The sequence below is a fragment of the Erythrolamprus reginae genome, chromosome 3 (assembly GCF_031021105.1).
Source record: "Erythrolamprus reginae isolate rEryReg1 chromosome 3, rEryReg1.hap1, whole genome shotgun sequence".
Classification (NCBI taxonomy): Eukaryota; Metazoa; Chordata; class Lepidosauria; order Squamata; family Dipsadidae; genus Erythrolamprus; species Erythrolamprus reginae.
This window is the reverse complement of record NC_091952.1, coordinates 86665333-86733282: the sequence shown is the minus strand read 5'-3', so window position 1 is coordinate 86733282 and position 67950 is coordinate 86665333. Positions and strand designations below refer to the sequence as shown.

The 67950-nt window shown below is 40.4% G+C and overlaps 2 protein-coding genes across 8 annotated transcripts; one reads left to right on the top strand and one right to left on the bottom strand.

The window, feature by feature from the left end:
• Positions 1-15913: 15913 nt before the first annotated feature.
• Positions 15914-27600, top strand: RPE65 (retinoid isomerohydrolase RPE65). Its single transcript, XM_070746145.1, has 11 exons — positions 15914-15990; positions 16095-16236; positions 17252-17399; positions 18574-18655; positions 19642-19774; positions 20053-20192; positions 21418-21547; positions 23974-24088; positions 24174-24268; positions 27077-27188; positions 27420-27600. The coding sequence occupies exons 1-11, from the start codon at positions 15914-15916 to the stop codon at positions 27569-27571; spliced, it is 1326 nt and encodes a 441-aa protein (XP_070602246.1). The 3' UTR covers positions 27572-27600.
• LOC139164243 (methylcrotonoyl-CoA carboxylase beta chain, mitochondrial-like) lies at positions 26452-59994 on the bottom strand. 7 transcript variants are annotated; one of them, XM_070746139.1, is made up of 14 exons: positions 59881-59994; positions 58125-58416; positions 56108-56304; positions 55378-55556; positions 51218-51298; positions 49518-49696; positions 45698-45890; positions 44516-44607; positions 41193-41349; positions 34574-34696; positions 33006-33154; positions 32265-32359; positions 29598-29683; positions 26452-29078 (listed from the first exon to the last, which is right to left on the bottom strand). In XM_070746139.1, exons 2-14 carry the CDS (start codon positions 58343-58345, stop codon positions 28782-28784), a joined length of 2049 nt encoding a protein of 682 aa, XP_070602240.1. In that variant the 5' UTR covers positions 58346-58416; positions 59881-59994; the 3' UTR covers positions 26452-28781. The 7 variants fall into 7 exon arrangements, with proteins under 7 accessions (XP_070602240.1, XP_070602239.1, XP_070602245.1 ...); XM_070746138.1 differs by having other exon boundaries at positions 58125-58380; XM_070746144.1 differs by having other exon boundaries at positions 32278-32359; positions 58125-58380.
• Between the last annotated feature and the right edge of the window lie 7956 nt (positions 59995-67950).

Genomic DNA, 67950 nt, shown 5'->3' with positions numbered 1-67950 from the left:
TGCCCTAGCCTAGAAGACAACCTGCCTTTTTGTGGTAGCTATTGTCAGACTTCTTTCTGAGTTCCGGACAGAAAAGTTAAAAATTCAGGGGATCAGATCAGAGGTGGGTTGTTCCAAGTTCGGACAAGTTTGCCCGAATTGGTAATGACCCACTGGTGACATCATCGTGATGTCACAGAAAAGGTCAGATCAGGGTCAGTCTGTGGGCGCTGCCATTTTTTAAAAAAAAATTAAAATTTATTTTTATTTTTTCAAAATTTTATTTTTTTTTCTTCTGAGCATGTGCAGAAGCCGAGTTTTTAGCACTCTGTATGTGGTCACCATCTGGTTTTCAGCTTTTTAAATATATATATATATTTTTCATTTTTGAAAAAAAAATTCTGAGCATGTGCAGAAGCCGAGTTTCCAGCACTGTGCATATAATTGACGTTTTTGGCTTTTTCGATATTGCACATATGCGCACAAAGCATGCGTGCACCCACAAGGTGTGCCCACGTGGCATGGGAGGAAACCAACTGGCAGCAAGGTAAGTTAGAACTCACCCCTAGATCAGATTACTTTATTAGAAGAAAAGTTTTTAAAATACCAGCAACTACCTTACTTTCAAAGGGAACGCCTTTAAGCAATTCCTGGTAACAAAACACAAAGATTGAAATCCTGTCTTTTTAGCAAAAGAAGGTCTCTCTGTGTCTTCACTGTTAAATAATAGTTTTGGGGGTTTTGTATTTGGCATTCTGCAGCAACAGAACAGATTATGTCAGAAATCTTTGCCTCGTGACCTGGAGAAATATATACCAAATCAGTTGTTCGGATGTGCCCTCACTAGTGATGGGCGAACCCAACGGTGTTCGGGTTTGGCAAGTTCGGATGAACTTTACGCAAAATTCGGCCAAACTCGAACTCCAAACGCTGCATGACGTCAAAGCTCCGCCCCTGGAATCCCATCATTTTTTAATTTTACGGATTTTTTTATTTTTATTTATTTTTATTCTTATGAAAAAGGACACCGCAGCGGCACTGCAAGCAAAGGGAGGTCCTTTCACGTAAAAAACATTTTTATTTTTACGTGAAAGGACCACCCTTTGCTTGCAGCACCGCTGCGGCGTCCTTTTTTGTAAAAACAACAATGTTTATTTTTACGTGAAGACCTCCCTTTGAAGGAGCTGGGGAATCCCTCCCACGAAGAGATTCCGGGGGCGGAGCTTTGATGTCACCAGCAGGTTGCTAAGGACGCCAAGGTGATCACTTCCTGGATTCCATTGCTGGCAATTCTTAGCACCCATAAATTATGTTGAAAAATAAAGATACAATATGTACAAATCCATCCACCCATAAACAAACTGACTGGGTTATCCATGACAAGATCTCAGACGGTCAGTGAAAGCTGCTGTGCAATTCCAAAGAAAAACTACATATTTCCTCTTTGCTTATTTGACCCCTATGACAATCATTAAGTGTTGTACCTCATAATTCTTGACATATGTATATTTTCTTTTATGTACAGTGAGAGCATATGCGCCAAAGATAAATTCCTCGTGTGTCCAATTACACTTGGCCAATAAAGAATTCTATTCTATTCTAATTTATGTATCCTGAAATAAATAGGCAAGTTTCATACTACACTTGAGAAACAAAACTAAAAAAATGTTAAGAGGGCACAAAATCATAAAACATACCATACTACTAAAACCAATATACCGGATAGTCCTTGACTTACAACCACAACCAAGACCAAAATTTCCATTGCTAGGCAAACAATTAAGGTTTGCCCCATTTTCTCGCCACAGTTGTTTAAGTGAATCATTGGGTCATAAGGCAAATCTAGCCACCCCCATTACTTGTTGAAAGTTCACTAGGAAGGTGAGGTGATCACATAATCCCAGGATAGTGCACCTGTCATAAATACATGCCAATTTCAAAGCATACAAATACTGATCATGTGACCATGGGGATGCTGCAATGGTTATGTATGAAAACCAGCCATAAGTGTAATTTTGAACGATCAATAAATGAATGATTGTAAGTCTAGGATGCAGTGGGGTAGTGAAAATGGAGCTCTACCCAAGAGCACCCAATTTGCACTGAAAGATGTTGAAAGAAAATGCTGGGGGTCCTGCATAAGCCACGCCCATAGTGTGGTAGTAAAAATTTTGGTAGGCCTTCACTGCCTACCTGTACGGTTCTACATTAGAAGGGTGAAGCTTCCATTAGTATGAAAGCATTATTAAGCTTTGCACAATATGTCCAGACCTCCAAATCACAAATGACCAGAACCATGATGCATTTGGACAATACTTGAAGGTCTTAAATGGAAGTTAAAAGTATTTTATTAATCCTAACTCATTTTTTTCTTTATCTTTTGTCCATTTTTTAAATATGCAAACAAGAAGTTCAGGGAACAACAAAAGAAATATTGGCAGATCATATTTTTGCGCTGTGCCCTTAATACCCTGTTTTCCCCAAAATAAGACATTCCCTGATAATATTTATTTATTTATTTTATTTATTTTATTTATTTTATTTATTTTATTTATTTTATTTATTTTATTTATTTTATTTATTTTATTTATTTTATTTATTTTATTTATTTTATTTATTTTATTTATTTTATTTATTTTATTTATTTTATTTATTTTATTTATTTTATTTATTTTATTTATTTTATTTATTTTATTTTTTATTTGTTTGTTTGTTTGTTTGTTTGTTTGTTTATTTATTTATTTATTTATTTATTCTAATCTCTTGGGGGAGTTGGTTCCAGAGGGCCGGGGCCGCCACAAAGAAGGCTCTTCCCCTGGGTCCCGCCAAACGACATTGTTTAGTCGACGAGACCCGGAGAAGGCCAACTCTATGGGACCTAACTGGTCGCTATCAGGCTTTTGAGTGCATGGCAATAAGGCCAAGGGCTTATTTCAGGGTTCAAAAAAATATAAGACAGGGTCTTATTTTTGGGGAAACACAGTAAATGATGAGTGGAACTTTGCTCTTTTAAAATATATTGAAAAGTCTGTACAGGTTATCTGACTCAAAGTAATAATGTATTAACTGCTGTAATCTTTTGTTTATTATGCTTATTTGAGACCTCCTACTGAATAGAAGAGCATAGTTCCCTCTAAGCTGAGCAGTGAGCAATCGCTCACTTAAAAATCATCATCAACTCAGAGTTTTCCAAACCTCCCCAGAAGCCGAGAGGGAAAGAGTGAGAGGGAAGGAGAGAGAGAGGAAGAGAGGAAGAGAGAAAAACAGATAGAAAAAAGAGAGGAAGGAAAAGAGAAACAAAAAGAATGGGAGTAAGGAAGAGAGAAAGAAAATCAAAATCTAGTTTGAAACTAGCTCAACTATTTAAGTGGCATTTTGATATTGATAGAGTTGCCCTATTATGAGCTCACTGTTATAGACACACAATACAGTATTTTATTTTGAAATTCTCTGAGGCAAAACAGGGTAGGTTTTTTTATTTGTTTGTTTGTTTGTTTGTTTATTTATTATTTCTGTGCCACCCAGTCCCGAAGGGACTGCCACTCAGACACTATACTTTTCCGCCCCCCCCCCAAAAAATTAGAGGGAACACTGTAGAAGAGGGTAACCATTAAAACTATGGTACATTGGGAGACTACTTTTCCCCCTCTTAAAATTGGAGTTAGCAGATTGCCAGTGTCTCTAAGCTGGAAGTTTGGAAATAGGGCAAAGTGCTGGTGCCAAGAAGAGCATGTTACAGACTGTGTGACTATAGCTTTCTTTGTTTTCTCTTGTTGTTTCCTCCTAATCCATTTCTGCTATGGGGATTTAGGTCCTTGGAAAATATGCAAACCACAGCAGGACAAAATCTCCAGCAGAATTTGAGCCCTGAAAGATGCTTCTGTTTCTTGGGGCCAAGCTGATTGGCTCCCAAGTTTCCTTAGGTAATTGCTTCCATCAGTGAGACAATGCTCATATAAATATCCAGCACAAATCTCTTACTTTGGTGCTTCGTCTTTGGCTCAGGAAAATCTCCATTCTTTCCTGAGGGAAAAATGTCCAGTCGGTTAGTATCCTCTAGGATTTTCTATGAATAGAAATTTAATGTTGACTAAATAAGTGTTGTCCTGATGCTAGGTAGCCTATTTCTAAAAAAACAACCTATATGCTGTCAGGCATTATGCTAAAAATCTGAGGGATTTTATGGAAGAAAGCAAGTAAAAATCTTATTGAGGGTGAGAAAACTGAACATTTAGAAACAGTTATTTCTGTACTTTTAACTATAGAAATTCAACTTATTGTATACAAGTCTGTTGAATTAAGCTTCTATTTAATAATGCCATCATACTTTGGTTGTTCTTAGATGTAATAATTTATTTTTCTCCTTTGAGAGCAGAGTTGCATACCAGATTTCATTTATTAATCTCTCAGGTTGTCTGATTTATGGAGAACTGTTACTATTCAAAATTATATGTACTGTATCCAGAGCTTCACTAGGAAAGCATAGCTGAAAACCTGGTTTTCTGGGATGTAGAAAAAGGGTTTAGGATGAGACTACAGAAAATAAGGCTACAAAAGGGTTCAGGTGTATGCAAGATTGATGGAATACGAAAATAATTGGCACATGTAAATGTATAATTTTGTCTGCTGAAGGAATTTTATATTGTTAAGACAAAGGTCTTCAAAATTGGCAACTTTAAGACTTGCAGACTTCAATTCCCAGAATTCCTGAGCTAGCATAATTATCTCAGGAATTCTGGGAGTTGGAGTCCACAAGTCTTAAAGTTGCCAAGTTTGAGGACTCCTGTGTTAAGACTATTACACCTGCTGCTGAAAATATCCATTCCAGAGAAAGCATCTAGAAACACAACTATTTTGCTAAAAGAAAAGACATTCCAAATTTCTTCTTTTATCTAATTATTGGGAAAATCATTAAAGAAAATGCTGAATCAATTGCCTTTGATTTTCTTAACATCTTGCAGATTTGAGCATCCAGCTGGTGGATACAAGAAGCTTTTTGAGACTGCAGAAGAACTGTCTTCACCAGTAACTGCTCATGTTACAGGTTTGTGTCTTGCAAGCAAAGCCCAGTCAGTCCCAATTAGCACATAGATGGGAGTCCAATGTTACAGCCTAGTGTGAGAAAAATTGGAAATCATTTTTGTACAGTTGTCAAGGAAGCTATGGATGTGCCAATGTAGTCCTCGCAAGTTGAGCTCACCTTTCTACAGCTTTCTTTTGCCTTCCTGAAAATGAAACCACTTCAAGCTGTAGATAATTAAAATGAATAGGTAGAATTTATTGTAGAAAACCAAGCCCAGTTAAGAACCAGATGGATTTGTATTTTTTAGGTGTTTTTGCTATTGCCATTGCTGTAGTACCTGGTCACTGGCTTTGCTGGTTGGGATTGATGGCATCTGAAGTGCAAATTTTCAGAATGACATCAGATTGTTGAGCACACAACAATAAAGTGTAATGTGCTTTTTCCCCTCCTTTTGCTGATATCTCAATAGAATATTATAGAATCTAAGGACTCATTTGAAAACAATTGTTTTCACACTGTAATTTGTGCTAATACAACCTTGTTAAAGTGCAAATCATTTTAGGGCATGGAAATGAATAATCCTAAACTACATTTTATTTGCAATATTAATTTAATTACAGTAGATGTAAGGTTGAATTTCTGAATCTCTTTATTTCCACCAAGGAAGAACTTGGTTTGTACCTTGTTCTAACTATAAATTCTGCAGCAATTCAAGCTGAAATCATTGAGTATCAGTCGGCTACAGTCGTACGGGAGTTGAACTAGCAAGCAATAGGTACAAAAACACAGAAGGACTAATGTTGGAAAGCAATGAATTCCAGGTTATATCAGGTTTCCTGCGTTACCCAAGATCAGAATTTATGCATCTTTGTATCTAATAATTTATTAATTTATTTATTAATTAGATTTGTATTCCGCCCCTCTCCGCAGACTCGGGGCGGCTAACAACAGTAAAAAAGACAATATAAACAAATCTAATATTAAAAGTAATTTTAAAAACCCCAATTTAAGAAAAAACAATCATACATACAGATATACCATGCATAAATTGTCTAAGCCTAGGGGGAAGGGAATATCTCAATTCCCCCATGCCTGACGACAGAGGTGGGTTTTGAGGAGCTTACGAAAGGCAAGGAGGGTGGGGGCAACTCTGATATCTGGGGGGAGTTGGTTCCAGAGGGTCGGGGCCGCAACAGAGAAGGCTCTTCCCCTGGGCCCCGCCAGACAACATTGTTTAGTCCAGTGTTTCCCAACCTTTTTGGAGCCGCGGCACATTTCCATATTTTCAAAATCCTGGGGAACATTGGGGGGGGGGCCCTAAAAAAAGTTTGGACAAAAAAATCTCTCTTCCTCCCTTCCATTCTATTTCTCTCTCCCTCCCTCTTTCTCTCTCTTCCTTCCTTTCTCTCTCCATCACTCTTTCTTTCTCTCTTCCTTCCTTCCTCTCTTTCTCTCTCCCTCCTTCCCTCCCTCTATGTGTTTCTTTCTCCCTCCTTCCCCCCCTCTTGCTCTCTCTCTTGCTTTCTTTCTCTCTCTCTGTCTCTCTTGCTATCTCTCTCTCTCTCTTTCTTTCTCTCTCTATGTCTCTCTTGCTATCTCTCTTTCTCTCTCTCTCTCTATTTCTCTCTTGCTATCTTTCTCTCTCTCTCTCTCTTGTATCTCTCTCTCTCTTGCTATCTCTCTCTCTCTTTTTCTCTCTCTCTTGCTATCTCTCTTTCTCTCATTTGCTATCTCTCTTTCTCTCTCCCTCCCTCCCTTTCTCTCTCATTCCTTTCTCTCCCTCTTTCCTTTCTATCTCTCTTTCTTTTTCTCCCTCCTTCATATCTTCTTTCTCTCCCCCTTCCTCCCTCTTTCCTTTCTCCCCCTCCCTTTCTCTTCCTTTTTCTCTATCCTTTCTACCTCTTACTCTTTCTTTCTCTCCCTCCTTTATTCAATTTTCTCTCCCTCCCTTTCTCTCTCTTTCCTTTCTCTCCCTCCCTTGTTCTCCCCTGGGGCTGCCTGTGCCTGCCCTGCACCACCCAACACGGACGGACAGCCCCCGGTCGTCGGTTCGTCGCCCCACCCCCCACACGGAGGGAGATCAGGCTGGCGAGGGCGGTAGATCTGTGTCCCCAGCCACTGGAGGGAAATCGGGCTGGTGGGGGCAGCGAATCCACCTCCCCAGCCGTGCGGAGGGAGATCGGGCAGGCGGGCGGGTGGCCGCGGCACCTTGCGCGCCCCTGGAAAAGGGTGCACGGGGGGCATTTTGGGGTGCGCTGGCAGCCTACAGGGAACGGTGCCCGGGGCCACTGCAGCCGGCAGCCTCCCGTTCCCGCTGCCAGTGCCCTCCCGCCGGATCCCAAAGGAGATTTGTTGCTGCCCCTGCCAGGGAAGCTCCAGCTGGGCGCGAAGAATAAAGCTCAGCTTCCGGTCTCAGAAGCTGAGCTTCGCGGCACACCTGATCATGTCTCGCGGCACACCAGTGTGCCGCAGCACACCGGTTGAAAAACACTGGTTTAGTCGACGGGACCCAGAGAAGGCCAACTCTGTGGGACCTAACTGGTTGCTGGGATTTGTGTGACAGAAGACGGTCCTGGAAATATTCTGGTCCGATGCCAAGAAGGGCTTTATAGGTCATAACCAACACTTTGAATTGTGACCAGAAACTGATCGGCAACCAATGCAGACCGCGGAGTGTTGGTGTGACATGGGCATATTTAGAAAAGCCCATGATAGCTCTCGCATCTGCATTCTGCACGATCTGAAGTTTCCGAACACTTTTCAAAGGTAGCTCCATGTAGAAAGCGTTACAGTAGTCAAGCCTCAAGGTGATGAGGGCATGAGTGACTGTGAGCAGTGACCCCCCGGTCCAGATAGGTCCGCAACTGGTGCACTAGGCGGACCTGGGTAAACGCCCCCTCACCTCAGCTGAAAGATGTTTCTCTAATGTGAGCTGTGGATCGACGAGGACGCCCAAGTTGCAGACCCTCTCTGAAGGGGTTAATGATTCCCCCCCAGGGTGATGGACGGACAGATGGAATTGTCCTTGGGAGGCAAAACCCACAGCCACTCCGTCTTATCAGGGTTGAGTTTGAGTCTGTTGATACCTATCCAGACCCCAACAGCCTCCAGACACCGGCACATCACTTCCACTGTTTCACTGACTGAGCAAGGGGTGGAGATGTAAAGCTGGGTATCATCTGCATACTGATGATACCTCACCCCATGCCCTTGGATGATCTCACCCAGCGGTTTCATGTAGATATTAAATAGTAGGGGGGAGAGGACCGACCCCTGAGGTACCCCACAAGGGAGCGACCTAGAGGTTGACCTCTGACCCCCCCCCCCACTAACACCGACTGCAACCGACTGGAGAGGTAGGAGGAGAACCACTGGATATTTAGGTCTAGGGCTTTTCTAAACACATTGTGAGTGTATGGTATAAAGTTGTATGCTAAGAAGAGTCTTATTTGTTTCAGAGATCCCATCTGTTCTCATAGGTGGTCCTAGGATTACAATTGTTAATCTTGCTAGTGTTAAAAGAGCACACAAGCATTTTGGAATAGGAGCTGCTGATTTCGAAGTGATTTACATCTTAAGAGAAAATGTAGAGGTGAAGAAATAGTTTGGCCATTATACAGATAGTCCTTGACTTTTGACTGCAATTAAGGCCAAAACTTAAGACAGTTCTTAGGGGAGCAGAACCCTATTTTACAATCTTTTTTGCCACATTTGTTAAGCAAGTCAGTGCAGTTGTTTAGTGAATCTGGCTTTTCCCATTGACTTTGCTTGTTGGAAACCAGCTGGGAAGGTTACAAATAGTGATCACTGGCCCTGGAACTATGCAATTGTGATAAATCCATGTTGCTTACCAAGGGCTTGAATTTTGATCCTGTGGTTGTGGGGATCCTGAAACAGTCATAAGTGTGAAAAACATAACAACTTAATTTTTTTCAGTGCTGTTGTAACTTCAGTCACTAAATGGATGGTTATAAGTCAAGGGCTACCTGTATATTCTGCTTTTAAGATTGCCCGAACTTTTTCTCAGTGTAATCTTCCTCTCCTTTCAACCAGAAAGCAGCAATTTATTGGCAGTACTTAAATCAAAGTTATTGTATTAAGCAGGATTTTGACCTAAATTGTCACTCCTCATTCTCTGATACTATAAAACAGGGGTGTCAAATTCATGGTCCGTGAGCTGGATGTGTCAAATGCTGGCCATGCCCAACCCCATTTTAGTGAAGGGGGGAAAGTCACAATACATCACGTGATGACAAGATGGTGCAAGTTTGACACCCAGAGATAAAAGCAGGTCCATACAGAAAGAGCATAGTGGTCCTGTCTGGGTGCCAGTAATCTAGTTGGCCAAAGCAAGGATTGGTTGCCGATCGGTTTCCGGTCACAATTCAAAGTGTTGGTTATGACCTATAAAGCCCTTCATGGCATCGGACCAGAATATCTCCGGGATCGCCTTCTGCCACACGAATCCCAGCGACCAGTTAGGTCCCACAGAGTTGGCCTTCTCCGGATCCCGTCGACTAAACAATGTCGTCTAGCAGGACCCAGGGAAGAGCCTTCTCTGTGGTGGCCCCGACCCTCTGGAACCAACTCCCCCCGGAAATCAGAGTTGCCCCCACCCTCCTTGCCTTTCATAAGCTCCTCAAAACCCACCTCTGTCATCAGGCATGGGGGAATTGAAATTTTCCCTTCCCCCTAGGCTTATAGAATTTATACATGGTATGTTTGTAGGTGTGATTGGTTTTTCAAATTGGGGTTTTTAAGATTATTTTTAATATTAGATTTGTTTACATTGTCTTTTTATTGTTGTTAGCAGAGAGGGGCGGCATACAAATCTGATAAATAAATAAATAAATAAATAAATAAATAAGATAACAATCTCCCACAAGCCACTTAACTCCAATGCCAAGAGAACTTCTAATTGTGCTTTGAGAAAGTTTATATCAGGGATGGAATCCTCCAGGTTTGGATTGGTTCGCCCAAACTGGTAGCGACCCGCTGCTGACATCACAATATCACCGAACCAGATCAGTCGGTGCATAGGCACTGCCATCTCTCTTTTTTTGGATGTATTTATTTTTCTTCTGTGCATGTGCAGAAGCCGAGTTTCCTGCACTGCGCATGAATTGCCATTTTGGGTTTTGGCAGGTTTTTTTAATGGGGGGGTTGCACTGCGCATGCGCACGTGTGCAAAGCACACATGTGGCCACACACCAGGGCCATGGGGTGCGGGAGGAAGCGAACCAGCAGCAAGGTAAATTGGAATCCACAAGTGGTTTAAACCTATCTCCAGTGATGGGCTGACAATTTTTTTACTGCCACATTGTGGGTGTGGCTTATGTTGTGGGTGTGGCTTGATGGTCATGTGACTGGGTAGGAGTGGCTTGCTGGTCATGTGACCAGGTGGGAGTGGTTTGACAATCATGTGACCAGGGTGGCGTAAAGGTCATGTGACTGGGTAGGAGTGGCTTACCGACCAAGATACGTTTTTAAATAAGTGCTTGGACTCTTTTTAAGTTGATTAAGTCACATTATTTGAATAGCCACAAAAAGGGCAAAGGATAGACAGCATTATTTGTTGAGAAGCACAGTAACATTTTAAGGTTTTGTACTGAACCCACAAGGTTCAGTATGAAAACTGATTAGGCAGGTAGCTCAATTTTGTTTCAGTTCTAGATAATGATTAAAATGACTAAAGCGTTTATGGGTAAAAACATACTATTTATTTCTTATTTTAAAAGTAATTAATAATCATGCTAAGGTACTAGAGAAGGAAGGACAATAAAAAAAACTATTAAGTATTCAATAAATATTGTAGTGCATAAATATACTACCCAGTGCCCTCCCTCCATGGAGGTATCAGCGCATTCACTGCCTATGTCAGACCTGCTAAAACCTTCTTTTCTTACTATAGGTAAACCTCCATTGTCTAAAACAGTGTTTTTCAACCGGTGTGCCGCGGCACACTAGTGTGCCGCGAGACATGGTCAGGTGTGCCACGAGGCGGTTGCCCCCCCCCGCTATTGCCCCCCCCGCCGCCGCTGCTATTGGCACGGGAGGCCGGCAAAGGTTGCTTTGAAAGTCGGCCCCCTCGCGCCCATGGCTTCTCATCGCTTCCCCAAAGCACCGTCGCTTCCCCGAAAGCGCACTCCTCATCTCCCTGCCAGCCTGCGGTGGGGGGGGGAGGCGCCGGCAGCAGAAGGGAAGGGAGCCGCGGCCGCCCCTGCCTCCCCACGGTGCCTCCGGCCCCCTCTGCCTTTCGGCGCTGCCCCCCGCCTGCCCCCTCTCCTCCTCCGCTGTCTCCTGCCTTTCGGCGTGGCTCCTCCCGCACCCGGAACGCAGGAGACAAAAAATGGCCCAACTCTCGTTCTCTCTCCGTTCTCAGCGGAGGCCAGCGAAGGTAATATTCAATGTCGGGAGCGCGCGGGCGGTTGCGCGCGCTCCCTACCCCCCTGCTAGCTGCTCGGAATATTCAAAATAAGAAAAACCTTCGCCGGTGAAGGCTTTTCTTATTTTGAATATTCCGAGCGGCTAGCAGGAGGGTAGGGAGCACGCGCAACCGCCCGCGCGCTCCCGACATTGAATATCACCTTCGCTGGCCTCCGCTGAGAAGAACGGAGAGAGAACGAGAGTGAGTGACAGCAACAGACAGCAAGATAGAGAGAAAGTGAGAAAGAGAGAGAGAGAAAGGGGAGAGAGAAAGAAATAGCAAGAGAGAGAACAAGAGAGAGAAAGAGTGTGAGAAAGAAAACAAGAGAGAGAGAGAAAGCAAGAGAGAGAGAGAAAACAAGAGAGAAAGTGAGAAAAAGAGAGAAAGAGGGAGGGAGAGAGAAAGAGAGAGAGAGAAAGAACAAGAGAGAGAGAAAGAAAATAAGAGAGAACAAGAGAGAGAGAGAGATAAAATAAGAGAAAAAGAGATAGCAAGAGAGAGAGAAAGCAAGAGAGACAGATAGGGAGAGGAAAGGAGAGAGAGAAACGAGAACAAAAAGGGGAGAAAAAAGGAGAAATGATTGAGGCAGAGAATGAGAGGAGAGAGAAACAAAAGAGAGAGAGAGGGGTGATTCTTGAAGCATATGGTAAAAAGCACCCAAATAATAAGAAATGCCCCCCAGCCCACACCTCTTTTTGAAAAGAATAAAAGAGAAAAAAACCCAGCCCTCAACTGGTTTTGGAAATGGTTCCAGTGTGTATACACACACACACATAAGGGGGGGAGAGAGACAAGGATGGAAAAAGAGGAGAAGTGAGAGGGAAAAGGAATGAGGGAAAAAGGGAGGAAGAGAGAGAAATGACAAACATGAGAGAGAAAAGGGGGAAAGACAGGAGAAGTACCCAGAAATGAGATATAAATTTGAGTAGGGATGATTGATGATTGACTGTATTTATAAGGGGATGTTACATGGGATTGTATATACTAGGGGGGTATGTATGTATGTATGTATGTATGTATGTATGTATTTATTTATTTATTTATTTATTTATTTATTTATTTATTTATTTATTTAATTTGTGTCATTTTGGTTGGTGGTGTGCCCCAGGATTTTGTAAATGTAAAAAATGTGCCGCGGCTCAAAAAAGGTTGAAAATCACTGGTCTAAAATGTTTCAGAAAGATGTAGAACGGAGAAAGGCAGATAATTTGGCAAATATCCAGCCTTGCAATTCCAGAGGCAGTCAATCCTTGAGTACAGCTCATCTGTCTGGAACCCACACCACAACAATCTAGAAAATGTCCAGAGATACTTTATTAGAAGAGCCCTCCATTCCTCCAGTCACAACAGTATACCCTACACAAATAGACTTACAATCCTAAATTTAGAAAGCTTAGAACTACGTTACCTTAAACACGACCTAAGCATAGCCCATAAAATCATCTGCCACAATGTCCTTCCTGTCAATGACTACTTCAGCTTCAACCACAACAACACACAAGCTCACAATAGATACAAACTTAAAGTAAACTGCTCTAAACTCGACTGCAGGAGATACGACTTTAGTAACCAAGTAGTTGATGCATGGAACTCACTATCTGACTCTGTAGTACCATCACCTAACCCCCAAAACTTTACCCTTAGACTCTCCACTGTTGACCTCTCCTGATTCCTAAGAGGTCAGGAAGGGGTCACATAAGGGCACCAGCATGCCTTCCGTCCCCTGTCCTAATGTTTCTTTTTTGTTAGTATCCTGTATATAAACACTGTTAAATCTTTGTATACAGTGAAGGGCTACCAAAAATTTTACTACCGCACCGTGGGCGTGGCTTATGCCTTTTCTTTCAACATCTTTCGGTGCAAATTGGGTGTTCTGGGGTGGAGCTCCATTTTCTCTACCCCACTGCGTCCCCCCCCCGGTCTGGGCAGTAGCCCACCCCTGTTTGTATACCACCAATTACATACTTGACAAAACAAACAAATAAATAAATAAAAAATAACCAATCCTGAGTGAGAGAGTCTGGAAATTCAGTATTGTGCAGCTTTAGCTATTTGACTAAGAAGAAAGCTGAATCTAACACCACTCTGGAGTATCAAGTCTGTAGTTTTGTAACATAGGTATCTTTACTTCAGACAGTGAAATCTCAATAGGACCTTCATTTCTCAACCTTTTTAGTAAATCTCAGGGACCGCCTTCTGCTGCACGAATCCCAGCGACCAGTTAGAGAGTGGGTCTTCTCCGGGTCCCGTCAACTAAACAATGTCGCTTGGCAAGACCCAGGGGAAGAGCCTTCTCTGTGGTGGCCCCGGCCCTCTGGAACCAACTCCCCCCAGAGATTAGAATTACCCCCATCCTCCTTGCCTTTCGTAAGCTTCTTAAAACCCACCTCTGACGCCAGGCATGGGGGAACTGGGATACTCTTTCCCCCTAGGCCTTTACAATTTTATGCATGGTATGTCTGTATGTATGTTTGGTTTTATAATAAGGGTTTTTTAACTGTCTTAATACTGGATTGTTATATGCTGTTTTTATTACTGTTGTTAGCTGCCCCGAGTCTACGGAGAGGGGCGGCATACAAATCTAATTAATAATAATAATAATAATAATAATAATAATAATAATAATAATAATAATAAATATTTTTGCTCGTTTGCAACAGGTAAGATTCCAGTTTGGCTGAAAGGCAGTCTGCTCAGATGTGGGCCTGGTTTATTTGAAGTTGGAGCAGAACCGTTTTATCATTTGTTTGATGGTCAAGCACTTCTTCACAAGTTTGACATCAAGGAAGGCCACGTCACTTATTACAGGAGGTAAGTTACACTTCCTGCCTGCAGTCCAGCAATTCATCAACTCTTACCAATTAATTAAAATCCAATTTACATTAAAATATGATTCTGTTCCAAACATAGAATGTGAATTTTTGACTGCTTAGGTTCTATAAAATGAAAATCTGTTTCAGAAACTGTATGGAGGAAATATGAGCAATGTAATGTATATATAGGTAGTCATTGACTTATGGCCAGTTACTTAATAAACCTCTGACAATCACCCCTGTGACCATGTGATAATAGTTTGAACACTTGGCAACCTGTCCACTTTGAACCATTGGTCAAACATGGCCATTTGTTGTATTCCACCATCATGTGACTGCCTTTCACGCCATTTCCCCCCAAAATTATGCCCATAGCAAACCAAACCTTAGCAACTGTAGATTCACTTAATGACCATGGTGATTTGCTTCACAACCATCACAACAAAGGTGATAAGGTTGCTCACATGACCAACCTACTTTACAATCTTCACAAGTTATGATCGTGATGGGCAGTCTCCATTAAAGTCATATCTTGAAAACATTATGGGGGTGGACATAAAAATGGAAACACTTGACTTTTTGGTATCATAATGTTTGAACATGTTCAAATCAATCAAAACTTGATAAATTTTAATGTTTTTTTAAATTCTGTTATTTGATATGTTTTTTTAAACTACTTTTAACAGAAATTTAAGGAAATTGGTTATAACCTTCTAGAAATGGCAGACCTCTCAGACTTTCAAAGAGGCCAAATTGTTGGTGCTCGAATGGCAGGCGCTAGTGTAACAGAAAGTGCCCGAATGTTTGGTGTTTCAAGAGGTAATGTCTCAAAAGTAATGACTGCTTTTGAAAGAGAAGGGAAAACATCCTCAGCCAAGCACAGGTCTGGTTGAAAGTCGAAGTTGTCTGAGAGAGACCGTCGGACTCTAAAGCGAATTGTTAGAGCAGATCGCAAGACCGCAGCTCCTAAAATCACTGCAGAGCGTACAGAACCCAGTTTCAACAAAAACTGTTCGAAAGGAGCTTCACAAATCTGGATTCCAAATCTGGATTTTCAAGGTTTTTCCATTTTTTTGTCCACCCCCTGTACCTGTACAATTCTGTTTGAATATCTTTATTCATGTCAGTGTTTCCTTTCAGAATTCTGTTCAGACAACATTTAAACCAGTAGTTTCTTTAAGAACTCTGCATGTTTGTTTCCTTGCAGCATTTGCTCTTTCAACATGAATATCTGCAAGAGGAAAGCATGGTTCATGCAGAAGTCAATTGGACTTCCCTATTGCAAGTAGTTCCATATTAAGCCCAAAGAAAGTAGGGTGGTAGTTGTCGGGAATGAATCTATTGCCTTTATCCAGATTAAATCTCTATTTGTTTGCCATCATCAATTCCAAAAGTCCTTCCTGGAACATTGCAACACTTTTTCCAAGATTATTGGGAGAAAATAAAAGGAGGACTTTTTTTCTTCTCATCTACATTCTGCTTCTTAGATGTTGGATGGAATATTTTCTAGCCTCATTTACGAACCTGGGATTGGGTTTCATCCCAGAGACACTCTGAAATATATTAATACAAGTGAGAAATGAGCTGGCAAGGTGTCAGTAGAATGGAATAATACATAATCTTCCCTTATTTCTCCATAGGTTTGTTCGAACTGATGCCTATGTTAGAGCAATGACTGAGAAGAGAATAGTAATCACAGAATTTGGAACATATGCGTATCCAGATCCATGCAAAAATATATTTTCCAGGTGAAAAAAAAAATAAAGGTATAATTATGGAAAGCCTGAAACATATTGTTGTATTACGCAGCAATCTAGAAATAATCAACTGTCTTTGTGGTTGTGTCCGGCAGATTTTTTTCATACTTCCAAGGTGTGGAGATCACTGACAATGCCCTGGTGAATGTTTATCCTGTGGGAGACGATTTTTATGCCTGTACTGAGACAAACTTCATAACAAAAATCAACACAGAAAATCTGGAAACACTTAAAAAGGTCTTTTTTATATATAAAGACAGAGACAAGTGAAAATTGAAAATGAGTATTGATGGCACACATATCACTTACAAAACACCTAAAATTGGAACAGTAATTGAAGTATTTATAGAGCATTTTATTGAAGTAGTCTTATACAGAGCTGTATATTCTATCTGTTGATTATCTCATTCAATCCTTTTCTAATTTGGTACAAGAAGAAATTACCAGAAAGCACCATTAAAAATAAAAATAAGATTGCTTAGAATTAGTGCTAGATCCACATTAGATTTTGTAATTTAATAATGGAAACAAAACTGATGTTGTAATTCCAGAGCAGTTATGTGGGATTTTTTCCTTAGTAACCATAGCTCAGTAATTGAATTGTACATCCTATTTATGACCAGTAAGTGAAGTGGGTACATCTCTTTCAACTGAATGTTATGTCCTGGATGCAGGTGGATGCAAGTGCACCCCTGAAATAACATTCTGTGGTCCCTTGTATCCATTCTATCAAACCCAAATAAAGTTTGGAATGGTGTAGGATCTCCTGCCATGGGCAAGAGAGTTGAACTAGAAGACCCCCAAGGTCCCTTCCAATCCTATTATTATTCTATGTTGTATGTTCTTTGAATCTTGTTTGTTTACATTCTGAAAGAAAATAGTACTAAGCTAGATAGAAAAATTATGACCTACTCCAAATTTACAAAAGTTGCACCTGTGGTTGTTCAGAAACTCATTCCATTGCTATTCCTCAAAGAATTTACAGATACTGCATATCTGAGTACCACATGGACTGTTTTGTAATAACATAAGTTTAAGATTCCTGTTAAGCTGCCTTCTATTCCCACCTAATTGATCAATCTACTCTAGTATGATTTATTTAAAAATCACAAAATACTAATTTTTAAGGATAAGCAAATTACTGTTTTATTTAAAATCATAAAATAGAATGTGCTTATAATAAGCACATTATAATGCATTGGAGACTAATGCATGGATTTCTCCAAAATGACCTTTCTGTTATATTCTTCAGGTGGATATCAGCAAATACGTTTCAGTCAACGGGGTCACAGCACACCCTCATATTGAAAATGATGGAACAGTTTATAATATTGGCAACTGCTTCGGAAAGAATCTTTCCTTTGCTTATAATATCGTACGGATACCTCCCCTTCAAGCAGGTCTGTTCACTTTCAAGAAGCAGCTGCTAAAATCAGAATGTTTCTCCTTTCCAATGCAGATTGGAAAGGAGATTTTTAGACTTTAGAATACAGTGGTACCTCGGTACTCGAACGCTTCCTTTCTCGTACATTTCGGATAACGAACAAAATTTTCGGCAAAAATTTGCTTCGGTATCTGAACAAAAATTCAGATACCGAACAGCCAGAGAAAATTTTGTTCATTATCCAAAATGTAATCCCGGCAGCTTCAGGGGGGCTGAGGAGCTCTCTAAGAGCTCCAAGCTGCAGGAAAGGTGGGGGCTGCTGAAATCTTGGCAGCTTCTGGGGGCTCCTTTCCTCATTGCTTCCTCTTATTACCTGTAAGCAGCTTCAAAAACTTTCTCCTTCCCTGTGGCTCCAACACGCGGCGATTTCCCTTCCAGTAGCAAGAGCGCCGGGAACGTCACATGGTGAAGGGAAGCTGACGGAGCCATCTCAGCAATTGCTGCCGCTCCAGCAGCTTCCCTTCATTACGTGACTTCCCGGCGCTCTTGCTACTGGAAGAGAAATCGCCGCGTGTTGGAGCCACAGGGAAGGAGAGTTTTTGAAGCTGCTTACAGGTAATAAGAGGAAGCAATGAGGAAAGGAGCCCCCAGAAGCTGCCAAGATTTCAGCAGCCCCCACCCTTCCTGCAGCTTGGAGCTCTTAGAGAGCTCCTCAGCCCCCCTGAAGCTGCCGGGATGGCAGCTTCTGGGGGCTCCTTTCCTCATTGCTTCCAGCAGCCCCCACCTTTCCTGCAGCTTGGAGTAGCGAATTTATTTATCCCATTGGAAATAAAGAAAATAGATTTAATTGGTTCCCAGCGAGTTAACAGGGGCTGGGAACCAATTAAATCCATTTCCATTATTTCCTATGGGATAAATAAATTCGGTACTCGACCAAATCGGTTGTCGACCACACTTCTCAAACGAATTGTGGTCGAGTACCGAGGTACCACTGTACTTTTACTTATGAAAAAAGGCTTTTCCTAATCAAAGAATCAAGACTTGTATTTAAATCCTGAATACTTATTTATTTGTAAGAATGCTCTTTTTTCTTTTCCTTTTTTCGTATGAATTTTCATTAAATTATCCTACACAACTTAACATAGATAAATGCACTAACCCTTGTATTGCCACCTCCTTCTCTTTCTCAGATAAGAAAGATCCAATGACAAAATGCGAAGTGGTGGTTCAGTTTCCTTGCAGTGACAGATTCAAGCCATCTTATGTGCATAGGTAAAAACAACTCTTCAAAAAAATGTATTTAAATACCTTAAGCACAGCTTTATAAAATATTTCTTTTATTTAGCATTTTACTTATTTAATTTTTTAAATCATCTAATAGCCAAAGAATAGAATCCAAGTTAAAACATATACAATCAAATCAAATAGAAATAAAACTACTCTTAAGTGGCAGAAGCAAGACATTCATTGAAAAACAAACAATATGCATTAAAACACTATTTTAAAATTAAACATGCAGTTAAAACACTATATAAATACCCTGGGAAAATAGAAAGGTCTTTACCAACGTGATGTAAGCTGGGCAGCGTGGAGGACATCATGGGAGAAAGCTTAAAATCCAGGTAGGTACATGAGGGAGAAGATGCTCCTTCAGATAACCTGATCCTGACCAGTCTAAAACTTTAGAGTTCAAAGCCAACACTTTGAATTTGACCCAGAAATGAATCAAATTGTACATGATAAAAGTAATAATTGTATTGGCCAGTTCTATTGATCAGTCAAGCTGCTTTAATTTCAACTAATGGAAGTTTGCAGACCAATTTCAAAGGCATCCTCAGGTATGTTTTGTAATAACCCAACCTGGAAATTACGAGAGCATCAGTAAGGGTCGCATGGCTGTCTCTTTCCAAATAGTTGCAGATTTTGGATAAAATGAAGCTGATGAAAGGCGGTCTCCTTCACTGAAGCTACCTGGACTTCTAGTGACTAGGTTCTGCACACACACACCCAGCTATGAACTTGCTCCTTTGAGATGAAGCTCCTTTCAGTCCTGCAGGACATCACCCAGAATTCTTGTCATATGTATAAAACAGTGTTTATCGAGTTCAAATTTGACATGGATATATTTAGCCTAACAAGAAGCAAAAAAGAGAGAAGCTATTGGCATTTGAAAAATGAACATTTTGAATCTCATGTACATATGCAAAATGCTATGCCATCTCATATATAGTACGATCATCAACTATCTTTCCTAACAGTTTTGGGCTAACTCCGAATTACATCGTGTTTGTGGAAACTCCAGTGAAAATTAATTTGCTCAAGTTTCTTTCTTCCTGGAGCCTTTGGGGAGCCAACTACATGGACTGTTTTGAGTCAAATGAAAAGATGGGGGTAAGGTGTTTTTTTAGTTCATTAGTCCTTTTGCCATGCTCTCTCTGTATGTGTGTGTGTGTGTGTGTGTGTGTGTGTAAGTGCGTGTGTATGCAGGTATGTGTAATTGTGTGTGTGTATATATATACATATTTAAATCAGCTGAAACTGACTTCATTATTAAAGCTATTTACACCTACACACAATTACACACACACACACATAAACATACACACAATGACACAAGAATAATATAGTTTTATTATTTAACAAAGTTTTAATAATATTAACTTTTAAAGGTATGGATGCATGTTGCTGACAAGAAAAAAGGGGAGTACCTCAACATCAAATACAGAACTTCACCTTTTAATCTTTTCCATCATATTAATACTTACGAGGATAATGGATTTCTTGTTGTGGATTTATGTACATGGAAAGGGTAGGTATTGAAAAACCTATGGGTACAGTTACAACTATAATTAAAAGCCATCTTCCTAGCCCAGTTATTGGACTCCAGGTGCCATAATCTTCTAGCTGAAAATATATTTGAAGAATGTTAGTTCAGAAGACTGGCTTTTGAGTGACTTCTATACATTCATTTGTTTTCAATTATTCTTTCTTCATATATTTGCAGAATAACATATTGCTTTCAGGGATTATCACATTAGTTTATTATTCTGTTCAAGTGAGTAAACAATCGCACAATAAAGTCAAGAGGTAGTTAATTTAGTGGCACACATAAAAATAGAAGTACAGGAATACAGGACTAGTATCAGTCTGCCTTTGGCAACAACAGTAAGGAAGTCTGATTGAATAGAAGATAAAATTCATTTTTAACAGTACAAGTGACATTTGTTAAAGGTCAGTTTTTCTTTTTAAAGGTAAGAAATGAAGGAGACTGTGTGTCAGCATACACAGAATGATGCTGTGATGAGAAAGAATTTAACGAAATATACGTGACTTCCCAAGATACTTGAAGATATTGAAAAAGTCCTGATTTGGCTAGTAGTAATAGTTACTTTTTGTTTTATTTATTTATATTTATTTATTTATTTATTTTATTTATTCAATTTTTATGCCGCCCTTCTCCTTAGACTCAGGGCGGCTTACAACATATTAGCAATAGCACTTTTTTAACAGAGCTAGGCTATTGTCCCCACAATCCGGGTCCTCATTTTACCCACCTCGGAAGGATGGAAGGCTGAGTCAACCTTGAGCCGGTGATGAGATTTGAACCGCTGACCTTCAGATCTACAAGTCAGCTTCAGTGGCCTGCAGTACAGCACTCTACCTGAAGGAGGCAAATAGATCCAACACACTTTTCTCCTATTTCCCCCACAAGAACAACCCAGTGAGGTTGGTTGGACTGAGACTGAGTGCCTGGCCAAATTACTCACTTGGCTTCGGATGCTAAGAAGGGGCGTGATCTCATGGTCTCCTGCTTTCTAGCCTGGTGCCTTAATCACTAGACCAAACTGTCTCTATATTTTGTTTGTAGCTGTACTTGATTTGGATGCCATTAACTAGAAAAATACAAATTTACATATAGTGATATTTTGGGCACATAAATTTCACTGACCCAGAAATTATTATTCTGCCATAGTCAAATAGGTTGCTGTTAGGCTAGACCCCATAACCTGTTGATGACTTTTTTTCCTCTATAGATATGAATTTGTTTACAATTACTTATACTTAGCCAATTTACGAGAAAACTGGGAAGAAGTGAAGAAAAATGCACAAAAAGCTCCTCAACCTGAAGTTCGACGGTATGTCCTTCCCTTAAATATTGAGAAGGTAAGAATTAAATATTATACTGTATATTGGAAAAAAAGACCCCTTAAACAAGATCTAAGTATTGCCCACAAGATCATATGCTGCAATGTCCTGCCTGTCAGCGACTACTTCAGCTTCATCCACAACAACACAAGAGCACACAACAGATTTAAACTTAATATTAACCGCTCCAAACTTGACTGTAAAAAATATGACTTCAGTAACCGAGTTGTCGAAGCGTGGAACTCATTACCGGACTCCATAGTGTCATCCCCAAACCCCCAACACTTTATCCTTAGATTATCTATGGTTGACCTATCCAGATTCCTAAGAGGTCAGTAAGGGGCGAGTACAAGTGCATTAGAGTGCCTTCCGTCCCGTCCTATTGCTCTCCTATATCTCCTATACCTTTCTTCTATTCCTATATCTCTTCTTCTATTCTTTCATTGATATGTTCTTTTACTATACCTTCTTTTCTATTATTTCTTAGATATATTTTACTATGAGTATCTCCTCTATAACCTTCATCATGTATTTTACTATGTGTATATAGATATATACCCACTAAAACCCTCATTGTGTACAGTGATCCCTCGATTAGCACGGTCTCGATTAGCGCAAAACGCTGCAACGCGGTTTTTCAAAAAATATTAATTAAAAAAATAAAATATTAAAATAAAATATTAAAAAATAAAAAATAAGTCCACGCTAGTTCTCTCTCTCTTTCTCTCCCTGTTGCCGGCGTGGTATATGAGAGAGAAAGAGAGAGGCAGAGGTCGGGCGCATTACCGGGAGGTGGAGGCGGCGTGGGGACGCTGGGTGCCGGGGACACCGAGGAGGGGGCGCCGGCCGCTCAATCAGGCCGGCAGGGAACAGAATGGAGCCTTCCGCGACGGGGCTGGTAAGGGGGGGAGCCGAGGGGGGAGCCGAGCCCAGCCCCGTGGCATTTGCTTTCCTCCCGCCCGCAGCCGACTGATCGTGGGCTCCTTCGCAACCTCGGAGAGCTTCCTGGTTTTCGTGAGCTTTCATGCCCTGGAAGCTCTCCGAGGTTGCGAAGGAGCCCACGATCAGTCTCGGCTGCGGGTGGGAGGAAGGCGAATCCCCCGTGGGCTCTGTTACATCTTCCGCTGCCAGCCAGGCCATGCTGGCGGCAGCGGAACAATCGCCTTCCTCCCGCCCGCAGCCGACTGACCGTGGGCTCCTTCCCGAGCTCCCTTCCTGAGCCTCCCGTTTTCTCTCCCCCCCCTCGCCCCTTCGCCTCCCTGTGTTCCTAGGAGAAGTGCTGGGGATTGAGGCAAGACAGACCTTCTGCTCCTCACCAGCACTTCTCCTAGGAACACAGGGGGGCGAAGGGGCGAGGGGGCGGAGAGAGAACGGGAAGCTCAGCATTCCGTCAGCCGCAGCGCTGGCTATCAACTTTTCTTTTTAAAACTGGGCAGGAGCTGACTTGCCTCCCCAGTGCTAAAAAGAAAAGTTGACAGCCAGCGCTGCGACTGACGGAATGCTGAGCCTCCCGTTCTCCCCCCCCACCTCGCCCCTTCCGGTTTCGGCGTTCGGCAACGGAGTCCGGCGCTGGGGCCATGCGGGGCCGCTCATCCAGGGGGGCGTGGACTGGCAAGTTGCCCTCCTTTCTCTTTCTTTCTCTCTCTTATACCACACCGGTAACAGGGAGAGAAAGAGAGAGAGCGGAGGGCACCTTGCCGGTCCACGCCCTCCTAGATGAGCGGCTCCGCATGGCCCCAGCGCCGCCCAGGGGTTTCCCCTTTGCCTGGGCGGCGGGAAGACCAAGGGAAGGTTCCTTCAGCCGCCCAACACCTGATCCGCTCCGCAGCGCGGCAACGGGGAAACCCCATCTTCGGATCCTCGCTGCTTCCGCGCTGCGGAGCAGATCAGCTGTTGGGCGGCTGAAGGAACCTTCCCTTGGTCTTCCCCGCCGCCCACACGCAAACTCCACCATCTGCGCATGTGCGGCCATGAAAAAATGGCGCACATGCGCAGATGGTGGTTTTTACTTCCGCATCCAGTATAACGCGGAAATCGGTTAGCGCGGGAGGTCTTGGAACGTAACCCCCGCGCTAATCGAGAGATCACTGTATTGGACAAAAATAAATAAAAAATAAAATATTTTGCAAATGTAATGCGTACATAATGCAATGTACATTGGGCTGGTTGGGTGTGTGATAATGTTCAGACATTGTTCGCAATATTATTTTCAAGCGAAATATTTTGTAATTTCCCCAAGAAAATACAAATACAATTCTCCCAAGAGGCATTTACATACAGGAATAATAAAAAAGAATGTTTTGAGAGAACATGGTTGAATTGGTGTTTCAGTTTCCCCTCTTAAAACCAAGACTTAAAAAAAGAGTTCCTGAGATATTGTTAAAAGAATAGGTGGAATGCTGAAAAATGGGGCGAAGTATAGAATGTTTCTTCTTACTTTCTAGGCTGACACAGGAAAAAATCTAATCACATTACCTAATACAACAGCAACAGCAGTTCTGCACAGTGATGATACCATATGGCTGGATCCAGAAGTTATTTTTTCAGGACCACGACAAGGTACGGCTAAGCTCAGCAAAAAGCAAAAAAAGACCATCCTAGCAAATACAAGAAACCAATTAAATGTGTTTATTTTGCTTTACAGCTTTTGAGTTTCCACAAATAAACTATGCAAAATATTCTGGGAAACCTTATACATATGCATATGGTCTTGGACTGAATCATTTTGTTCCAGACAGAGTAAGTATTACATATTAATAGACTAGATTTTTTTTTTTTTACAAAAAGGCAAAGAAAAGTCCAAATTATTTTATGTGGCTCACAGGAATATATAATAACAATAATTTATTAGATTTGTATGCCACCCCTCTCTGAAGACTATAAGTGCATCATCTTAAACTGTTTATTTTGCTATTCAGGTTATTTTTTACTTTTAAGTCTATTTCCAATTTAACAGAAAAAAAATATTGTTGCTCCTTTTTATCTAGGGTGCTTAGGGAGTCACACATAAGGTAGTTATCAAAGCCAAGTCTGGATGGCTATCTTTATTATAGGGGGAAAAAACATACCAAGTAGGAAATCTATATATAGCAACTATACAACAAATCTTTCTTTCAGGCCATAGTATATAGACAGCAGCCACAGATACTTCATTGATGGGACCCAGAACATGCCAATTCTGCCAGACTACATAAGCCACAGGTGTCAAACTCACAGTGTCACATTGCTGTCATGTGGCGTTTTGCAACATTTCCCCCATTTGCCGAGCTGGGGTGGGTGTGGCTTTCACGTGATCCATCCAGCCCAGTGGCCACCAGTTTGACACCCCTGATATAAAGTGAACAGCAATAATGGATCACAGGTGGTCCCTTAAGTCAGTGTTTTCCAACCTTGGCAACTTGAAGATATTTGGACTTCAACTCCCAGAATTCCCCAGCCAGCAAATGCTGGCTGGGGAATTCTGGGAGTTGAAGTCCAGATATCTTAAAGTTGCCAAGGTTGGGAAACACTGCCTTAAGTAACCAGGTGCTATGCCATGAAGGGCTTTTTTATTATTATTATTATTATTATTATTATTATTATTATTATTATTAATTAGATTTGTATGCCGCCCCTCTCCGCAGACTCGGGGTGGCTCACAACAGTGATAAAAACAATATATAATGACAAATCTAATAATTAGAATCTAAAATAACAATTGTACATTTAAAAATCTAAAAGCAAGGAACCCCAATATAAAAAACATACATACAGTCATATCATGACGCCACCATGAATGGTACCTGGAAGTTTGCTATTAAGCAGTGCAAAGCCTACGTTGCCTGACATAATTAAATGAGCATACCAAGAACCTGAAATAATTACATGGGCACACCAGAGCCTGAAGTATCACATGGGCATACCAAGTCATTATCATCTGTAGCTTTCAGATGTTCTTCAAGGGCAGCCCCAGGTATAGTTCATTGCAATAATCCAAACATAAGATAACTAAAGCACCAGCTACTGTTTTAAGAGCCTCTCGATCCAGCTATGGGCACAAATGGTGCATCAATTGAAATCTGTGCAAAGGCCAACATGGCCCCAGGTATCTTTTGGACTTACAATTCCTGCTTGAGGTGAAGCCCCAGCTCCAGAGGGCATAGTACAATCCCATTCAGAATTAAAGATGGAATATATCTGTTGTGGTTCAGCCTGAGCCAGATCAAAGACCAGCTGTGTCTCTGCTGGCTCCATGCCCGGAGGAGTCTGAGAGCGGAGGGGAGAGTTCTTTGCAGCCGGACAGTGGAGACAGCGGTCAAGAAAGTGAAGATGAAGCAAGGCCTGGGAGCCCTGGGGAAGGGCTATCTCAAGCAAGTAGCTTTGATTCTCTGGATTCCCTGGAGTCCCTGGCTGACGAAGCACAAGCTATCATTAGTATGCGGCAGAGACGCATAGCTCAAAGGAGAACTCAACTGCATAGATATTATCAGCGCTGAATGAGGAGCACCTGGGGGTTGGGTGTGGTCCTCATTAGCAGGGAAGGGTTTATAAGGCATGAGAACCATTTCGGCAGCGTGGAGTGTTATCAAAGAGAAGTTGGTGTTATCTGCATTTTCTCTCAGTGTTTTTGTTCCTGGCTCGTGGCCCAGCAGTCTTGAAGACCGGTGGGAGGTTTGTGTCTGTTAGCTCAACAGCCTCGTTTGGCATTAAGGATCCTGTTTTTGTGTATGAACAATTGCTTTCGTGTTTCTTTTGGAGTTCCAGTGCTTTCCTGACCTGTAAGGACATTTTCTGTTGGCTTCTTTTCTCTTTACCATTATAAAACTGTGTTTGGATTCAACCGGTGTGTCTGGCTTAACTTTTTGGGTTGGTCATAGCTTCCAGAGTGACCCAGACAGAACAATATCTAGATTAGTGTGATCCAAATAAAACAAAAAACCCTCTTAATCAAAATAGTTAAGTTTTAATGCAGTTCATTTAAATGCACTATAGCAGCAAGACACAACAAAATGCAGAGAACCAAAGCTTAAACAACCAACCTTAGCAGGATTATCAATACAAATGTAAAGTGTAACAATGGATAGTAGTCTCAAGTTACATCCATTTATTGAATGATCATTTGAAGTTACAAAGGCACTGAAAAAAGTGACTTATGACCATTTTTCACATGACCACAGCATCCTTGTGGTCACATAATGAAAATTTGGACACTTGGCAACTGGCATATATTTATGACGGTTGTAGTGTCCGGAGGTCATGTGATCACCTTTTGTGATCTTCTGACAAGCAAAAGCAATGAGGAAACCAGATTCATTTAACAACCATATTACTAGCTTAACAACTGCAGTGATTCACCTAACAACTGTGGCAAGAAAGGTCATAAATGGGGCAAAATTCACTTAATGGAAAATATATGAACTGATATTCAAAACATTCAAAAGTGCCATTTTAAGATTGGAAGGTTTGGGAACCAGAAGGTTTTGCACATCCTAGTAGTGATGCATTGACTGCTTTACCTGCCTTTTCAGAAAAATGCATTTTTAAAAAATGAAAATATTTTTTTCCCAGCTTTGCAAAATGAATGTTAAAACTAAAGAGACGTGGGTATGGCAAGAACCAGATACCTATCCTTCTGAACCAATCTTTGTTCCTCACCCAGAAGCTATAGAAGAGGATGACGGTAATGTTATGACATTTTTATTAAAGTTTTATAAAAAGGCTTTATCCAAATTTGGCTCTATACATATGAAAATAACTTAATAAATATACTTAATTTATATTCACTAAATATTCACAGGGGGAATAATTCAAAAAGTAGTATGTTTCTGCGTTACTGTATTTTCAAGCCTACTATCTGTGCTAAAGTCTTGGTGCTTCTTTGTTTAAATAATTTGCATTTATTTTGACACAGGTATTATCCTGAGCATATCCATCACTCCTGGCTCTGGACCAAAGCCTGCCTACCTTTTGATCCTGAATGCAAAGAATATGAGTGAGGTTGCCAGAGCACAAGTGGACATAAATATCCCAGTTACTTTCCATGGACTCTTCAAAAAAGCATGAGGCCTGTCTTGAATATACCTCAATCTTTCTTTTTTAATACAGTGTGCAGAACAACATAAAGAATTCTTCTAATTATCTGCCACTGATTTGCAAGATTAGTTTAACATTATCCATTTCCGGTGCTGAGGCCCAATTTTAATATTTTAATACTTAACAAAGTATCCTTTTTAAAGAATGCTTTCCTGACTGCAATGTACCATAAATAAGGATAATTAAATGTTGTTAGTACTTTAGATTCTGATGAACAGCATCAGCATTATAATCTCTGTAAGATTCAGATAAGCATTTGGTAATAGAACATGGGTGAAACACAAGAAATAACCTTGAATTCTAGCAGATTAAGTAGTGAATAATTAGAAATTAGTATTTAGCAAATTATTAATTTGGAAACAACATTATATTTCTGATTATAGTTTTAATATTTGAACATAAATTATTTTTAAAAATTTAAATGAAAGTTCATCTTTGTCATTTATCAGAGGAAATGATATTTTGAATTTGATCTCTCTGATACCTTAAACATCTTTATTTTACAAATGATGATTTGGCTAATAAAAATTATTTAAAATATGAATATTTGTTTTTTTTAAAAAAATATTCATTGCTTCTCCTTATCTTCAACTGTACTACAGTTGTCCCCGACAGTTCATTTGGTGATGGTTCAAAGTTACAATAGCACTGAAAAAGTGACTTAGAACCATTTTTCACACTTACAACCATTGCCGCATTCCCATGGTCACATAATCAAAACTCAGATGCTTGGCAATTGACTCATATTTATGACAGTTGCAGTCTCCTGGGGTCAAAGCCATATTCACTTTACCACCTTTTTGCTAACTTGATAACTGCAGTGATTCACTTAACAACCACGTGAAGAGTCATAAAATGGGACAAAATTCACTAAACAAATGTTTCATTTAGCAACAAATATGTTGGGCTCTATTGTCATATATCGAGGGCTACCTGTATTTGTATCTTCAGATTTAAACACCTATATAGCCAGAGTGTATAAATTCTGGGAAGTGAAAACCTTTATAGCTAGAAAAATGTTTTTGTTAATCAGTTAGTGAAAACAGATGAGAAGATCCCTTAAAAATATATTGCTCTACTTCTGGCACATCTTCAACTTCTCATTAATCTAGCATAAGGATTGGGGTGCTGAGTGTAGAAGATCCCTTAAAAAATATATTGCTCTACTTCTGGCACATCTTCAACTTCTCATTAATCTAGCATAAGGATTGGGGTGCTGAGTGTTAGTCTTTGGCATTTTAGAATTATTTTCAAAATTTAGTGTCAATTGCTTTAAATCTTTGAGACTTTTAAAAAGATTCTTGATTATATAAATTCTACATAATAGTGTTCTAATATTGGTGTCACATTGGGAAGTAAAACAAACATTTTGAAAGAAAGTCAGTAGCTTTTCTTCTATATTGTTGCCAAGATCACAGGTGGATGTGTCACAGTGGGCAGAGGAGTCAAGATTGACTTGAGCTGTCTGTGCTTTTACCTATAGCATAAAGATAAGAAAAACATATAATTTATTGATTTATTTAATTTATTGGATTTGTATGCCGCACCTTTCCATGGACAACCTATAAATATTTCTTACATTCAGATATTTTTTATATGGTGATGCACAGGTGAAATCCAGCAGGTTCTGGATAGCAGAAATTTTGAATGTTTCGGAGAACTGGCAGCGGAAATTTTAGTGTACTTTGGAGAACTGGAAAATACCACCTCTGCCTGGCCCCAGAGTGGAGTGGGAATGGAGATTTTGCAATATCCTTCCCCCAGGAGTGGGGTTGAAATTGAGATTTTTGCAGTATTCTTCCCCTGCCCCACCCACCAAGCCGCACTACACCCACCAAGCCATGCCCACAGAACCAATAGTAAAAATATTTGGATTTCACCACTATGGTGATGCCGTAGTGGTATTTTACTGATAACTTTAAAATGTTATTATTTGACATCAGCCCAATCTGATATTCAAATGCAGTTATTTATGAGAGCCAACATACTTGCTTACATTCTCATGACAGGAAAAGAGGATTGTTGCATGGACACTGTCCGGTATCTTTGTTGCTTCATAATTCTTAAACATTGTCCAATAACCTGTCAAAAGATAAAAATTATTATCAGTGATCAGTTGAATTCAGAACAGTAAAAAAAAAAGTAGAATAATACAGAGTTTTTCGTGTGCATTATCAAATCCATGTGTCAATGAGAAAGAATGGATATCTCAGGAAAGAGACAATATAGGACATGTTGAAATTAGTGAAAAAAATGTTGCATCACAGATTCTCTTTTATATATAATACACACTAATATGAAAAGAGCATATACATTTCTCAGTGATCAATACTAGTAGCACAAACATTAGAGATATGAAATTGGATACATGATAATTATTTGGATGAAAGTACGGTATGCTTTTACTATTATTTATAGAGGAAAACACATTTATTCAATGTTTTTAATAGGAACCAAATTAACATTCAATTTTAACAGATAATTTTAAAATGATGTGAAATTAAGATAATCCTGTAATTCTGTGTTATACAGAATTACATATATATATATACAGTATTGTATAGTATATATACAATATATACTATTAATGACTTAAAGAATCTTTAGCCCAAAATTCAGGTATTTGAAACACCTGTTGGTTTGTTCAAATAGAACAGTCCTAGATAATTTTTCCCTAGAGTTTTTACATTTCCAGTTATTACATTCTCTGAAACTCTGTTTCTTACAATGGCTCCAACATGAGCCGTATTTTCTTCATAGAAAAATATCCACTACATTTTAACAGTGCATAATCAAATGGTGATATCTTTTGATATTCCTCTACAAAAATGTATTACATGAAATGTAGTTTTAAAACAGAACAAAAGCCAGGATGGATACACTACTGCCATACTGGTTCTATTCAACAATTATCCATAAGTCTGCCTCTGACATTGTGGCCCAATTTTCACCAACAACTGTTTCCATAAGAGAATATTAAAGATAGGATGAAAATTGTTAATGCCACAGGTTTCTTGAAAACAGAAATGAGCACTGTCTCCTTAAGTGCTGACAGGACTATTCTTTCCTTCAAGGATAATCCATCACTACCTGGATCCAATGTGTTATCTTTTCAAAAATCTTGATCAAACAGGAGGGACATGGATCTAAAACCTTTTCAGTCTATATAACCAATAGAATAGAATAGAATTCTTTATTGGCCAAGGCTGATTGGACACACAAGGATTTTTTCTTTGGTGCATATGCTTTCAGTGTACAGAGAAGAAAATATACCTTTGTGAAGAATCATGGGGTACAACACTTAATGATTGTCATAGTGCTCAAAATAAGCAATCATGAAACAAACAGTATTGATATAAATCATAAGGATACAAGCAACAAATTACAGTCATACAGTCATAAATGGGAGATGAGTGATAGGAACGAAGAGAAAAACTAATAGTAATAGAAATGCAGCCTTAGTGAATAGTTTGACAGTGCTGAGGGAATTATTTGTTTAGCGGAGTGATGACATTCAGGGGGAAAAACTATTCTTGTGTCTAGTTGTCTTGGTGTACAGTGCCCTATAGCGACGTTTTGCGGGTAGGAGTTGAAACAAGTTCATATAACTAACTTCCCAGCCCAGGTACCTTTGAGTCCAACTAAAAATGAAACCAAGTAACTTTAACTAATAAATGCTTTAAATAATCTACGCATAGCCCCATGGATGTTTCACCAGCCCCTCCTTACCAAGGAGGGATTGAGTTACCTCAAACAGGATAGCTTGCTATCTGCAGACATGTTTTCTTGCTTTTATTATTACAAATTCTTAACAAATTATTTACTTGTGCTGTTTTTTTATTTGTTTGTTTGCTCTTTGCTCCTTGAATACCTTGCTTTCCACTTTGCCTGAGTGAACGTAAAGGATTTTATTGTTTTGAAAGAATGTTTCATTATAATCTTCATCATATGAAAGACTATTGCACAGCTATCTCTTGTCATTTCAGGCTTTCACAAGATTTTCAGAATTCCTGCTTTTCTGGGTTTGGAACAAGAAAATCCCAAAAGGGACACTTATTTGTTTTTCCTTAGGATAGTAGTAAAGGTACCTAGATAAATGCTCCAGCTGGACAATCTAGGAATGTAAGGAGGATTAGTCTGATTACTGATAGTCTACTAATTTACACTACAGTAGTCCACAGAAGCTTTGTTTTTTAAACTGGGCAATCTTTGGCAACTTTATAACAACAAAGTAAAATTATCATCTCTACAAGCTTGTAACAATGGTTAACAATAAAATAAAGGAAACATACTATAGACTTTTCAAACCACATGCCTTCTGAAAGTATAAGTATCAATTTCCAAACTTTCTATACACATGACCATAGGTAAAATAATAAGAATTAAGATTATCATATCCAAAGGATGCCCAAATTAGGATAGATTTCACAATCTCCATATTGTTTTCAAATCTAAGGAACAACTGATGGCAAGATTTGTCTGGAAAAAGAAACATTGTGTTGAATACTGTTCAATGTACAGCAATAGATAATTCAGTCTATATATCTGGTAAGATTAACAAACTAAAATGGCAGGTGATTTTAAAAGGAAAAATAAACTGCAATTTTTAAAAATAGGCTTTTGGAGATAAATTAATAAAAAGAAAGAAAAGTCCTGAACACACATTTAGTGCATACCTTCCTTGAACTCTGGGGCAAGATTACTCCATCATCCCAGATCCTGGCAGAAGAGTAAAGTGCATTACTTTCATTTTGTAGCCTGGAAATATAAGAATTTGTTTTATAAGACACATAGCTATAGCTTCACATTTATATAAATGAAGTTTCTGTATGGAATTATTGTGTGTTTAATGAACAAATGACAACATACAGGGGGTTTATTCCAAAAACGAGAAGCAAAGATTGATCATTAGGTATGTGCAAAAACCCGCTGTTGTGGGAATGTATTATTCTGGAGAATTCTGAAATACTCTATTTCTCCTCTGGACCATATTGATTCTGCTATCAGATGGTGGTTTCTGAAAGTTAACTTTATAACTTAGTAACAGTCTATGCTATTCTTGAATATATAGACCAAATCAGATGTTTCTTTCTAAGTAATTATGAAATGGCAAATCCACCATAAACAGTTTGCATCAAACTTTTAGAATCCTAACAGGTTTCAAGACAAACATTTTAGTTTTGGCTCATTTTGAGTTATTTGGGTCATCAGTTCCTCAATCCATAAATGCTCTCCAAAATACAACTAAAATTGTGTCCTACACTGCCAAAATCTGTCCATCTGTAATACAATCACTTTGCCAAAGCATATTCAGCACAAAAGATGCAGTAAAGGCAGTTCAAATGTTTAAAGTTTAGAAGTTACACACTGAAATGTCAATGCTTTAATGTTTTAATATACTTACTTTTCTTTTAATAGTTTTAAGTCTATTTCTGCTTCTGGATAGTTACTGTTCCAGAGCTGTGTGAATGTGAAACTACGTCTTGAATCCATAAGGGCAATTCTTGCATTCGGCCAAAGAAACAGAAAGTTTGGATCAAACGATCTTCCACACTGAAAAGGTTAATAATATAAAAGCAATGAATTCATAACAAAGTTCATTTTAAATTAGCTGAACAAATTTATGACTTATGGATAACACTTAAAATCATAAAAAGCCTAGGAAACACAATTTATTTATTTATTTGTTTGTTTGTTTGTTTGTTTGTTTGTTTATTAGATTTGTATGCCGCCCCTCTCCGTAGACTTGGGGCGGCTAACAACAGTAAAAAGACAATATGAACAAATCTAATATTAAAAGTAATGTAAAAAACCCCAATTTAAGAAACCAATCATACATACAGACATACCATGCATAAATTTTATAAGCCTAGGGGGAAGAGAATATCTCAGTTCCCCCATGCCTGACGACAGAGGTGGGTTTTAAGGAGCTTACGAAAGGCAAGGACAGTAGGGGCAACTCTGATATCTGGGGGGAGTTGGTTCCAGAGGGTCAGGACCGCCACAGAAAAGGCTCTTCCCCTCGGTCCCACCAAACAACATTGTTTAGTCGACGGGAGCCAGAGAAGGCCAACTCTGTGGGACCTAACTGGTCGCTGGGATTTGTGTGGCAGAAGACGGTCCCGGAGATATTCTGGTCCGATGCCATGAAGGGCTTTATAGGTCATAACCAACACTTTGAATTGTGACCGGAAACCGATCGGCAACCAATGCAGACTGCGGAGTGTTGGTGTGACATGGGCATATTTAGGAAGGCCCATGATAGCTCTCGCAGCTGCATTCTGTATGATCTGAAGTTTCCGAACACTTTTCAAAGGTAGCCCCATGTAGAGAGTGGCAGCACTTGGCTCAAAAATTAAGTAGGATCAGGGTTGACAGTACATGCATGGAAAATATCCAAGTATAGCAAGAATTCAAGACATATTGGTAAGTTTTGAAAGAAGGAAATGGCAAACCACTTCCATATTGCTGCTTAAGGATATTAAATGGATAGTCTATTTCATCACCAAGAGATGCTCTTAATTTCATAAAAGTAATTTTTATCTTAAAATTTTCACAGAAATACTTAACAGGTTACACATTACAGACCTAAAATGACTGCAACTAATTAATGTGTATATTTTATGAAAAAAGTATCATGAAGCTGTTAAAAAAAGGAGGGAGCTCCTATCAAATCTCACTTTTCTTTCTAGGTTATTAAGTGTTGCAAAGCTATTGAAAAACCAGCATGTCAGTTATTTTACATTATTTCTACTGTATGATAGAGACTATTTATTAATTTTATAAAAAGTTCTGTGCTGTGACTGTTTGGAATTGGTGATTAGGATAGGCAAGCTGTTTCACACACATAGTATCCTGACAACCTAAAATATCATCAGGTCTGAAGAATACTTTTAATCAAAGGACTTCTAATCAAAGGGCAAGAAACCTCAGATGACCACCACTTCCAAAACAGGATGTTCAGCATCTTACCATGGCATAACTCTCACTTCCTAAACAGCCACCAATCACAACTGTTATTTTTGGTACAGAGGCACAGGCAACTGCAGCCATCATGGAGGCCTGTGCGTTTAACCTATTAGCTTGATCTTCTGCCTAATTTAAAATGAAAACAATTGAGAGTTATTTCATTCCTGCTGAATTATCAGTAGAAGTAAATATATAATTTCTTATGTTTCCAGCTTGGCACTACAATTTTCATCTTAGAAACATACCGTAAATTGTCTTCACTGTTTGTGAAGTAAACCCAGAGGCAGGGTTGTTTAGAACAGTACTTTTATTCAGCTCAGCATAGGTAAGTGACTTTCAGCGAGTACCGTCTGCTCTGCTTGGGAGAAACCGCTTCTTTTATACATTTGCGGTTCCCGCCAAAGCAAGAGCAGAGCGCGTCTGAGCCAATCAGGAGCGACTTCCTGATTTCCAGCTCAGACAGCGCTTTAGCAAGGAACAAACTATTTACAGAGATACAAGGTAGCCATTACAGGATACAACACCCCTCCCCCCCTTAGTTGGATGCATCCATCACGAAAGCCATGTGACGAAGTCGTCCAATCTGTTGGGTCGCCGCGAGGCTCGCTCCGACCTGCGCAGTTCAGTTGCGTCCTCGCTATCGGCGGTGGAGGTTGGCTCGCTGTTGTTCCCCCGGCTCGGCTGGGGCCTAGTTGGGGCTCCGGCCTGTTGATTCGGCCTGGCCGGCACGATGATGGCTTCGGAGGAGGACGATGGTTCGGCGTCGCTGGAGGACTCCCCCTGACCCGATAAGTCCATTTGAATGTCTAGTAAATCGGGTTGCGCGTTACAGTCTGCTGGAATGGGAGAGTCTTTGTCAGCGGTTTGCTCCAGGGGGTTTCCCATGCGTTTCCGAATGTGATCAATGTGCCGTTTCCACATTCGACCATCCTCCAGTTTCACCAAATATGTTTTTGGAGCAGTCTGTTTAACAATAATTCCTTTCATCCAGTTTACACCTCCATCAAAAATGTTTACAAATACATTTTGTCCCAAATACATTTGTCTTTCCGGGTTTACATATATTGGGTCATTAGTACAAAACCTTGGGTGTAACCTATCTAGTGGGGACCTTAATTTCCTTCCCATTAGTAACTCAGCAGGACTCACGTGCGTGTGTGAGTTTGGGGTAATGTGCTGGGTTAGCAAGAACTGGTCCAAATTCTGTTGTACATCTCCTGGGCCTGACTTGCGTAATGCTTCCTTAGCCACGCGAACATAACGTTCCGCCAACCCATTAGCCCAGGGCGAGTAAGGTGAGATGAGTGCATGTCTGACCCCTAGGTTATCCAAAAATAATTCAAACTGCCTGGCCGTTAATTGAGGCCCATTGTCAGACACTAGGATATCGGGGCAACCATGGGTAGCGAACAGTCTGCGCAAAACCTTGATGGTGGCACTTGTGGTTATGTTGTTCATTGCTATGATTTCCACCCATTTGGAAAATGCATCAACCACTATCAGGAAATATTGTGACCCCACTGGCCCTGCAAAATCAATATGGACCCGTGACCAAGGCCCTGCAGGTTGCTCCCACTCTGCTGGAGTTGTTTTGGGGGGGGTTAGGCCATGATTCTTGGCATGGGTCACATTTGGCTACCCAATTTTCAATATTCGCATCCAAACCTGGCCACCATAAATGTCCTCTAGCTAGGCCTTTCATCCTGACAATCCCAGGGTGGCCCACATGTAACATTTCAAGTACCTTTTCCCTTAAGCTTTTAGGAATGATCACTCTATCCCCCCACAATAGACAACCTTTTACATATGACAATTCAAGTCTTTTGGTTTTGAAGTCACACAATTCAGGTTTCACAGAATCACATTGCCATCCTTTTAGCACACAGCTAACCACCTGTTTTAGGATTGGATCTTGCTGCGTATGTGCAGCCACTTCCCTTGCAGTAGTTAGTGGGTTTTCTTCGAGCTCTATCATTAAGACATCCGCAGAAGGGGCAGGGTCCTCCACTAACTCTGCCATGGGGCACCTACTGAGGCCATCTGCGTGGTTGATGGTTTTACCCCCTTTATGGATGAGCTCGTACTGGTATCCTGAGAGGAAAAGGGCCCATCTAATTAATCTTGGGGACATAAATGGAGGAGTAGGCTTGTTGGGGGCTAAGAGGCCTAATAGGGGCTTGTGGTCGGTAACCAATTCAAAACTCCTGCCAAAAAGGTAATTATGAAACTTTTTTACTCCTGCCACTAGAGCTAGAGCCTCCTTATCTAGCTGGCTATAGTTCCTTTCGGTATTGGTCATCGTTCTGGAAAAGAAAGCAATTGAGGCCTCTGTTTTGTTAGGCAAAACGTGAGCCAAGACTCCTCCCACGCCGTACGGGGAGGCGTCGCACGTAAGCCTGATAGGTAGCGAAGTACTATACTGGACTACCACACTTTTAGAGGTCAATAATTGTTTTATTTGTACAAAGGCTTCGTGTTCAGTTCTCCCCCATGTCCAAGGGGTTTCTTTCTGTAGCAAACGGTGTAGAGGCTCTGCTGCTGTTGCCTTCTGTTTTAAAAAAACGGAGTAAAAGTTAAGAAGGCCTAAAAAAGCTTGCAATTCAGTCTTATTTTGTGGCTCCGGGGCTTCTCTAATAGCTCTCAGTTTCTCAGTGGTGGGGTGGATACCTTCCCTGTCTATTTTGTACCCCAGGAATTCTACACTGTTGGTTCCCCAAACGCATTTATCAGGCTTAATTCTCAACCCTTTGTCTTGAAGTCTCTGGAGTACTTCCCTAATCCTTTTGTTGAGCTGTTCCTGGTTTTCCCCTGCAATTAAGATGTCATCAAAATATGGAATGGCCCCTTTAATCCCTGATAACAATCTTTCCATTATGCTTTGGAATATCCCTGGGGCTATGCTTACTCCAAACTGCAATCTGGTACATTTAAAGGCACCCCTGTGGGTCACAATTGTTTGCGCGTTTGCTGTCGCTTCATCGACCGGCAGCTGCTGATAAGCCTGGGCGAGGTCGATCTTTGCAAATCTTTTCCCTTCCCCCAGGGAGTGCAGGAGTTGTTGTACCACCGGAATGGGGTAAGGGTGGTGTTGTAGGGCCTTATTTAGCGTAGATTTATACTCAGCGCAAACTCTTAAGGAGCCATCTGGTTTCAGAGGGGTGACTATGGGTGTTTCCCATGGTCCCTGCTCCACAGGAACTAGAATGCCCTGGCTTATGAGCTTATCCAGCTGCAGGTCAAGTTTGGGGAGTAGCGGAAGGGGTACCCTGCGAGGTTTGAGCCGGACAGGTGGGACCTTGGGATCGATGGAAAACGAGATAGGGGCCCTTTATACGACCCCAAGGTGGGGCTAAACACCTCAGGGAACTCTTGTAGAAAGTTAGGCGTGCTATCACAGTTAACATTGCAAATACCAGAAATTTCAATTCCCAAAGGTTCCATCCAAGCCAACCCCAGGAGAGAGTGTTTAGCCCCTGTAACAACAATCATGGGTAGGGTACACTTAACATTCTTAAATACGATAGGTACATTCACTTTGCCCAGAACAGAGATTATCCCCCCTTGAAAATCTCTAATTACCAGCGAGGTTTGCAGTAGCTCAGATTTAGACAGGCTAGGCATGTACAATTTAAGCTTTTCCCACGGCATAATGGTGTATTTAGATCCCGTGTCAAGTTCCATAGAACATGGCTTGTTATTTAAAAGTAAAGAAATAACAATCTTGCCCCCATTTTCTGTTGCCGTGGTATTCACGGAAAATTGAGTGTTACCTCTTGAGTAGTCGCGGTTAGCGGCTGAGTAGTTCTTTCGGCTCGAAAAACGAAAAGGTCGGTTTTCTCGCGGTTGAGGTGTTTGATTCTGGGGTCGCTGGTGGCGCGGTGTGGAGAAGGTTTCCTCTGGTGCAGATGCTCTGCAGGCTTCGGCGATGTGGCCCGGTCGGTTGCAGCGGCGGCATATGGCGTCCCGGAAGGGGCAACGTTGGCGCTGATGGTTTCCTCGGCAGCCGGCACAGGGGGTGGCGGGGTGAGGAAGTCTGTGTTGTCTTGGCTGGTCTTACAGCAGGAAACAGCTGTCCTCGTTGCGAGCTGGTGGGCTGCGGTCATCTGGGTCCTCGGCGCGGGAGAACGTGGAGTCTATCTTGGCGATGACTTCTTTCTTTTCGTGATCTATCAGCTCTTTAGCAGCGGCGTCTGCGACCTCTGCGGTTTGCGCTAGCTTAATCACTGTTTGTAGGGTCGGTTCGTCTTCGGTGAGGAGTTTATTCCTGACCGTGGCGTTTCTCATGCCAAAAACTAAGGCATCGGTGAGGCGAGCTTCCGGGTTGTCAAACTTGCATTTCGCAAGCACCGTTCGAAGTCGCGTTGCAAATTGGTTGATTGATTCCGCTTCGCGCTGAGCCATTCTCGAAAACTGGTGCCGGAAAACCATGGCTGGTTTTGTTGGCCTGAAGTGGCTCGCGAGCTTGTCTTGTAGGACGTCCCAAGCGACGGATCTTGCCGGTAGCGGGTCGGTGAGAGTCTGGGCGAGGGCGCGGATTTCTGGACCGCAGTAATTTAGAAAAATGGCCCGTCTTCGATCGGCGTCGGCCTCCCATATTCCAGCTGCCTCGAGGAAGATTTCGAAGCTGGCTAGGTAGTCGTCCCAGGAAGTCTTTTCTGGGTCGAAGAATTCAGGAGCCCGGCCGATTTGGAGATTGCTCATGTTGCACGCGTAGTTTCTTTCGTCCGTCGTCGCCAGTGAAGTAAACCCAGAGGCAGGGTTGTTTAGAACGGTACTTTTATTCAGCTCAGCATAGGTAAGTGACTTTCAGCGAGTACCGTCTGCTCTGCTTGGGAGAAACCGCTTCTTTTATACATTTGCGGTTCCCGCCAAAGCAAGAGCAGAGCGCGTCTGAGCCAATCAGGAGCGACTTCCTGATTTCCAGCTCAGACAGCGCTTTAGCAAGGAACAAACTATTTACAGAGATACAAGGTAGCCATTACAGGATACAACAGTTTGTACATTTTTTTCTATAAAGTGCTGTTAAATCAATGGAAGGGAATCCCAAAGGGGCTTTTTCAAGAGGCAACCGATTTTCTTTTGTTGTTTTTTTTGAAGACATTTCATTTTTCATCCAAGAAGCTTCTTCAGCTCATTCTTGGATGAGAAGCACAACATCTTCAAAAAAACCCCAGAAAGTCTGGAGCTATAGGACAAATTAGAAAAAAGAAAAAAAATTGGAAAAACCATTTCCATACTGCTGCCAAGAAATCCATAGGGACACATGTGTGAAATCACAGTGAAAAGCTAAGCTCTACCTTTTTTATATTCTTCTTGAAGGAAAACTGATCATTACTGAGCCAAAGGTTCCTTGGAACAGAGTTTAAAAGTCCACTACACTAGATCTCTCTCATACCTCTACTTGGCATAATAGATATTAACTTTTTCTCAACTACTTATGACAGTGGAGATCTGGAATCATTAAGACTACAGTGATCCCCCGGGTATTGCGATCCCGATCATTGCGAAACCGCTATATGGCGATTTTTCAACCCGGAAGTCAAAACACCATCTGCGCATGCGCGCCCTTTTTTTCTATGGCCACGCATGCGTAGATGGCGCTGGGCAGATCAGCTGCTGGGCGGCTTCCCTGGGTCTTCCCCCTCTTGCTGGCGGGAGGGCGAGCGGCGGGCATCAGCGAGGAGTTTCCCCACCACCCACGCAAACTCCTCGCTGCTGCCGCGCCCGCCGCTTGTCTTGTCCACCGCCTGCCTGCCCGTGCGCCCGCCGCTCGCCCGCCCACGCCGTTCGCTCGCACCACTTCCCAGCTGAGTCCTGAAGCGAATTGGCTTCAGGACTCAGCTGGGAAGCGGCGCAAGCGAGCGGCGCGAGCGAACGGCTTGTCCGCCGCCTGCCTGCCCGCGCACCCGCCACTCGCCCGCCCACGCCGTTCGCTCGCGCCGCTTCCCAGCTGAGTCCTGAAGCGAATTGGCTTCAGGACTCAGCTGGGAAGCGGCGCGAGCGAGCGGCACGAGCGAACGGCTTGTCCGCCACCTGCCTGCCCGCGCGCCCGCCGCGCGCCCGCCCTTCGCCCGCCCGCACCGTTTGCTCGCGCCGCTTCCCAGCTGAGTCCTGAAGCGAATTGGCTTCAGGACTCAGCTGGGAAGCGGCGCGAGCGAGCGGTGCGAGCGAGCGGCTTGTCCGCCGCCTGCCTGCCCGCGCGCCTGCCACTCGCCCGCCCTTCGCCCGCCCACGCCGTTCACTCGTGCCGCTTCCCAGCTGAGTCCTGAAGCGAATTGGCTTCAGGACTCAGCTGGGAAGCGGTGCGAGCGAACGGCATGGGCGGGCGAAGGGCGGGCGAGCGGCAGCGAGGAGTTTGCGTGGGCGGTGGGGAAACCCCAATCTTCGGCTCCTCGCTGCTGCGGCGGAAGTAAAACCACCATCTGCGCATGCGCAGATGGTGTTTTTACTTCCGCAGCGCTACTTCGCGAAAAACCGATCATTGCGAGGGGTCCTGGAACTGAACCCTCGCAATGATCAGGGGACCACTGTATTGCTCTTCACTATCAAGACTCTGATCTTTTGAACTAATAAAGCTGAGCTTCCAAGATAGAACCATCTGAATGTATTCTATATTACTTACCTGTACGGGATTGGTTGCCTCTGCAGTATATGGAGCAGTATTCATGAGAAACAGGATAGGAATGTTTCTTTGACTACAAAGCTGTATGAAATGGCAACCTTTTAGAGAAGCATTGCGTGTCAGCTCACCATTGTTAGCCACTATTCCAACTAGTTCTCTAAGAAAAACATAATATACAGTTTGTACTTTAAGAACATTGGCCATCTTGAAGTCAGAACAGCAAATGTTCTCTAAAAATTTAATAAAATCACCTTGTAACAGCAATTTTAAAAACCATTTAAAGAAAATGTTATGCATTTCTTTCATTTCATATCAACCCTACCTACTTTTTAAAAAATACCCCTTTTTTTAGCCAAGCCAATGTACTTTGCAATTTTTAAAAGCTTGACCTGCATTTATTTCAATTTTATAGAATTAAGCAAAATTCCATAAAATTGCTAGCAAAGGCAGTTGAAATATTAAAAAAGGCAATTTGACATGAAATACAAGAGAGGAAAAAACTAGATTTTAAAAAGCCCTCAATTTGTTTTGAGATAAGACAATTTCTTGGAAGAAATTATGAGATGCATGCAATTAAAATTATTTAAAATAAAGTAATAATTTAACATGTACATTTTAATACATGCTTTAATACAAATATAATTGTAAAATAAGGATGAAAATAATATCTAGACTTATTGGCTAAAAGGACTAAATAATTTAACCATTAACTAATTTAACTTTTTACAAAAATATTGTTAAAAAGCTCTTGAAAATATATGTCTGATCTGCCCACAAATTAGTTTGGGGGCTAACAATGCAGTAGGTTATATTTTTGCAAAGCTGTTTCTTCTTCAGTAAATATAGTACTCGATGGTTCACCAAAGGATAAATACATAAACAAAACACTAGTTTCTACATGTTTATACAAAAAAATACGAACCAGTTTCAAGTATCGATATAGGAAATAATTAAATGTGCTTGCTACAGAATTTCAAGCTCTTGGTGCATTTTTAGCAAAAGTATTGCCCTAACTTATTTTTATGTTGAACCATTAAAAAAGCATCTTAATAATTATATTTTCACCATGGGGAAATCAAGGAATTTAAATTTGCAGTATGTTTAATCCTGGCAAAATAATTTATAGTACTTGCTAACCCTAAATCAAAACCAGGTTAATATTATCAGAAAGTATTAGAATCTAAAAAATAGCTCTTTCACAAACTAAATTTAAATATTTGTTTAAAGGTTTGGAGGGGTTATGAGAATAGCCTTATTAACACTTCTAAAGAAATAAAACTTGTTGCTTAAGACAAGTTTAAGTTTTACAATATGTTTTTACTGGAATAATTTCTTCAGGTTCTTTCATGTTACATTCTAAATATATTTGGTCTAAACTCATCTTAAACAGCTGGTTTTATAGAATGAATGAATGAATGAATGAATGAATGAATGAATGAATGAATGAATTTGACTTCTATACCACCCAATCCTGTGGGAATGGGTTTTCTATATAAAAAACCATTACATAAGTATACAGTATCACTAAATTGCTAAAATAGAAGTAGCTCAATAACGTCTTTAGGATTTAGTTACCAATATACTGAATGGACTATAACAGAAATGATCAAAACGTCACTACACTTGAGGAGGGGGGAAAACAGCCTTCTCTAATACCATATTTCATTCTAAAGAGGCTGTATGTGTAAAAATCTTGTAAGAATGAATGTTATGAAAGATTTGCAAAGCTGCAATGTTATGTATGCATCATTTAAAACCAAATAACACATACATACCAAACATACAATATAAAAGCCTGGGGGAGGTGTCTCAGTTTCCCCATGCCTGGCGGTATAGATGGGTCTTGAGTAATTTACGAAAGACAAGGAGTGTGGGGGCAGTTCTAATCTCCGGGGGGAGTTGATTCCAGAGGGACGGGGCTGCCATAGAGAAGGCTCTTCCCCTGGGGCCCACCAAATGACATTGCTTGGTCAACGGGACCCGGAGAAGGCCAACTCTGTGGGACCTTATCGGTCGCTGGGATTCGTGCGGTAGCAGGCGGTTCCGGAGGTACTCTGGTCCAATGCCATGCAGGGCTTTAAAGGTCATAACCAACACTTTGAATTGTGACCAGAAACTGATCGGCAGCCAATGCAGGCCAAGGAGTGTTGTAGAAACGTGGGCGAATCTAGGAAGCCCCACGATGGCTCTCGCGGCCGCGTTCTGCACGATCTGAAGTTTCCAAACACTTTTCAGAGGTAGCCACATGTAGAGAGCGTTGCAGTAATCGAGCCTTGAGGTGATGAGGGCATGAGCGACTGTGAGCAGTGACTCCCTGTCCAAATAGGGCCGCAACTGGTGCACCAGGCGGACCTGGGCAAACACCCTCCTCGCCACAGGCGAAAGATGATGTTCCAATGTCAATTGTGAATCGAGGAGGACGCCCAAGTTGCGAACCCTCTCTGCGGGGGTCAGTGATTTCCCCCCCCCCCAGGGTAATGGACAGACGGATGGAATTGTCCTTGGGAGGCAAGACCCACAGCCACTCCGTCTTGTCTGGGTTGAGTTTGAGTTTGTTGACACCCATCCAGGCCCCAACAGCCTCCAGGCACTGGCACATCACTTCCACTGCTTCGTTGACTGGACGGATATGTTAGAACTTGATTAGGATCCATGAGAAACCAAGTACAAGTAAAAGGTCATTTCAGCTGAGTGAATTTTCTATCACAAGACCTTTATTCTCTCCCCTTTTTAAACTAATGGGTTCTTCAAAAACTACAAACACCTCTGATCACCTCTGAGCTTATAGACCTTCAATTCAGAAAATATTCATTTTTAAAGATGATTTTGATACACTGGCATCAATTTACAGCACATAGGATTCCAATTTTTAAAAATTAAAATATTAAATAAGGAACATTTAAATGTTAGAAGGGGCAAGGTGTCTAGTGTGCATCAAGAAAGGTCTTGCAACCTAAAAAAAGCATCAAGGAAATAACACTTGACAGCAATTAAAATTAAGATAACAATAACATTGGAATATATCTGATTTTTGTAGATACATGTTTTCACAAAGTACATCTGATTCTTATTCAGTAGAATTATTTTCAATGCTGTTTTATAAACTTAATTCAGAAGTAAATCCTGAAAAGTTCAAAGATGATTTACTTAGCGTAAGCATATTTAGGATTTCAGCATCTGAAATGTGCACATATTACAATACTGGAGTTATCTAAATATAAAGACACAATTATGGTTAATAAAATTAAACCATTTATTTTGAATAATGCATTCATAAAAATTGTTAAAATAACCTGGTGGGTTATTTCAAATTTCACTCTCACCCTTCTATGTAGGCAAATCCTGTTACCAAAGTTATACCATAATTAGCTTTGAATTCTTGGAATCTGCTGCCATCTATTATCCGACTCAGAATCTGTAAAATATTGTTAAATAAATAAAAAATCAGCATCACTTTTTTTCAATTAAAAAAAATGATTGGCTAATTTTCAATTTTGTTTGATGCAAAAATCAAATCAAATATAGAATTATGTGTAACTTTTTAATTTGATGCTTAGATATCAAATGTATACTCAGAACTTACTTTTATTTTCAATTCTGAAAATCCTTCTCTTAATTATTAGCTCATTTCATCTGTTAAATCACCTCAATGGAACATCTACACTTAATTATAGAGGGATTAAGAGATATGGGTGTTTCAAACATCTTGAAAAATTAATTAACTAAAATATAATTGCCAGTAACAATAATGGCACTAGTCAGTTACATCAAAATTAATAAAAATCTTAATAAATCCCCAAACACTTTATTAAGTATAACATCTATGGAATCTTAGCCAGCTTTTTTAGATGTGCAATGATCCCTCATTTTTCATGAGGGATGCGTTCCAAGACCACCTGTGAAAAATGAATTTCCGTGAATTAGAGAAAATATTTTTTTTAATGTATTTAATGAGTATTTGGACTTTTAAAACCGACCCTTTGCATTAAAGAGTATACAGTATAATGTTTCTCAGCTGGAACAACATGTGATATCCTACCAGTTTCTTTAATAGAGTACAGTAGTACTATAGAGGAATATTATGAATTTTAATGGATTTAAAATTTTCAATGGATTTAATGGATTTAAGCCCCCTTTGAAAACCCATGAAGTAGCGAATCTGCAAAAGATGAACCATGTAGTAGCAAGGGATTACTGTATACCATAACTATCACTGAAAAGTACACTTATATGTGAAAATATAGGTTTACACTTCATATATGAAATAGACTCTGACCCACAAAAAATATACCATAATAAAACCTGTTAAGGTTTTAAATTTCCCCAACTATTGTTATTGTTTTCAGCAATAAAATAAACTTCTGTAAAAGATCTAAACAGGTTAAGAATCTTAAGGCTTCTGTTTTAATCACTGATTTAAATGCCCAAATAGGTTGCTCATTCTTCATGTAGCACAATGACGTAAATCAATTTAACTGTGTTCAGACTTGCAACTGGATTCTTACCAATTTTATATGTAATGTGTAACTATAATCTTGTGGTGCAAGTCCTAGGAGGTCATCATCACTGTACAAGGGATTATCAAATTCTAGATTCTCTTCTATAGCAATTACATAATTCAGGGTTGAAACAGCATTTCTAATATATTCAAATGCTTCTTTTTCAGAAGTTGCCAAATGATCAACACAGCCACTGACCCTGAAAGAGAGATTTTCTATATATATATCTTATAAAATACAACAATCAGGTTAAACCATTAAAATATTAGTATTAGCAATGAAAGTATGAAAAACAAAGATCTATTTTACCTAACAGCTAGACCCATGAAAAATATTAAATATTACTTTTCATTTTGCTTCTTCAAAATGCACATTTTAAAATATTGCCAGTACTTGAAAGCTTATATGAAATACAGTAACTTGAACAGAGATATGCCTATGTTCAACACAACTTGACAATCACTCTTCCTAAGTCAGATGGCTTCTCATGTATGACTTAGTTATGGGCAATACAGCATACAAATAAGGCTATGCAGGAAAGACAAAATGCAGCTATTACTTAAATGCTTAGAGCACCTTAAAAACAGCTGCATCTTTTATCCAGCTCCATCAGTGATCTCCACAGGTGACAAACTATTAAGGGAAAGATGTATTTGATTACAGGCATTCTCAACAGACAAATGGAATATGCTGATGCATCCTCCAAATCACATTTTGCATCTATTTTGCTGCACAAATACTATTACTATTATTACAGCATTCACAAAAGTTTTGTTTTCAAAGCACGTAATGGGACTAAGCATTTGAATCAAATTAATTCTGTATTGGTAAAGCTTAGTTTGGACTTTTAAGAAGTTCTTCGTTCTCATGATGAATTTATTCACATGAATAGAAGCTGTTAAGAAAGGGAGGGGAGATGGGAATGGATGATGTTGGGAAGACTGGGAATAATTGGGGATGGAGGTGATTGTATTATATTAAACTATATTAATTTATTTGATTCTTTTAATTAGTTTTATTGTTTTAAATGTGGTTTTATATTCTGTAAGCTGCCATGGGCAAATAGGTGGTGGAAGGAAGGAAGGAAGGAAGGAAAGGAAGGAAGAAAGAAAGAAAGAAAGAAGGAAACAAAGAAAGAAGGAAGGAAAGAAAAAGGGAGGGAGGGAGGATAGATAGATAGACAGGTAGGTAGGTAGATAGGTAGAAAGACAGAAAGACAGACAGTCCAATATGCCAGGCTGGAAATCTGTTCCTTTCTATAGTACTGAGACTATCATAATAAAGTACAAAAGCTCAAACCAGTAAATCCCTTGGAGAGGCAATGGAAGGAGGGAAGAGAAGAAAAAGCTGGAAAGAAGATGGTTATGGCTATGTAAAGGTGGGTAAAGAAAAAAAATATGGGCTAGCCTTACCTACTCCTCCTGCAGATCTGTCTAAATATTGTTTGTGTCAAAACTTGGAACAAGAACCACTAATATATCCTGTTTCTGTACTACTATGGCTGATCCAAAGCGGTTTAATATATCATCTAGAATGACGCACTTTTTTTCTGATTAGACAAAATGATGCAGTATATGTTATGTAGGGGCCATCTGGTAGGACCAAGAAGGGTGTTCTCTGGGATGACTCTCTCTCTCTCTGTGGAACATCATTCCTGTGGAGATAGCAATAGTGATAGTACTTAAGACTTATATACTGCTTCAGAGTGCTTTACAACCCTCTCTAAGTGGTTTACAGAGTCGGCATATTGCTCCCAACGATCTGGGCTCTTATTTTACCAACCTCAGAAAGATGGAAGGCTGAGTCAACCATGAGCTGGTGAAAATCAAACTGCCAAATTGCAGGCAGATGACAGTCAGCAGAAATAGAGTGAAATGTTACATTCTAATCACTGCGCCAGCAAGGCTCATAAGATTGGCTCCTACCTTGATTTTCTTTCAAAAAGCCCTGAAGATAGGGGGATATGGACCCATTGAGTGGTTTTTTTTAAAAAAAATGTCATGGGAGTGTTTACTGGGCTTTATATCTGGGTTTTAGTTCTGTAAGTAACCTAGTCACAGGAATTACCAGAGTTGAGCGGCCATATCACTATACAGTAGAACCCCTAGTTACGAGTATAATTGGTTCCAGAAGGGAGCTTGTATGTTGAGCAACTCGTATCTGGAACAAATCCCTTTAGACTTTGTTTTTCCCCTCCAAGATAACCAAAAGCAAGGATTCTTGCGCCACCTAGTGGACGCTCGGCTCGTATCCCGAATTTCAGCTCGGGTCTGGAACAGAAATTTCTCTCCCCTCGTGGCTCGTATCTTGAAATACTCGCATGTGGAGCAGCTCATATCTAGAGGTACTACTGTACAGTCAAATCTCGTCTTACGAACCTAATTGGTTCCAGGGGGAGGTTTGTAAGATGAAAGGTTCGTAAGACGAAACATTGTTTCCCATAGGAAACAATGTAAAGTCAATTAATCCGTGCAACCAAAAAAAAAACCCGCAAAAAAACCGCTGCCGCCCGGCTGTCACCTTGTTTTAAAAGGTGACAGCCGGGCGGCGGGGCTTCCCAGCACCCCCCCAACCTCGAACTTTTGCCGAACTTCCGGGTTCGGGGTTGGGGGGGTGCTGGGAAGCCGCGCAGCTGTTTTAAAAGGTCACAGCCGGGCTGGGGGGCTTCCCAGCCCCCCCCCGAACCCCGAACCCGGAAGTTCGGCAAAAGTTCAGGGTTGGGGGGGTGCTGGGAAGCCCCCCAGCGCGGCTGTGACCTTTTAAAACAGCCGCGCGGCTTCCCAGCTGTCTCCGAACGCCGAACGCAGAAGTTCGGCTTTGGCGTTCGGCTTCGGGAGACAGCTAGGAAGCCGCACGGCTGTTTTAAAAGGTCACAGCCACGCTGGGGGGCTTCCCAGCACCTCCCCAACCCCGAACCCGGAAGTTCGGCAAATGTTTTGGGTTCGGGGGAGTGCTGGGAAGCCCCCCAGCGCGGCTGTGACCTTTTAAAACAGCCGCGCGGCTTCCCAGCTGTCTCCCGAAGCCGAACGCCAAAGCCGAACTTCTGCGTTCGGCGTTCGGCGTCAGCTGGGAAGCCGCGCGGCTGTTTTAAAAGGTCACAGCCGTGCTGGGGGGCTTCCCAGCACCCCCAACCCCGAACCCGGAAGTTCGGCAAATGTTCGGGGTTCGGGGGGGTGCTGGGAAGCCCCCCAGCGTGGCTGTGACCTTTTAAAACAGCCGCGCTGCTTCCCAGCTGTCTCCCGAAGCCGAACGCCAAAGCCGAACTCCCGCGTTCGGCGTTCAGAGACAGCTGGGAAGCCGCGCGGCTGTTTTAAAAGGTCACAGCCGGGCTGGGGGGCTTCCCAGCAACCCCCCAAACCAAACCCGGGGTTCAGAAAAATTTTGTCTCTTCTTACGAACTTTTTTCGAGTTACGAACCAGCGTTCGGGAGGCTGCTGGGAAGCCCCGCCGCCCGGCTGTCACCTTTTAAAACAGCCGCGCGGCTTCCCAGCTGTCTCCGAACGCCGGCTCGTAACTCGAAAAAAGTTCGTAAGAAGAGGCAACATTTTTCTGAACCCTGGGTTCGTATCACGAGTTGTTCGTAAGACGAGGGGTTCGTATCTTGAGGTACCACTGTATTATCATTTTTTGCACACCTCTGTATTTTGCTTCCAGTCTCCTGACTATTTTAATAATTCTCCTTTGGACATGTTCCAGTTGGCAATTTCTTTTTGCACTGGCTTTGAAATATGCTTTTCAATACCGGACAAACCTTCATTATAGAAAATTACCTATGACTGAATGTACAATTCAATCAGTATTAAGAGTTGAGAAACTAATGTTTTACTTAGCATGCACACTGGCTCCTCCTAATTCCTCAGGATTAGCATCTTCTCCTGTGGCTGCTTTAACTAGAGGGGGACCACCGAGAAACACTGTCCCAATTTTATCTACAATGGATGTTTCTTCCGACATCACAGGAATATAAGCAGCCCCAGCAGTACAAGGGCCGCATACAATTGACACCTAGAAGACACAAGGTAGCTGTGTAAGAAACAAATAAATGAAATTAAATTGAAATGTTTAAGTAAGTTCCGTAACATATTCTGGTGAAGCAACGTTTAGTGATTTCAGAAAACCACATTGTAATACAAGAAGAAAAATTTATATTTTAGGCTACAGTACCAAAACTCCCTTTTAAATTCTATACTACAAAAGAGAAAAAAAGCTAAACAGCATATTAACAAAAAAAAGCATGTGTGCACATCTCTACTTATCATGTAACTCTGATAATGATAGGAAATCTGTACTTTGATACAATATCCCATATCAGACATAGACTATTGGAATTTAGAAATGACTTTTTTTCTGAATAATTGTATATTGTTCAGTCGGGCTCTCTGATAGAATCCTCCCAAAAATTCACAGGTACAAATTTCAGACATACACACATTTGAAAATTCAAAACAATGTTCTTTATAATGAAAATTCACTTAAACTAAGCCCTCTTGGTATAGCAAAGAGCACTAGTCTCCAAGCAAACTGGTAATTTATACAAGTCCCTTATCAGTCCTGTGATACTTAGCTTGCAGCTGTGAGGCAATTCAAAGTCCTTCTTTCACAAAGTGAAACACACTTTGCTCTGGTTTAGTTTCAAAGCGGGGGGAAATCAGCACACAAAAGGTCCAAGTCAGTAAAGCAGTCACGAAACACAATGATCAGATAATCCTCCACAATGGCCAAACCCACAGGCTGCTATTTATAGCAGCCTCACTAATTACCACAGCCCCACCCAACCACAGGTGGCCTTATTTTCTTTTATAATAATCTCTCAGTTGTTGTTGCCTATGCATCACTCTCCGCATGCCTGGCTGTATCATTAACTCTTGTTCTGAATCCAAGGAGGAGCTAGATAATTGATCTCCTTCTGAACTGTCTGCCACACTCTCCTCCTCCCAGTCACTCATGTCTTCTTGGTCAGAGGAGCCTTCATCATCAGATTCCACCGGGGGGGGGTGCAAAACAGGCCTGCAGCATGTGGATGTCTCCCCCACATCCACAGTCCTTGGGGCAGGAGCTGGGCCAGAGCTAACCACAACATATATGATCCACTTACTGTGTCCCAATAATTCATTGCAGAGAACAAGATAAAGAAGCTAATATAAATGCTTAATAACTTCATTAAATCATTAACCAAAGAGCTACCGTGCTTTCCTGAAAATAAAAACTTGTCTTATATTTGTTTGAAATTTAAATTTTTAAGTAAGTTCCATAACATATTCTGAAATAAGCGCTTGGCCTTATTGCCATGCACTCAAAAGCCCAAGTGGACTTATTATCAGGGGATGTCTTATTTTGAGGGAAACAGTGTATCTACAAAATTCTTTCTGAATTGTAACAGAATTCCAGCACATAAAAAACAATAGCTCTTACACGTCTCTTCTGAAATTACTAAGTGCTATGCTCAACAGTTGTTTATTCTTCTGCTTATTACTTAATTTTGCTGAAAATACATTTTGAAATGTACTGTGCAGTATAATATTATACCTGAGGGATTTTCAGTGCAGACATTACAGCCTGATTATAGAATACTCGGCCTCCATGGAATTGGTCAGCAAACAGCTCAGCCTAACAATTCAGAGGCAGAAAAGAGCACAGGAAAATAAATGTCAGCAATGTATAAATTTAGAGACTATATGTATATCATAATTTTGCATTTTAACAAAAGTCATAATACATTTCTGTATTTCCTTCACCCAGGTTTAGAAAAGCAATACTATACTGGTAGTCCTTGTCTTATAACTATTGGCTTAGTGACCATTCAAAGTTACAGTGGCACTGAAAAAAGTGACTTATGACTGCTTTTCATATTTATGACCATTGCAACAGTGTTCAACATGATTAAAATTTGGACAACTGACACGTATTTATGACAGTTGCAGTGTCCCTGGAGTTCAGACTTCGTCATGTCAATATTCTGAATCTATGCACACAAATAAACCTGTGGCCTTCATTCCCGAAACTGGTGAATTCATCCAGCTGCAACACAACTTTATGACAAGCAAAGTCAACAGGGAAGCCAGATTCACTTAACAACCATGCTGTAAGCAAAATGTGGCAAAATTCACTTAAGAGCTATTTTGCTGAGCAATAGAAATTTTAGAAACATAGAAGACTGATGGCAGAAAAAGACCTCATGGTCCATCTAGTCTGCCCTTATATACTATTTTCTGTATTTTATCTTAGGATGGATATATGTTTATCCCAGGCATGTTTAAATTCAGTTACAGTACTGTGGATTTATCTACATCTGCTGGACGTTTGTTCCAAGGATCTACTACTCTTTCAGTAAAATAATATTTTCTCATGTTGCTTTTGATCTTTCCCCCAACTAAATTCAGATTGTGTCCCCTTGTTCTTGTGTTCACTTTCCTATTAAAAACACTTCCCTCCTGAACCTTATTTAACCCTTTAACATATTTAAATGTTTCGATCATGTCCCCCCTTTCCTTTTGGGCTCAATTGTGGTTCTAAGTTCAGGACTATCTGAACAGTGTTAGCTTTTCAAGATTTTATTTGTTCCTTTTTCATGCAGTAACTGAATAAAGCTAAAGTTTTCTTATATAAGGCCAACATTTACAAATCTTAGATCTGACTAGAGGAAAATGTCTTTAAAATGCAGATCAAAAGTTTGTGAATATACATTATTATCTTTTATTTTATTATAACAAGTACTTTTAATATTTATTTATTATTTATTTATTAGATTTGTATGCCGCCCCTCTCCGAAGACTCGTGTTATATTTTATCATGGAGATGCTTTGGGCTGATTTAAAAAATCAAAAACAAATATAACATCTTACATTAACCTCTTACAGAATGAAAATAATGTGGCAAAATCTTCCTCTTCATTAATTTGCTTATGTTTCCAAATTAAAGCAAAAGGATCAGATACTACCATAAAAAAATATACCGTGCACCTTCCTATGCAATTAAACAAAAAATCCATAAGACATTGCATTGGAAACCCAATGGGTCACGCAACTAAATAGAATAGCAAATAGCCTGACTCTGCAAGGAAATAATCAGGAAAGCTAAGGCTCAAAATGAGTTAATACTGAGAACGAATGCAAAACTTTATATAATTAAGTAGTTTTTTAATATATAAGGAACAAAAAAAAATCAAGGAAACAGCTTGACATCAACACTGGCAATCAATTAGTTATCAAAAAAGCCAATGGAGACTTCGGTTGCATCAACAGAGGGATAACATTCCCATTTCTCTTTATGAGACACCTTCCATTTACAAATGTGGTCTCAAATGCTTGCTTGTCTAAAGTAGAGACATTTTGCAAATTCCATTTCAGGCACACCTAAACCTCATTTCCAGATATGGAATTTGCACATTGCCTCTTCCAATTACTTTAGCCTTCTGGACATTTGCCAAGGCTATTGCATCTCAAACAGCTGGATGCAACTTGTAAAACAATTTAGAATTGGTAACAATTATTTGACTTGTCCCACTGTCTATTAAGCATTTGTCTCTGCTATTGCAATAGCTAACTTTTGCAACAACAATTTGTCCATCAATGGATTGTCCCCCTTGCAAGTAATTTCTTCTTTGCAAACAGCTTTTTCTTTGCAAACAGTTTAAATGCAAAGCAACACCTCTGTTGCTTGATATAATCTGATCCATTCTGCCACTTTTTTCTTCTCTGGAAACTTTCAGTCTATGGAAATTTCTGCTGTTTTTTTTCTCTGCTCCTTGGACCCCCACCTCAGGAATTCCTCCTCTTTCTATAATGGTGTTTGTTCTCTTCTGCAATCAAACATGCCTTTAAAACTTCCAAACATAAGTCCTGCTCTGGTTTGCATTCTAGCACTGCAGAAACAATGTCCCAAGTTGTGTTCCCGGGAGAATTGCCGGTCAAAAGAAGGCTGAGCACCAGGAAAAGGTTGCCCTAACTGCTGGGGGATGAACCGGCCCGTCTGTTTAATACTAACAACACCTCTGGGTCTCAGGAATATTCATTTCATGCTGTTCCAACTCCATAAACAGAGTTTGCATTTGCAATAAATGTCTTCCCACAGACTCACCTGGTTGCAAACAGGTTCTGTATAATTTACTTGATAACTGAACAATACTGAATGCAGACACACGCATATGCACAGCTCTTTATTTCAACCAGACTTCATTTGCGGTCTTTAAATCAGCTGCATTGATAAACTGTTCATCTTCTAAACTCAAGATGAAGTAAGCCATTGCTTTATCATGCTTATTTTGGTCTGCAACTGCTAAAGCTCTCTGTGGTTGATCCCACAGCTACTTAGCCTACAGGAAGCATTCCACCTTTGCAGCCCAAATTATATAGTTCTAGAACTATATAGAAGAACTACACAGAGCCTTCATTAAATTCAACAGCAGACATCTTGCAATCTCTGCCTAGCTTCTCTTTTTAAACACAGGCAGTCTCTTCAGCATAAATTACAATGCAGTCTTCTGTGTGTTCTGGGCACATAACCTATCAGAGTTTGTTGCATAAAAATCAATTCTAGAAACACACACAGATAACTGATTCAGCTGGATTAATTAACTTCTTTATAAACATATTTATATACAATGCCATAAGCAGCTTTTTTTCTTCAAGTAAACACAAGCAGGAGAGTTAGTTTCATTTCAGAAGAGCAGACAAGCACAGAGTGGGCTGGATCACACCCAGCTTTAAGCTTAAGTTTTCAGTTTCCATTCTCTGCATAGACGCAGCTGTGTTTAGCTCTCATTAGCTGATTTAGTTGCTATGCCTATTCATTGGCTGACCATTAGCTCTCTCTGACATGAATATTCTAACAAGTTCTGGTCACTATAATACAAAAAAAAAAAGATGGTTAAGACCCTAGAAAGTATGCAGAAAAGAACAATAAAGTTGAGAAAGGGCCCAGAGGCTAAATTGTATGGTGAAATGGTTGAGGCAGGGAGCCTATTGAAGAGAAAGATTAGGAGGTCTTGATAATTGTCCCTCAGTACTTCAGAGGGTGTCCCAAAAGGGAACTTATTCATTTTTCAAAGCACTGGGGGGGTAAGACAAAAAGTAATGGGTAGAAGCTTATTAAAAAGAGATCCAACCTACAAATAAGGAAACATTTGGCATGTTTCAAAGTGGTGGTTGGACTAGAAGACCTTTGAGTCTCTTCCAGCCCTATGATTTTTGTTCTATAGTCGACTATGACTTTACAACTGCCAAGACTTATGACTGTAATGGGCAGGCTCCTTTACAGTTGTAAGTCAAGGACTACCTGTACCTGTTTATCCTTTTTATCCTCACATACTGTATATGAATGAGATGCATATATATGAGATGACCTTCAATTTTTTAACCAAAGTACTGTGAGAAATGGATAATCTGAGAATTACCTAGAGATAGATGAACTTTGGAAATTAAAACAAATGAAAATTTGAGAGTTGGCTTATTGAGAATTGGCGGCACATTTTTCGCAGCCCTTTGGTTAAAAATGTGAGAGATAAGCTTATACACCTATCCCTCTTACAAGACTTATATTGTTTGTTTGTTTGTTTGTTTGTTTCATTGATTGATTAATATGCCGCCCCTCTCCAGGGACTCGGGGCGGATATATGCCTAAGAGTATACAGTATTATATATAATAATATAGCATTATATTATAATTTATTACTTATATTAATGTTTTACCTGAAGTGGCAAGAATGCTCCCCCACTGTCTACCATGTAGACAAATGGCAGTTTATTTTTAATTGCTATTTCTTGAGATCTTAGCATTTTCTTCAGTGTAACAGGATAAACGGTTCCACCTTTTATTACTGAATCATTTGCCATGAAAGAACACCAGATTCCAGATATTCTTCCAATTCCTTCAACAGAAGTGAAAAGAATCATCACGAGAGAAACATTAGCAGGCTTTCTACAAATGCAAATATATTTATAGGTAGTCAGTGATTTATAACCACTCGTTTAGTGACCCTTCAAAGTTGCAATAGCATTGAAAGTGACACTCTTATGACCATTGTGACATATACACTTGTTCAAAATATGGGTGCTTGACAACCAACATGTATTTACAATGGTTGCAATATCCAGGGTCACGTGATCACCTTTCCAGTTTGCTTCTGACAAGGAAAGTCAATGGCGGAAGCTAAATTTGCTTAATGATCACATAACTACAGGGATTCAATTTTAAAAAGTGGTAAAAAAAGATTACAAAATCAGGCACTTCTCACTTAACAATTGCCTTGCTATGAAACAGAAATTCTGGTCCCAATTGTGGTTGTAACTCTTGTTACAATGTACTACTTGTACACTGAATTTCCCCTTATACCAAGAGTGGGCAACTTTGGAAACTTTACAACCTGTGGACTTCAATTCCCAGAATTCCTGAACCTGTTATGCTTTAAACAAAACTCACCAGTGATACATCCTCCAGCAGGAACATCACCATATGGCATATTAAGCCCCGCAAGAGGAGAAAGCTCAACAAAAGATTCATCATCAAGAAGCAATTTTAAGCGTTCATGAACAAGCAATTTCTTTTTCCTCTGTGCATGAATCAATATCGCACTTTTTGTTCTGCTTTTGCTGACCTTCTCAGATAGCTCTGAATATCTAGCATGAAAAAGAAATAGTCAAGAGACCAGAAATGTTTTGGGAGATTTCCCAGAAAATCTCCTTATCAATGTTCTCATAGACATTAAACAGTACTATATACTGTATTTTTCAGAGGCTAAAAGAGGCTGAAAATTTGGGTGCATCTTAAATACTCAAAATGTAGCTTTTTCCCCAGCCCTAACGATCTTCCCAGATCTTACTGGCTTGCAAGCTCTTTCACTGTTACTCTCTCGGAAGAATGTTTTCCAAGCTCTAAGTCTTTGCAGGCGTTTTTTCATTGCTCTACTTGCTCCAAATAAGTTTCTTTCCAGCCTTAACGAGATGCTAACGATGTTCCCAGGCTCTTTCATTGCTCCTATCTGCAAATAAGGTTTTCTTTAAGCCCTAACCAGGGGATAAAATAATGGGGCTGAAGCTGACCAGCCTAAGGACATTAGCCAGATGAATATCTGGTAAGCAGATTCCCCTCTCCCAGTTTCCTCCCCAAAAACTAAGGTGTGTAATATGAAACAAAATCTGTGAAGACTTAGGGCTTGGAAAACATTCTTTGTTGAGAGTAACAATGAAAGAACCTGCAAGGTAAGAGCTGGGAAGATCATTAGCACATAGTTAGGGCTGAAAAAAAAGCTTAGAAAAAGGCTACATTCAGAGTATATGACGCATCCAAATTTTCAGCTTCTTTTAGGGAGGAAAAGGGTGCGTCTTATACTCCGAAAAATACACTACCTACTTTTGAAGGTCTAAACATTGCCTAATCTTATGCCAAACTAGAGTTTGCAAAATAAATCACAATGGACTGGTTTGCCCTGCCGAAAAGGAACCGGCGTGCCAAAATGACTACTGCTTTCGAAGGAGTCAATGCTAGCCAGAGGATCAGGAGGGGGAGACACTTTCAACTATGCGGCAGTTGGAAAGTGCTGCATGGAGGTTTGTTGTTGCATGTGCAGTCACGCAGCTTAGAGCAGTGATTTTCAACCTTTTTTGAGCCGCGGCACATTTTTTACATTTACAAAACCCTGGGGCACATTGAGCGGGGGGAGGGTGGGGGCTAAAAAAAGTTTGGACAAAAAAATTATCTATCTCTCTTCCTCCCTTTTACTCTATTTCTCTCTCTCTCCCTCTTTCTCCCCCTTCCTTCTTTCTCTCTCCATCCCTCTTTCTTTCTCTTCCTTCTTTCCTCTCTTTTTTGCTCTTTCCCTCTCCCTCCCTACCTCCCTCTGTGTCTTTCTCTCTCTCTCCTTCCCTCCCTCTCTTTCTCTCTCTCTTGCTTTCTTTCTCTTGTTCTCTTTCTCTCTCTCTTGCTTTCTCTATCTTATTCTCTTTCTCTCTCACACTCTTTCTCTCTCTTGCTTTCTTTCTCTCTCTCTCTCTTGCTTTCTTTCTCTCTCTGAGCTTCGCGGCACACCTGACCATGTCTCACGGCACACTAGTGTGCCACGGCACACTGGTTGAAAAACACTGGCTTAGAGGGAACAGTGGTGTTGATATAAATAGGTTAAATAAAATAAACACTTAAAAAAGTTAATTATTGATTAAATATAACTTTGGTTATGTGCTGACAAGTTAAATGAATCCGCAATCTCAGCTGAAGCATAGAAAATTACAGTACTTCCGATACTAATATGTAGAATGCATTTTATTTATTGTTACTATTACATTTTTTAAACTCCCGTTTGCTGCCCAAAATTGCAATTGTGGGATGAGCAGTATATAAATCAATACAGTAAATGTATGCATATATAAGTATATTACTCCAAATTGTTTGATGACGAAGTGAACGATGAAAGTGGTAGGAATATTGCGAACAAGAGTTTTACCTTTGAATACATGTCTTGCTATTACTTGCATTTCTCTCAAATATATGTCTACAGAATGAAGGTATTTCACCTTCCAATACTGGAAAATTTCTCATATCCTGACCCTTGTTTTTTAGGTTTAAAATCACAGGTGTAGAATGCATCATGTTGTGTGGAACTTTATTGATCGCTTTTATTGTAGAGTTGCAGTTCAGCAAGTTCCATATTTGTGGTTTGCCCATTTCAATTTCCACTGCCTCTTGGTGTTTAGAATAATCTGGAGTAGGATGTAAACAAAGCACACTGTGAATTCCTGGAGAATGGAACAAAGGAACACAATTCTATATTATTCTGGATTTTAAAAAAAACAACAAAAGCATTTATTAATCAACACTCCCCCCCCCCATTACAAAATCACATAATCTAATAGAAATCTTTCACCAATTTTATGGTCTCCAAATAGGTTGAGCTATACTACAATTTTCCAGGTTGTTTGACCAATGACTTTACAAGTTACAACCCTAATTGAGCCTCAAATGTCCATTGCAAAGCAAGACAATTAAGTGAATTTTGCCCATTTTGATTGTTACCCAGTTGATAAGTGAATCATTGCAATTATTAAGGTAGCAATATGGTTAAGTGAATCTGACTTCCCCATTGACTACACTTGTCAGAAGATTGCAGAAGGCAATCACATGACCCCCGACACATTGCAACCAGCATAAGTACATGCCAGTTGCCAAGATTCTGAATTTTGATCACATGGCATGGGGATACGACAAAGGTTGTTAAGTGTCAAAAGTGGTCATAAATCATTTTTTTCAGTGATGTTGTTAACTTTGGCCACTAAACTGATGGTTTTAAACGGACGATTACCTGTAGTTAATCTGTTTTTTATATTATTTATCCTAATTCAAGATCAGCTTTTCCTTTTAGGTAAAATGTACTAGCCTCTTGTCAGATTCTGAATCAGGGCTATCACATCTGAGATGCGCAAACAGAGATACCATAGATACTGCTGGAAGAACAATAACTAGCAACTGGAAATCAAAGCTTCAGTCTTATTTGAAAACAGTTACTAAAAAGTAACTATTTTCTAATAATACTCAAGCTTTAGTATCCAGTTTCAGGGATTTTTCAGAATTAGGCATAGCTCTTCTAGATGAAAATGAAGAATTTCCCAAATATTTTAAAACCTGAACAAGCTCAGAAATGAGTAGTCTTATAAGACGGCAAATACTTGGGGGTTCACTACAATCATTAACTATCAGTTGGAATCATATGTAAAATAAAGGTAGAAATCAGCTCCTTGGCTTTTTGCCATCAGTACAAAAGTCCACTGGCCGTGTCAGGTCGTTTCCAGCCTCCTTTTTGAAGAGAGTTTTGAACAGAACGTTTTGCAATAGTAACTGAGATATAGTCACAGCATAAAACGTATTTGATACCTGGCGGGGGGAATAATTTCTATCCTTCCCTTAGTTGCGCAAATGAACTGCGCCGAAAACAAATCCACATGCATACCCATGTTACAAAACCGGACTTTACAATTATTGCATACTGGACCTGCTCTGTATTACTCAATAAAGGCGCTCCCCGACGAGAAACCCGATTATTCCGTAACCCAAAAGCAAACGATAAAATAAGAATAAGCGAAGCAGGCCCGACACCGTGCAGACGGTTGAAAATTTTGGAGCGAAAAGGAGCGCTTGATAGAGCACAGCCGAGCCCGCTGTGGCTCGAAAGTGCCCCGCTCGCACACAAACTCGGCCGTCTATACCGTTTATCAGGCGTAAGGCTTCCCAGTAGCGTCACCCCGCGCTACGACAAACAGCGCCGCGTCTTAAGGGAAGGACGGGCCGCTTGTCTCGGTCGCCGTAACTCCGGTCTCCAAAACCCGGAACTCTCACCCACTCCGGGGCGAAGTGCGCAGGCCCGCTCCGCTTCCAAGCGCGGCTGTTTTCCAGGTTTTGTCCTCCGCCGCGTGCCGAAGAAGCGCCTAGTGAGCCCAGTGCCGTTCACTGGCAGGTCGGTAGACCAGCCGGCCACTTGGCCGACCGCCGCTTTTCCCGCCAAAACTTTCCCGAGCCTTCACCATTAGTGGTTCAGTTTTTTTATTTTTATTTGTTTTCTCAAGTACATATTGGAGGTATGTAAAGATATAAGAATATTCATATACATGATACTACCGTAGGAGAAAATAAAAGAAACATTAGATATAAGAATATTCATATACATGATAGTAGTAAAAAAAGTTTAAAATAGGAACTCATTTTTAAAAGTCAGTACAGTTCTAGGTTGTATTAACAGAGGGATAGAATCAAGATCCCGTGATATGTTAATGTTACTATATCATTCATTCATTCATTCATTCATTTGACTTCTATGCTGCCCAATCCTGAAGGACTCAGGGTGGCTTACAACAGCAGTACAAAATACAATAAGAATAAATACAGTGTGGTAAGGCCACACAGTTGGAATACTGTGTTCAGTTTTGGTCGCCAGGATGTAAAAAGGATGTTGAGACTCCAGAAAGAGTGCAGAGAAGAGCGATGAAGAGGATAAGGGGACTGGATGCTAAAACATGAAGAACAGTTGCAGGAACTGAGCATGGTAGTTTATTTGTTTGTTTGTTTATTTGTTTATTTATTTATTAATTAGATTTGTATGCCTCCCCTCTCTGTAGTTTAATGAAAAGAAGGACTAGGGGAGACATGATGGCAGTGTTCCAATATCTCGGGTTGTCACAAAGAAGGAGTCAAGCTAATCTTGAAAGCACCTGAAGGTAGGACACGAAGCAATGGGTGGAAACTAAACAAGGAGAGAAGTAACTTAGAACAAAGGAGAAGATTCCTGACAGAACAATTGATCAGTGGAACAGCTTGCCTCCAGAAGTTGTGAATGCTCCAACACTGGAAGTTTTTAAGAAGATGTTGGATAACCATTTGTCAGAAGTAGTGTAGGGTTGCCTGACCAAGCAGAAGGTTGGACTAGAAAACCTCCAAGGTCCCTTCCAACTCTGTTGTTGTTATTATTATTTTCCTTCTGGAAGCCCAATAGCTCCCTTTCATTCGTCTTCATTTTACCAGACACTTTTTAAAATCATTGTCTGGTCTTGAAGGTTTAGGGGGCACTTTACCTACATTGGCGGTGACCAAATGTTTAAACCTTGGTTAGATTGTTTTCCTTTGGATGTTTTAATTTCACTCCATGAAAAAATAAAGCTAGACTGCTTATTTGTACCCTGTGACAATCATTGTGTTGTACCTCATGATTCTTGACAAATGTATTTTTTTCTTTTATATATGCTGAGAGCATATGCACCAAAGGATCTTCAGCTCCAGGGTGATTTGTTTGTTTATTTTATTTTATTTTATTTATTTTATTTTATTATTTTATTTTAATTTTATTGATTGATTTGATTTGATTTGATTTGTATGCCGCCCCTCTGCGTAGACTCGGGAATAAGACATGACCGTCAGGACCGAATAGGATCAGCCCTTTACCATCTAGCAGCAGAGCTCTCCCCATGGCACCACAAACCCTGAGTGCTGGAAACTCAGCTACTGCACATGTGCAAAAGAAAGAAACTACTTTTAAATCTAATTTTTTTTAAAAAAGATGTCACCCACGGACTGGCACTGATCAAACTGGTTCTGTGGCATCATTGTGATGTCACCAGCAGGTCACTACCAGTTCAGGTGAACCAGTCTGAAAAGTCTAATGTGATCCCAGGAAAAGACATGTTTGGTTTATGAAGTTGTGCTGCTTAGTGTCCGCTGAATAAAATTTGCATTTCTTTCCTTGAAATTAGTGAGGAAAGGGACATTTAATTAGAAGTTGCAGAAATGTTTTCACTCTGGGAGTACTCCAGATATTGATATAGTTGCCAGTTCTTCCCCCTGAATATAAATTTATGAATTGGCACTAAGATCACCATATACACTCGCTATAACCATGTAATCAATTTGAACTTGCTAAAGAGCTGGTGGATTCTTACTTTAAGGAGTTATTTATTATTATTTATTTTATTTATTCAATTTTTATGCCGCCCTTCCCCTTAGACTCAGGGCGGCTTACAACATGTTAGCAATAGCACTTTTTAACAGAGCCAGGATATTGCCCCCACAGTCCGGGTCCTCATTTTACCCACCTCGGAAGGATGGAAGGCTGAGTCAACCTTGAGCCGGTGATGAGATTTGAACTGCTGACTTACATATCTACAGTCAGCTTCAATGGCCTGCAGTACAGCACTCTACCTGCACTCTACCTGCTGTGCCTGGAGCCTCTGCTTTTCAGTATTAATACTGGCCTTCTAGTCCAAGAAATTTTTAAAAAAAACATTCTTGAATAAAGAAATGACAAATTTCTTCTGAACTTTGCCAAGAAAATAAAGCTAAGTTTATCAAGTCATCAATCATACTTGACCTCAACCTGAAGAAGACGTCATCAGTTTTGTCACATTATGAAAGAAGAAAGTAATAATTGCTAAATGAAAGTATAAAGCAGTGGTCACCAACTGGTGGTCTATTGACCACTGGTGGTCTATTAGAAAATGTTGATGGTCTTCCAAAAAATTATTTGCATTTTTTATATTGCACTAAATCAGGGGTCTTCAAACTATAGCCCCTAGGCCGGATACATTCAATAAACATTTGTGCTGCTACAAAGAGTCTCCCCCTTCAGGGTCTTTTTGTGTGGGTCAGAGAGGGGCAGAAATTCCAACTTGGGGTCAACTTCAGCCTCCTGGTGTGGGGTTTTGGGCAAAGGCTGGAGGGGCGCGCTGCTGATGGCTAAGAGCCGAAGGGCTTTGTTCCAGTGGGACTGCCTCATGGCCTGAAACTGGCCAACTATCTCAGCCTGCTGAGCCTCCAGGCGCCGATACCTGGCCTTGAATTCCTTCAAGTCTTCCCTCTGCTTGGAAAGCCTATGAGGTGCTTCTGTTAAGCCTCCTTCTCAGCCAGATCCAATTTGAACTCAGCCACCTGTTTTGCCAACTCTTTCTTGTGGTGGCTGCTTAGCTCCAATAACTACTTCCTCTTGGGGCCCTAAGGGGCGGGCAGGCGAGGAGTGGCCAGAAGGGGAGGAGCAAATAAAGCCTGATGAGGCACCTGTTGACATGAGTGACATCGAGCTCGCCATCCCACCCAGTCACATGACCACCTAGCCACGCCCATCCAGCCGGTCATTAGACAGATCATATTGGTGGTACACGACATTTAAAATTATTAATTTAGTGGTCTCCAAAGTCCCAAATATTGATGACCCCTGGTATAAAGTGTGTTTAGTCCCATAGAACAATAATGGCAACATCTAATGTTTCAATTAGAGACAATATGACATGAAAGGAGCATTGTGTCCCTTCCCTTCCTTTTTTCAATCATCCAGTAAACGAGGGATTTGAGAAAATTGGTATATTTGTATAATATAACCTGCAGATAATTTTATGTTTCCAAGAGTAATTCTCAAAAGTCTCAGGTTCAGCTGTGTTAAAGTCATATTGCTTTTCCACTAGATCACTAATCCTTAAAATGTTCATATATAAACTTGTTAAATATACAGTATTAACATCTCACTTTGTCTGACAGCCATCTGTTCAAGATTGGAAAGCATTCCTTCAGAGTTACTCGCTGGCATATTTTTATTTAATTAACATGGTATCTCAATGTTCAGCATCACTTGTAGCAAGCTGTCATAATCCTCTGAGGAACGGAACATTTGCTGATGAAGTAGAAGAGAAGAATGCAGAATTGGCAATTAAAATTCTATTTTCATGCGACTTGTCCCCACTGCTTGATTCTTTATCCAGAATCTTTTCAAGGCAGGAGTAAAGAACTTTGTTTTCCAGTCAGTGATGAAATAAAACTCCCAGCAGCCTGTTAGCTTGACCAATAGTGATGTCTGCTGAGAGGTGCAATTCAGTAATATCCACAGAACTTCATTTTCTCATTTTTTGCCTAGAGATGTACAGTGTATACTGTATGTTTTTTTTTATTTCTATCCCACCTTCATTTCTGTAGAAACTCAGGCAGCAAACATAGTGCTCCTGCTTACTTCTCCCACTGCAACAATTTCTATGAGGTGAGTAAGGCTGAGAGACCCAAAATTGACCAGATTATTTTCATGACTAAGGAACTTACCATCTCTTAATGTTTTAATTCAATGTATTAACTACTATTATACCTTTTCAATGCTTTTACAATTTTTCTGATTTTTGAAAGAAGTTCAAGTGAACTGAAATTTAAAAACTGAGTGTTTTTAAAAGTTACATGGAATGTAACACAGTCATGATTTTTAGTGTAATGATTTACTTTTTATTTATGAATAAATCCATATACCAGTACAGCAAACATAATTTCTTGTACTATCAGAGCTAAGAATTGATGAAGTGAACATACTGTCAAAGTTAAATGTCTCCTAGACATTTATGGCACATGCTATTTCTTATTTAGACATTCAACAATGTCTAATACAGTGTTTTTCAACCAGTGTGCCGTGGCACACTAGTGTGCCGCGAGACATGGTCAGGTGTGCCGCGAAGCTCAGAGAGAAAGAAAGCAAGAGAGAGAGAAAGCAAGAGAGAAAGCAAGCAAGAGAGAGAGAGAAAGCAAGCAAGAGAGAGAAAGAGCGAGAGAGAGAGAGAAAAAGAACTAGAGAGAAAGAAAGCAAGAGAGAGAAAGAACGAGAAAGAAAGAGAGAGAGAGAAAAAGAAAGAAATAAAGCAAGAGAGAGAGAGAAAGAGAGGGAGGGAAGGAGAGAGAGAGAAAGACATAGAGGGACGTAGGGAGGGAGAGAGAGAGAGCAAAAAGAGGAAGGAAGGAAGAGAAAGAAAGAGGGATGGAGAAAGAAATAGAGCGAAGGGGAGGAAGAGAGATAATTTTTTTGTCCAAACTTTTTTTAGCCGCCCCCCCCCCCTGCTCAATGGGCCCCAGGGTTTCATAAATGTAAAAAATGTGCCACGGCTCAAAAAAGGTTGAAAATCACTGGTCTAATACATGTACTAAATTATGACCATTCTGCTGTGTATTTGCATTAGAATTACAAGAGCCAGAAATTATAATAATTTGAAATGCATGCAAAGGGGTTCTCTCTAGAAAAACATATGAATATTTTTGCTGATTTGGATACATATGAGTTACTGTCAGGCAGTAGTGAAACACTTTTGAGCAGGCTTTAAAAATCTGATCTTTCCACAAAAAGAAAATTAGTTGCAGATGGAACAATGTAGCCTGTAGATGGAACAGTTTAACTATATCTTGTCATTTCACTTTCAGTTCAGTTCAGTATTTATTCTTAAGTACCTTCTATGTTTTTATAAATTATGTAACATAAATTTATTATCTATGTATGTGTGTGTGATATGTGTGTCCTATGTGCTCTGGAAATTTTTATTTGTTTGGTTTGGTTTGGTTTGGTTTGGCTTGGCTTGGCTTGGCTTGGCTTGGCTTGGCTTGGCTTGGCTTGGCTTGGCTTGGCTTGGCTTGGCTTGGCTTGGCTTGGTTTGATTTGTATGCTGCCCCTCTCCCAGGACTCGGGGCGGCTCACAACATATCAAAACAATAAACAATATACATATCTAAAAATCCAATTAATGTAGCTAAAACCTTTAAAAAATATAATAACATTTAAAATAATTCATTCTCATTCACACAGCAAGACATACTACACTCGTTGGCCAGGGAGCTAGGGTCTAATGGCCCCAAGCCTGGTGGCACAGATAGGTCTTTAAACTTTTACAGAAGGCAACAAGGGTGGGGGCAGTGGGAATCTGGTGGGAGCTGATTCCAGAGGGCCGGAGCCACCACAGAGAAGGCTCTTCCCCCAGGCCAAATGACATTGTCTAGTTGACGGGACATGGAGAAGGCCGACTCTGTGGGACCTAACCGGTCACTGGGACTGATGTAGTCCGATGCCATGTAGGGCTTTATACGTCATAACCTACCTTTTGAATTGCACCCAGAAACCAATCGGCAGCCAATGCAGTCCGCGGAGTGCTGGAGAAATATGGGTATGCCTTGAAAGACACAGCTGTATTCTGGATGATTTGAAGTTTCTGAACACTCTTCAAAGGTAGCCCCATGTAAAGAGCATTGCAGTAATCGAACCTCAAGGTGATAACGGCATGAGTGACTGTGAATAGAGACTCCCTGTCCAGATAGGGCTGCAACTGGTGTAGAAGGTGAACCTGGGCGAACGCACCCCTCGCCACAGCTGAAATATGATGGTCCAATGTCAGCTGTGGATCAAGGAGAATGCCCAAATTGCAGACAATTATGAACAATTGTGGACAAGACCAGTGGTGCTTTAATATTAGTTTTCTATATGAGTTGACCATAATACCAATTATATTGTTTGGCTGAGATAACAAAACACAATTTGGCAGTGGTTCTGAATGTACATTTGCATTTGCTACTATTGATTGAATGGGTTGGTTTTCTCTATTATCTCCTACTGCTTTCCATCTTGTCTCCCATGCTGTTTAATACATTTCAAACATCAAGATTATTCATATTTTAAAAAATTAAATTTAAACATTTATAATACCTAACTACATTTTCTGTCACATTCAGGAACAATCTAAATATCTTGAACTAATCCTTTTGTAAGAATGTAGGTTAAGAAGCAAAAATCTGTATCAATGTATCTATAAAATCATAAAATGTATGATCGTTCAGGATTTTTTTTGGAGATGGCAGATTTTTTCTCTTACATGAGCATTTTTCTTGTACAAGTTATTTATTAAAAAATGCTCTCTGAATTGCTGGAGCCATACAGATGTGCAACCAACTAGTGTTACCCTTGGTCATTTTTTTCAGATTATTTGATTAGTACTTCTAACCACTGTTCACTCTAAGCTGCCTGGCCGCTCGGCCACACACCCAAAAATGAACCACCACGCAGCGTTTTCAAATGCCGCGCGTCATTGCCAGGCGCCGTTTCTCCCCGCCTGACAGCTGCAACTAGCAACCAAATAACCAGTATCTTTCCATCAAGACAGGTATTTGAAATCATGTAGCTGTAAATAAGCTGCCACCTGTAGAACATTTTATAATAGTTTTCTTTATAGGCTCTTCCAAGTCCTCTCCCAGTCAGCCAAGTGTATATTAGGACCTACATTCCTTGCCCATGCTGTACTAAGTTTTTAACTATGTCTTGAATTTTGTCAAATTCCAATATCTGTATAATTTTGATATTATTTTTTTCTTCTGGGCCTGCCAGAATTTTATCCAATTGTTATATTTCTGTATCTATGCCAATTCCTTTGGTATCCTTTTTGTATCTTCATTTCAATGTTTATATTTTGTTCTGCCAATTGTTCTCTATTTTTTAATTTTCTGAATTGGTCTAACATGTCTCTATATTTGATCGTTTTGGTCATATCTATTAAATTTAGAGATATCATAGCCTCCATGGTGAAAAGCCAATTGGGGATTTTCATATAGTTTTTCTTTTTGATTTCATACCATGTTTTCAAAAGGGAATTTCTAATCAGGCGTTTGTTAAATTTTGTTGTAGTTTAGGTCTATCATTCCATTGGATTGTGACCTTCTAATAGTAGTACTCGTTTGTTTGTTAAATTGATCCATTCCTTTATCTAGGTCAGGGATGCCGCTTTGTAGTACTGTAGTTTCCAATCAAGTATTCCGAGGCCACCTCTGCTCTTATGGTCTTGTAGATTGGTTAATTTGATCTTTGGTTTTTTATTCTGCCATATAAATTTGGAAGTAATATTGTTTAATTCAGTAAAAAGTTTCATCTCTAATTTGATGGGAGTTGTTTGGAACAAATGGTGACAAAAATGCAAATTTGTAACAAATCCTCACATTTATGATCTTTGCAGGTCTGTAAA

Bases quoted from the DNA above. Each gene is read 5' to 3' on its own strand.
- LOC139164243 (XM_070746139.1), bottom strand. From the start codon at position 58,345: ATGGGCAAACCACAAATATGGAACTTGCTGAACTGCAACTCTACAATA. The intron at 51,299-55,377 runs GTAAAACATTAA...CTGAATTGTTAG, and splicing joins GAGCATTCTTGCCACTTCAG to GCTGAGCTGTTTGCTGACCA. The intron at 29,079-29,597 runs GTAAGCAAGTAT...TTTATGCTATAG, and splicing joins TCTTTTCCTGTCATGAGAAT to GTAAAAGCACAGACAGCTCA.
- RPE65 (XM_070746145.1), top strand. From the start codon at position 15,914: ATGACTGAGAAGAGAATAGTAATCACAGAATTTGGAACATATGCGTAT. The intron at 24,089-24,173 runs GTACGGCTAAGC...TTTGCTTTACAG, and splicing joins TTTTTCAGGACCACGACAAG to CTTTTGAGTTTCCACAAATA. The intron at 27,189-27,419 runs GTAATGTTATGA...ATTTTGACACAG, and splicing joins AGCTATAGAAGAGGATGACG to GTATTATCCTGAGCATATCC.